The 71,548-nt window shown below is 40.5% G+C and overlaps 4 protein-coding genes across 6 annotated transcripts; 2 read left to right on the forward strand and 2 right to left on the reverse strand.

Annotated features, from left to right (window-relative positions):
• Positions 1-461: 461 nt before the first annotated feature.
• Positions 462-2,646, forward strand: gemin8 (gem nuclear organelle associated protein 8). Its single transcript, XM_023329256.1, has 4 exons — positions 462-528; positions 707-753; positions 1,862-2,183; positions 2,253-2,646. Exons 2-4 carry the CDS (start codon positions 751-753, stop codon positions 2,510-2,512), a joined length of 585 nt encoding a protein of 194 aa, XP_023185024.1. The 5' UTR covers positions 462-528; positions 707-750; the 3' UTR covers positions 2,513-2,646.
• Positions 2,647-18,109: 15,463 nt separating this feature from the next.
• On the forward strand, positions 18,110-47,299 carry LOC102216532 (neuronal membrane glycoprotein M6-b-like). Its single transcript, XM_005812205.3, has 7 exons — positions 18,110-18,441; positions 39,357-39,543; positions 39,940-40,099; positions 40,446-40,614; positions 42,228-42,301; positions 42,398-42,463; positions 43,849-47,299. The coding sequence occupies exons 1-7, from the start codon at positions 18,372-18,374 to the stop codon at positions 43,999-44,001; spliced, it is 879 nt and encodes a 292-aa protein (XP_005812262.1). The 5' UTR covers positions 18,110-18,371; the 3' UTR covers positions 44,002-47,299.
• On the reverse strand, positions 46,533-52,871 carry LOC102216793 (ras-related protein Rab-9A-like). The gene is made up of 2 exons (XM_023329455.1): positions 52,719-52,871; positions 46,533-50,177 (listed from the first exon to the last, which is right to left on the reverse strand). The coding sequence occupies exon 2, from the start codon at positions 50,086-50,088 to the stop codon at positions 49,483-49,485; it is 606 nt and encodes a 201-aa protein (XP_023185223.1). The 5' UTR covers positions 50,089-50,177; positions 52,719-52,871; the 3' UTR covers positions 46,533-49,482.
• A 484-nt stretch (positions 52,872-53,355) lies between these two features.
• tceanc (transcription elongation factor A N-terminal and central domain containing) lies at positions 53,356-59,066 on the reverse strand. 3 transcript variants are annotated; one of them, XM_005812220.2, is made up of 4 exons: positions 58,360-58,852; positions 56,692-56,771; positions 54,927-55,922; positions 53,357-53,885 (listed from the first exon to the last, which is right to left on the reverse strand). In XM_005812220.2, exon 3 carries the CDS (start codon positions 55,899-55,901, stop codon positions 54,963-54,965), a length of 939 nt encoding a protein of 312 aa, XP_005812277.1. In that variant the 5' UTR covers positions 55,902-55,922; positions 56,692-56,771; positions 58,360-58,852; the 3' UTR covers positions 53,357-53,885; positions 54,927-54,962. The 3 variants fall into 3 exon arrangements, with proteins under 3 accessions (XP_023185222.1, XP_023185221.1, XP_005812277.1); XM_023329454.1 differs by lacking the exon at positions 58,360-58,852 and adding an exon at positions 58,877-59,066 and having other exon boundaries at positions 53,356-55,922; XM_023329453.1 differs by having other exon boundaries at positions 53,356-55,922; positions 58,360-58,851.
• Between the last annotated feature and the right edge of the window lie 12,482 nt (positions 59,067-71,548).

The raw sequence follows: 71,548 nt of genomic DNA on the forward strand, positions 1-71,548 counted from the left end.
GAAATAAGTAATCCAAAGTAACTTCATTCCTATGTGAAAGCTGAGATGTTATTGCAAGGAATTTAACACTTGACACTTGAAAACAATGTTGCTAAAGTAAAGTTATTAGGTTTAAAGGACAGTTACTTTTTCACTTTTAGATATTTTTCCCTCGATAAATTAAATACTCATTTAGGTTTTCTCTGTGATTAAAATGTGATTAATGAAACTACAATCTTGAAATCCTAAGTTTTACTTTAGGAGCTTTCAAATAAAATTTCGGTTGAAACTTATGAATAAGAGAGTTTTGGTAGCCTAAATTATGTATTTAATAGTATAAAAGGCAGTTAATGTTACCCAACATTATACCAGTTTCTATATAATAATAATAATAATGAACACATTATACAGGCCTAAATGTTGCGCAATTTACACCTTCGCAGTATGTCCGCACGGGGGCGCCAGGTAACCGGGAGTTGCCTTCCTTTCGCTCAAAGGCTGCTGGGAAGTTTTCAATGTGGCGGCACCATGAGCCGCTGGCAGTAAGAGGTAAACATTTGATGTGCTGAGCTAATTATAGATGAACATATTGTGTTTATTGAATATGTTTAAGTCGTGCCGACGTCTTGTTATCGCTGCAGACCGTGACGCACAGGACGTCGAACAGGAAGTAGTGTTACAAGAAAGTGTTCCATCTACCTACAGTATTTTCTCTCTGTCCACACAGGAGACCCGCGGAGGGACTGGAGTTAAAACTGCGGCCAGTCAGTCATGGTAGGAAAACTAAACTAGGCTGAATTACTGACACCTGGCAGCACTCTGCTGCTTCCTGTTTAGTCTCTTCTGGTTTCTGCAGCTTCACTCCTGCAAAACGCAGCATTTAGAAAATATGAGAGCACAAACAACACAGAGAGCTAGATAAATATACACAAGACTTTACAGAATCATATGAATCAAAAAATGAAAAGCGTTACAGAAATATAAAAAGCAACATTTAGGACAATAGAAGAAGAAGAAAAAGATACAATACAGTTAATGGACGAGATTCTGTGCTAATTACCTTTATGCTCAAGTATGAGCATAAACCATAACACTTATAATAAAATATCCACACAGTAATTCAGAGCAGATTAGAGAAATTAGGTTGTTAAACACCAAACGGCCTGAAATATTTTTTATACCCCGAGAAACAAGAAAACAGTTTCTCTGTTTATTCCTGCCAGAGTGTGGAGAAAAAAAAAAAGATTTGTCAGCAAATTTGCAATACGAATACTTCTGTACACACACATCTTTAGTCATACCACATTTACTTTTTTTTAGCAGAAAGTCTAATTTTCTTGTATAGTTTTCAAAATCAGATGTTTATAAATTTATGTTTGAATGCTACATGTATTTTCAAGTTCACTATTTTTCAATTATGAAGCCCAAACCTGATCTATATGTCAGTCAAGGATTAAACAGGACAGAATAGCAGCCTCTGTTGTGCTGTGGTTGCCCTCTTATAGATCCTAATCCCATCCAGTTTGGTGATCCTCAGGGATCTCTTTTAAGACTAGTGTTTTTGATCCATCTGCTCCTTCTTGGTCTCATCCTGTGATCTTTTAAGGACATCTCCCATCATTGTTATGCAGATTATATCCAGTTATATATTTCTTCTCCTTAAGTTTCAAAACTGCACATTTTATCTGAAATATTAATATGCTTTTGTTTTGTCTGGTCTGGATTATTGCAAGACATTCTACTCATGAATATGTCTTGCATATTCATGTCTAACCAAAACGAAAAACCAGTTGCAGTTTACAAAAACCTGCAGCCAGGCTCCTGACTAAAACGTCCTAATTGAGTTGTAAATGAAGAAATAAGAAGTCTTGCTTCTCTGCAGGAAGACGTCAGCGCTGTGATGTCCTGGTTCTCCAGCCCCGCCTACAGCCGCTACTGGCAGCACTACCAGCAGGCCATGGCCTGGCGCCGGAGGCACCGGGGAGCCTACAGGAAGGCCTGGAAGGCTGCTTACGGCCCGACACGGCAGCGCCGCTACGATGACTGGCAGGCCAGCGGGAGCGACCGCAGCAGCAGCAACGACGACGACGCGGAAGACGAAAGCAGCTCGGACAGCGACATCGAGTGCGACGTCAGCAACATGGAGATCAGCGAGGAGCTGCGGCAGTACTTCGCCCACACAGAGAGACACAGAGAGGAGCTGAGTACGTCCACGTTGCGGGTCAACTTCCAACTCCTTTAGATGTGGCCTGAAGTAATGATGATGTTTACAGGGAGGCAGCAGGAGCTGGAGGCGGAGCAGCAGGACGGCTACGTCCCGGCCGACCAGGACCTGCGCGCCGCCTGCCGCCGCAGCAGCGCCGCGCCCCCCGCCGAGCGGCCGGGCGAGAGGCGGGCCGCCGAGATGAAGAAGCTCTACGGCCAAGACGCGGCCAAGATCCTGGCCATGGAGGCGGCCATGCAGCTGGCGTTTGACAGGAACTGCGACCTGAAGCAGCCCAAGTACTGGCCTGTCATCCCGCTGAAGCTGTGACCTTCACACAGGAGCTGCAGTTCTTATCTCTGCCTCTTTGCAGCCGTGTGTCTTCTGACATGAATTTTGTCTTGTTTTTGTATTTTGACCGAAATGTAATGAATAATAAAGTGTTTTATGTCTAAATATTGAAACAATTTCACCCTTATCTTTCATTTTTAGATTAATAGGGTTTTGAACTGCATGCTATTTAGTATTAATATTTTTTTCTGATCTGGATTCATGTAAAAAAAAAAAGAAAAGAGAGAGAGAAATGGTACCAAGTAAATATTTTTATTTCTAGATTCCATTTTCCATTCCTTCATTAACATGAGTTTTCATTTATGAAAGGTAGCTGCTGCTTACACGGCATTTTCATGACGGAAATCAAAAGGTGAACATTGAAAATCAGAAATAAAAATAATTCTGTGAAACACAGAAATATTTATGTTTTTTTTTTTGGTGTTTTCTAATCTCTAAGTTTCTTGAGTTTTTCTCTGAAATATAATTTTTTGTTGTTTTTATAACATTTCTCAAATGATTCGAGTTCTGAGGATATGTTCTCCTTTTTTCCCCAATCCACAATAACGGCGTCGGACATTTTCGCTGAAAAAAGTTGAGCAAAATTAGATTAATAACCTCGTTCGTTTGCGAGAATTCACAGCAAACATCAAATAAGACATATTTCATTAAGTACATGAAATATGCACCGCTGTTAAAAATGAGTTAACATTTACAAATTGAAATAAAATCTAGTCCAACATTTTGTTTGAGGCGAGCATTAGTGTGATTTATTTCTAGCCTCTGGCGGTGACGTCACGCCTCCTCCTCCTCCTCCTCCTCCTCCCCTGATTCCTAAACGGGACGTCCAGTTGTTTGCGTGCGCCGCGACAACCTGTGGGTCAGCATCTCAGGCACCTTTTGTCTCAGGGAAAGTTTCCACCGGAGCGGCGGACATGGGTAAGTGAACTCAGCTTCATATTTATGCAGGTCATCATGTTGGACGCTGCGGGAATCTTCACCGGTTGTGCGCCAAACGTGCAAAGCGTGTCCAATTTGATCCGTTTTCACACCTTACTCCTGTGGTGTTTGTGTAATTTTTTTTTCTTTTTTACATTTTTCTAGATGCATTTATCGGTTTTCAACACTGACACACTTTATCTGTGTGCGTTAAATCAGAATGGGGTTAAAGCTAGGGCTGCGATGAGATTATTTTGTATGATCCTCAGAGAAAGTGCGTGTAGCCCGTAGTGTGTGTGTGTGTGTGCGTGTGTGTGTGTGTGTGTGTGTGCGTGCGTGCGTGCGTGCGTGCGTGTGTGTGTGTGTGTGTGTGTGTGTGACTTCCTAAGCTTGGGAACAGGGGCACAACTCCATATTTTTGAGGTGGATGCGAACATATCTTCGGCGCCCCCCCATATATCGAATGATGACTGAGGCCTGCTCTTGCTTTGAAATATCAGGTGTGCAGTCCAGTTCCACTGCAAAGTACTTAGAGGACTTGATCTTGGCAGATATTTTACTCAAAACACACTCTGATATTGAATCTAAAAATTCATTCTGAGTGCACCATGTCAGATATCCAGTGGTTTGTTTGGAGGCAGCCTTTCTAAGATGCTCTGCCAATGTTACATCATATCGTGCTATGAGCTCAAGGATTCCCAGAAAATTTCCATTTTTAGGATTTCCTAACTGAGAATTTTCCCCCCTTAGTGGCAAGTTTCTCTCTGCAAGGAAAAGTATGCAGTCGATAACTCTAGTCAACACACTTCTCCAGTGTGCTTTTTCAGCTTCCATGGTTTTCTGCAGTTCACTATCAATAGTTTTACCTAGGCGTAAGCGAGATGCCATTTCTTTCCACGTCAGATAAGCATTTATGTGAGAACTACTGGTTTCATGGTGCTTCCGTGTTTTTGAAAGACATCGCCAGTTATTATACCCCTCCACAAGGCATGTGTCAAGAACTTTAGCTTCACCAAAAAGCTTACATGCAAAACAATAGACTCTGTTAGTATTTTTAGAATACAGTAACCAATCTCGTTCAACTTTCTCTCCATTAGACAGTAAACGAAAACAGTATGCTTTGGAAAAACACTTCTTATTCTTCTCTGATCTTGGATATGGACCATCAGAAACTTTCTGTGGGCCATTTACAACCATGTACTGCCTAAATGTGTCCCCCATTTTGTGTGGTAAAGGCCATTCAGATGGTTCTTCTGAATAAAGCCTTGTCTCGGCTCTCTCCTCCGCAGCTCTGTGCTTCTCTCTCTCTTCATCATCTAGTCCTCTCTGCTCTTCCTCTCCCTCATCTGCACCTTTCTGTTTCTCATTCTCCTTTCTCGTGGTTGACTCACCATGACTGCCTGCACTAATTTCCCCCAAAAAAGAACACAATCAAAGATAGTCATCAGAAACTCAAACCATCATGGTATATAGGTTTTTGTTGCTTTCCTAATGCCTACCTGATCTCATCACTTGTCTCCTCTATCACTGACCTCATGTCTGTCTCCTTCATCCCTTGTCTGTGGTGTTCTCCACTAAGTCATGTGGTCAAAAAAGCATTATTAGTTGTAAAAATTACAGATCTTACCGTTTTTAAAAATAATGTTTAAAAATTTGTGCTTGAGATGGACTAGTTGCTCCCTCACTTCCACCTGCATTAGACCAACCTGTTGCCTTCCCCTGTCTGTCCTGATTCTTCCTCTTTCATCATCTTCTCTTCTTTCTCTCCAGCATCACAGCTGAATGACATAAATTTTGTGTTAAATAGGCTTAAAAAACACAGCAGTCAAACCACAATAGAAATTAAACTTTAATTTAAATCATCTCCTTGTTGGATAACAGTTACTGATTGGACATTATATCTGATCTGACTTATCAGATACATCACAACACCACTGTAGTGGTATTGAATAAGACATTTAAACTCAAGTGTCCCCCTGCCAAAAAGGTTGGTAAAATAGGTCACCAACCTTTTTGAGTTTAAGGGCTTTAGTGACTCTGATGACTAATTTGTCTGATACACACATGAACTTGAACAACTCATCTTTAATTAAAGAATCCATAATACATATGAGTGAAAAAATGCACCCAGGAGGGCTAAGTGTTGGACCATAGCTGGGCACTGCCGCCACAGCAGCTTTAGCTTTCCTGTGTTAATATTTCCTGAGTTTTATTTCGGTCATTCTTACTTAGTGCGCGGTTATGTGTCTGTGACAGGTTTATGTATCAGATATTCATAGAAATACAAAACAAATCGCGTCCCTTAATGGTTTAATAGGGGAGGCAACTTTTAACAGCCAAATATGGGACGATTCCGTATTAGGCTAGCTGCTAGCTTTAGCTAACTTGATTATTTACAACCCTCCTGTCCTGCTAATACTCTGACGGTACTTACCTACTATCTTTCAACCACATTGAAAGGCTTTTTTTCATCCCGCCAACATCTTTATCCTTCTCCCTTTTCCTTTTTCTGTTTTGCGCCCGGACAGCTTTTTTTTCTGCCGCTCCATTTTGTCAAGTGTACTACGAGTGGTAGTCTAAAATAAAAAAAAAATAAAAAAAACGCGCCTGCGTACTCTTAGGGGCGCGTGCACAGCCACCTGCATGGGAAGGGAGAGCGACAGGAGGGGAGGTGAAGGAGCAGAGGGGCGCCTAATCAGTGCTGTTCCCCTGTTATTGATCATTTCATTCTGTTAATTATAGAAAATGCCAACAAGAAAAAACATTTTTCGAGACAGGGTTTTGGCGCCCCCTCTAGTGCAGCGCCCCTATGCGTTGCATACCCTGCATACCCACTTTTTGCGCCACTGCTTGGGAATAAACATTCCAGGCTCCATTAGCATGCAGAAATAGGAACATCCCCTCTAAATCAGATGTTATATGGAATATTACTGCATTTTTGTACAATGTAAAACAAAAAAAGAGCAAAAACACACTGCCCTGTGGATTCTTTTTTGTTAGAAAAAAGGAAATTTCACATTATAGCAGCCATAGGCTCCACAAGCAGCTGCTTAAGTCTAACAATATAATAATTGGTCTGAACAAAGCAGAGGAGAAAGATGGAAACATTATTTTACTGATTAAGTCAGGAGATAATTCCTTAAAGAAGCAGAACATCCCATAACTGATGTAAAATCAGAATTAAAGGTGAAGTCACAGGGAATATCAGTGTATAAAAATTAACTTATTAGCAATAATTCAGAGCAAATAGTTTCAGGAATACTAATTATAATCCGTATTATACTTTAAAACACAATTTTCGGTCATTTGTAGATCCAGATTCAGCAAAAATAAACCAATAATTTCACACAGTTAAAAGCTTTTGTGTAGGAAAAATGGAAATAGATTCCCCAGCTGGATGTGAAGCCGGCTGCAAGAATAACATCTCACAAGTGATGTGGTCTAGTGGGAATATTTACAAAAATGTCACTGGTTTTGGTGAATTTCTTGGATTACGAGGCAAAATTTGAGATTACCTAACAGCTCAGATTCATTCCATCATCATCCCCATGTCAGGTATTCACGTGAGGGCTGATGTTGATTGGATTAGGAGGGAGTGATCAGCTCACTCTGTGTGGATTAAACAGACTGCAGGAGGTCGTAACGAGCAAGATAACTGACAGGTAAAAAGCATGTGTGCACGTTCCAATGACTCTGGACGCCATCTTGGCTAAACTGAATTATCTACTTAAAAATCTTTGGTTTTTTTATTACAAAATTGGGGGCAGAAAAATTGTATGCAAGCCTTATTCAATATTTCTAAACAAAGACGATGCAACTTTTAAACATCCAGCGAAGGTAAAAGGAGCATAAATTCATTTTCACTAGATTTCTATTTGATTACAAGCACAGTGTCATACTTATGAAGGTTGTTCTTTGGCATTTATGAATTGCAAACTCTTTGGTTCACGTGATTAACTGTTGAGCATAAAAACACAAAATTGAGTGAAATAAAGAGAGGAACGTTTACAGTCTGGGCTGAAACTCATTCTGGTCGCTATAAATCCAAGCCTGTTGTATTTGGTATTAAATATGAAAAGGCGCCAACATTGTTGATGTTAACGTCAAAACATGTTCTCTTAAATGTGAAAGAGAAAGAGTTCAATGTTAATGGAGTGAAAGAACAAAAACAACATCACACAATCACCACCATGTTTGGTTTTGGATCAGTATTCAGTGCCAACTCTACTTTTTAAAAGTGTTGAAGCTTAGTAATCAATATTTGATTTTAAATTAGAAAAATCTAAAGGGACATTAAATGGAGAGTTTTAAACATGATGGTAACGAGTTTGAACAAGTGGCGCTAGAAGCTAATGCTAGCTAAATTTAGTGAATGGCCACATTTGAAGTCGCTTTAATATTTTGAAAATAAAACTGAAGTAAAAATCATGCAGAATAAAATACAAACACTTTATTGAACCAGAGTATTTTCTATTTTAACAAGCCTTAACGACCGCACAAAATCACACTGAGGTCCACTATGAACCCCTTTGCACCCTGATTCAGATGATACAGCAAACATATGGTGCATTAAACAGCATTTTTTCCCCATTATTGTTTCAGGAAACATCATGTTTGTTTCCCCTAACTCCAAACCAAAAATGACACCAAAAGCATCCAGCTCGGTCCCATTCCTGACCCCTCTAAAGGCCACATCATCTGTTTCCAATAAGGCAGTGGGCCGTAACCGTTTATGGCCTTCAGGTTGGTGCGAATTCGAGAACAGACAGGATGTAGCCCGGCGACATCATTTACTGCCACGGAGAACTTTGGGCGCCGTCTTCCTGCAGGAAGCTGGCCTGAACTTCTTCCTCGCTTGGCCTGTTGCTACTCTCAAACCGCGCCTCGCCTCTCATAATCATCTCGTCTTTCGTCTGTTCCTCTCATCATCCCCCTGCTTGTTGCCTTCATCGTTATTCTTTCCAACACCCCCTCCACATGTCCTCCTCCGTGAATTCTCTCTTTGTGCTCCCTCTTTCCGCCGCGGCTCGTCTCTGCTCCGCTTTGTGCGTCGGGGGCTGGGGGAGGAAGCATCTCCTCTTGCATCCTCACCAGTGGATTCGTAGCGGGAGATACTGGATGTAGCGGCTGTCAGCAGACAGGGTTCAAAAAGAGCTTCTCTTTTAATGACTCGCTACACACTGCAGGGAAATTTGATCATTCAGCTGGAGAAACAGAGAAAGTGGAACAATGTGCTGATCTGATCTGATAAAAAACAAAAAAGGACACAAGCACTTGTCCGGCAGCAGTAGAGTCTTAGCAAAGCTGTTTTTAGGGTTAGTGCTTTGGGTTTGTAGCTGATGCCAACATCAATTTCTTTTCCTTTTCATTTTCTCTAGTTACCAGTATTTTTTTTCACATCCTGCTCTGAATAAAATCAACTCGTATCATTAGTAAAAGCAACACTTTAACTTGTTAAACTCAATATTTACATAAATCATAAGTAACTAAGACACCAATACCAAGCCAAGGTTATTTTTTGGATGCTACATTAAGTAGAAATGTAATTAATAGCACTTACCATTAAGTGGTATTAATTAACATTTTTAAAACAATTGTTTTAATTACTTTCTAACCAACCAACCACAAATGTATCTCTAAACTGAACTGAATGAAGGATGAATTATGTCCATTTTTCATCTACTGCCACCGGTCAATGCTGAAGATGTGATGGTCATTGAGTGACTCGTATTTCTCAATAAAGTCATCAAGCCCTCAAGTTAAAACACAAAATAATAAGTCCAAATTTTAAATAATTCCAAACATAATCAATGTATTTTAGAAAATCGATTGAGCAAAATCTGTAGTTTGATTTAATGTGTTTGCAGTTTTTTTTTTTTTTGCTAATTGTCACCACTTTAGCTCTTATTTTGTGACGGAAAATGTGACGTTTGAAAGGATTTCTTAAATATATAGTGTAGTTTTAGTGGACGAGATGCTACAGTTCATAAGGAGTAGTAGGGAAATTTTGATGGAAAAAAACAGGAAAAAGTGTAGCCAATTTAATCACAATATACATAATAATATGTTCTTCTGATGTCATGCTGCTCTAAAACAGAGCCAGATAAACTGAGTAGTTATACCTACTGACAGGTTGATTAGTGGATAAAAAATACATTTAAAGGTACTGAGAGAGTCATGAAACTGTGACTCCTCTGCTGGTTTTTCAGCTGTCAGCTTTATTGGGGTTTCTGACAACTATGTACTATTTTGGGCATCAATTGTGGTTTTTATTCTTTTCTCTCACTTTTATGCTTTTACATCTGCAGGCCTTATTCTCTCTTCTCGTGCCAAAGTAAAGATTTCCTCTTCTTCAGCATCTGTGCATAGTCGTCCTGTTTTATGACTGGATTTAATCACTTTTACAGAACCTTTAAAAGAACGAAACCCAAAGTTTAGGTATTTTTTTTGCTTTCCGGAAAACGCACTGGATGCCTGTTAACCCTTTTATTGTCTGGAGCGTCTCATACCATATCTTCAGATATATTATTATGTTTTTAGGGGTGAAATGGTGAAACAATGCCATACTATTCTATTACTGCAGTTCATTTTAAACAAGAATTGGGCATCCAAGTTTGAAACTAGTACCTGGATTCAGATGTTGTAAATATTAAACAGTCCCATGAATACTAAAAGCTTTTATAAATGCCTATTTTAAAAGTTTAAACACCAAATATTTCTTAATATGCATTAATATGGAAACCACAGAACCTAATGTCTACAGTCTTCTTGATCATTATTATTTATATTTTTGGTAAGCTCTTTGGAAAAATACAAAAATGGGCACATTTTCACTGAAGTATTTGGAGTCATATTAGACGGAAATATCTGCAATAACTGATTTGCGAATAGCATAAGGACTCTGACCCAACTGTTAAGCATGGTGGTGGTAGCATCATGCTGTGAAGCTGTTTTACCACCACATGAGTGCACAAAATCAACTAAATATTTATACTGACTCATTTTTGACACAAATCCAAATATAGGCGACTAAAACTTGGACTAAACCAGGCATTAAAACAGGAAAATGGTCCGGAAACAAAAACACACAACAACTGGTTCTGGAATGGAAAACCAGGGTAACAAATGAGTATTTGGAATTTCTTTGACCTCAAACTCATTTTTAATTTATCTAATGTCAGGAAAGCAGCCAGTTTAGGTAAACTCAGCTATTACTGCCAAGAAGAACTTTAGATATTCATCCAGAATTAGGACAAAAACTACGTGGAATTGAGGCGCAACTTGATAAGGGCCATTTATCTGAATATTACTGGAAGTAAATATATTGGAGCCTGCAGGTATAATTTTGAATGTGTGGGGATAAAAAACAAAAGGAAGAACTTTTTTCCTAAATGTCATAAAACCTTTAAGTTGTGAAATAATTTCAGACGTGTGTACATTCCTGTCCATATAATTCTCATCTCCCTTCTTTTTGGTGAAAAATTTTACACTCAGACCATCAGATGCGTCAGAATCCCCCCCCCCCTTCTTTTTCTTTTCTTTTTTCCCAAATAGACGGACTTGTTGCCGAGGTAACGCAGACATGCAAAGCGCTCGGAGGGTGGGCGTCATTTCAAATCTGGGCACACGCGAACAGTCATGCATCTTCTCTCACAAGCCCACGTGCGCAAAAAATAGACATCACATAAATATAGTATGACCCACAGGCAGTAGAGAGAGGGGGGGGGACGATGATGATGATCACAGTGGTGGAGATGAAGATGCCTTTCCTCCACAGTGACTCACGCTCTTATCCCACGCTGATGCATCTCTGTACAGTAGGTCACAGGTGCAGCAGCTCCCGGTGTCACATGACTCCTGCATGGGGTCGTATGACGTAAGCAGACAAGTCTGAAGCAAAAATAAATAAATAAATAAACAAATAAATAAATAAATAAAAATGTGTGCATTTTTGGATGGCGGTGGCAGGGGTTCGTGCAACAGAGCAGACCGCGGGCCGAATCTGGGCCAGCAGGATTAGCGGCTTGTTGGATAGAAATTGTTGGGAAGAGGACGAGGTGGGAGGGGGGGGGGGGGTTAGAGATATAGGCAGGAGCGTGCTCACATTTTTATGTGTGTGTGGGGGGCAAGGGGGGTATGCAGGGGTGTGGGGGTGCGTGTGTTTGTGTGTGTGTGCGTGTTGAGGTGTGTGTCAGTTTAACCATCCATGCTGACTGCAGTCAGAAAATAATTGTATATACGAGTTGATTCTACTTCCAGGAGAGAGCGGCGGGTGTTTGGAGAAGATGCGGAAATGAAAAAGAAACTCTGCGTGCAAATCCTGAACCCAGGTGTGACAGAGCAGGACGGGTTCGCGGTTTGCATGATTTTTGCATTTAAACTTCTCGTCTCGATTAAACAGTGGATAAAGAGAGGAGTTTCTGTGTAAAAAGAAAAAAAACCTCCACATCATAACAAGCCTGACCTGAATCTTTAAGTGTTTGTATAATCCGGGAATCTTTACATTATGTGTTGTAAATGTGTGTGTGTGTGTGTGCGTGTGTGTGTTTTGAGATGGATTAACCTTTGTCAGCGTCTGATGGGATGAGAGGGAAGGGTTTCCTTGGCGACCGATAGCTGAGGGCGGGGAGGTGGAAGGGATGAAAGTGGGTCAACATCATCGTCATGGCCGCAGATTAATCTGGATATCCAGACGTGTATTTATCAATCGGCAAATAAATAATAAATAAAAGTGAGTGTAGGATGAACGAAGTTTGGGAAATGTCCAAAATGTAATTAAAATCAGAAGAGGTGATGATAGCGTTTCTTTTTGTTTTTGTTTTTTGCATGTTCACGTGCACTTTCACAGAGCGCCCGTAAAATTTATTAACAGATATTAAGAGAAACCATCCAACCATGTTGGTTGAAAAAAAAAACAGACACACTATTAAATATTCAGTTCCTACAAAAGAAATATTCCAATATTTATGCCTTTTGGATCTTTTTTTTATTGAATTATGTAGAAACAACATTTTAAATTTGAATGTGAATTGATGAATTTATTTAAGATACTTCACCACAAGACAAAATAAAACAACATAAAACTACTGCCAACTATAAGTTAAACTTAATTAAATACACTTTGATCATTCAACAAAAATTAAAAAGTTATCACACCCTACTCCACTGGGGGTGATGCAGCTTGTAAAATTGAACTCAGTTGACTATTAATACCATGCAATTCATAATTTAATGAAGACAACGTTATATTTTTACGTAGAATTGGTTTGGGTGCCTGTTGTCCCTAAATAGCCTTATTTCAGTAACGATAGTGGAAGACATTAACAACAATCTCCATCAAAATTAACACTTCGGCTACCAGAAACATCCTCATGTTGTTTACATCTTCACATTTAATGCTAAAATTACAGCAAAACATGTCGCAGCTTCATTTTTACAGTATTTTGCAGCCAGACACCAACGGAGATGAAGTGCAATAAAAAAGAAAAAAAAAAACTATTGCCACTTCTTTAATCTCATCTAATTAAGATCAACCCAGAAGGCAGCTGCAGACATTTATCTCCCAGAGGATGGTTGAACAAACACTGCGGGGTCACAAAGAGGCCAGCAGCCTCTGGAATCACAGCAGCCTGTCTCTTCAAAGTTTGACCTCACCGCAGCCTAATCAGACTCTGGAGCCAAAAGCTTCCATCTCTGACCTCATAGCTGAATAGCCCAACAAGTAAGACACATAATGGACACATAATGGACTTGAGCGGCGTGTCAAGAAGACAGTTTAAAGATCAACGCGATGCCTGCAGTGAGGTTGGGGAGACGCAACAGAAGCAGGAAGTGATGTATGTAATCTGTCACTGATTGGGAGAGTGGATTAGAGATCTTAGGTGAAAATCTGGAAATAATAGTTCATTAAATCTTAATCATTCTTTTGCTGAGATGTGATTTGACATTTTTAGCTTTATTTCACATTGCTTGACACATATTACGATATTAAAGGGGTGATACATTGTAATATTAAAGCTGGAAATTGAGATATAAAACACATTTTATCACTTTTCTTTCACTTTAGAATCATCAGTTGTAAACTTGCACAGCTGTTTATCCTTGAAATCATTTTTCGTTTTTGCGCAGCAACACAGAGAGCCTGCAGTTGTTTCTCAGTCAGAAATGACTTTTCTCTGAAATATTTAATGGAGTCACGGAGGCAGATAAGAACGTTTCTGATGAGATTCCCTCTGAAGTCCAAAATCTCGCTAAGCAAGCTCTTAGTGACGCGCGATTCAGTACAACCCAGCTGGTGCCGTGGGGTCATTGCCGAGCAGGAGACTTTCCAAATGTGTGTGCATTCAAAACAATGGCATTTGCCCACATGCTCCAACAAACAGGCGTGGTGTTTACGGTCCAAAAAGGCCAGGAAGAGTCTTCAAGTGGTTTTAATTTGTCCCAATACGACTCTGAGATAAATCACTGCCACCAATACGTTCATGAAGCAGAGCGTGGCACGAGGGACGCGGCTCATTCTGCTAGCATCTTTGATCAAGATTATCTGAGTTTGGATGGATTGCTGTGTAATTTAGGGCAGATATGTACTGAACCCAGGGGGCATAAAAGGCTGATTTCAGTGATGTTTTGGGGCTTTATTGAACCATCTTTATAATAAGAAGTGATTGACTTACTTTTAAGTTGTTTAGAGTTTCGATTTGTTTGCCGTTTTAACTTCTGCTACAACGTTTGTGCATATAGAAGATTTCCTTAATTGTTCCTCTATCCAGTCTTTGGTCTTCTCTTTTTCAGTGGGTGTTTTTAGAATCATTTCTTTGTTTATTTGTTCATTTTAGGCCAAATAATAAATAATAATAATGAATAATAAATTTCTGCAGATTTTTATCTAGTATTTAATTGCAAAAACTACCTGATTGCAGACACTATTACAGTGTTGCAGGACGTTTTAAGGAGAAACCAGCCTACAGTACTGTAGGTCCTTCACTGTCTTCAGTTGTGAGCTGGAAATATTTTCCTTACATTCACTCATTTTTTTTTCTTTTTTTTGCCAAAAAGCCTAATCATTAGTTGTGTTGCAGAAATTAGAATTCTGAAAATAAATTATCTTAATGGTAACATAACAATTTTAAGAAAACTCAAGGTTTTTGGTAAGGATGAGGTGGATTTTCAGCGCGAATCATGAGGAAGAAGAAGACAGGAAGTGGTAGGAAGATGGTGGCACAGCTGTTTTTTGTGTTTTTTTTCCATTTTTTTTCTCCAAAGAGTTTTTGCGGCGCTAGTGGCTCGTATTTTTTCGACAGTAGGCAGACAGGAAGGAGGGGGAGGAAGACATGCCGTAAAGGTCGTCGGGAGTCGAACCCGCGACGTCCGCGTCGAGGACTAAGGCCTCCAAACGTGGGGCATGCTAACCCCCTGCGCCACCCCAGCACACCCCAGCACAGCTGTTTTTTAATGATTTATCATGTGAACAAACTTATTCACGCGTAATTTTAATTTCATTTAATTGCATTTCTTATTTAATGCAATTAAATATTTATTTCCTCTGGCACAATGATCAGCATAGTGACCTCAAAATGCTACAATTGTAGAAATTGGCAAATTTAGCAAACAGTAACATTTTCTGACTTAAGAAGCTCAAAACATGTTTTCCTGTCTTTCCCATTTTGAAATTCAGCATACTTATAATCCAAAGAAACAGAAAATTATGGTGTACCATTTTGTTTTTAAATCCCATTTTTTTATTGGAAATTGTTGCATTTGATGTTTTTTTTACAGTGTAGGATTATTCTGCTGCAATAAAAATGTTAAAACTTTTTTGAAACCTTTATGTCCATTACCAATAAGTCTTCAGAGTGAATTTAAAGGTAGAGAGAGTTATGAATTTTAACTTTCTGTCCTGTAACAACATTACACGGTGAGTTGATCTATAAACTGACGCAACAGAAATACTAAAAAAGGAACCACAGAAACGGTAGAATAAAGAATAAGCAACCAGCATTCTGCCAGTACAGCATAGTTGGAGTGGTGGGCTAAAGTCCAAGCACTGATCAGTGTGTGTGTGCGGGTGGGGGTGTGTGTGTGTGTGACACAACGTGGTGGAAAAGAGTGCCAGTGAGCTCTGTATCTCATCTTCTGGACAAGTCCTTAATCTGTGTGACCCAGTGAGGGATTATGGGGGTTCTGTAAAAAAGGGGACTAGAAGCAAACCTTTTTAAACGTTGTTTCTATCTTTGTCTCTACAGAGTTTATTAATATAATGAACTAATTCCTGGACGTGTTTTTCCCTTTTAGCAGATTAGTTTTAAATTGTAACATATGAGAAAAGTAGATTTTTAAGTGCAACGCCTCCGACCGCAATGTGTTGACCGGGTTATTGATTTAGAAAGCATTTTCTGCTTCTGTCTTATTGTCATCACATTACCCTCAGGGATGGGAAACTGACAATAGTATCATTTTATACAGTTAGAAATTAATATTTAATCAGCTTGAAATACAGATGGCTAAATCATCACAGCTCAGTATATTTTTCTTAATATCCTCCTTAAATACCCACCTTCTCTTTTTTGAGTTCAGTTCCCAGCCTATTAACAGTTCACATATTCTATTATTGGTGGCAGAAGACAGAACATGAGCTATTTGCGTGCAAAGAAAAAAAAACGTTTCTAGGTTCAAAAGTGGGGGTTTTGAACCAGAAAACACTTTCATGCAGGGTGGTGATGTCATGATGTGGGGTTGCAAAAATGAGGTGGAATGCTGTAGAACATTCCCTCAAAAAGTGTTTTTTCACTTTGCCTCAAATCAACAGCTGGCTGAAATGACAAAATGTAGCAAAGCTTGACAAAAACATAACCCAGTGCAGATGTCAGCAAAAAGCTAATATCCACAAATACTTGGGATGCCTTTGAAGAACGCTTATAAACCGGGTAATTTAATATTTCAAACACCAAATATGCTGTAATATGCATTAATATGCACCGTATAAACCATCTTACAACAATGGCAGGAGCTAATATCCACAGTCTTCCTCATTTCTGCTCTTTGGGAACCAACCAACATCAAGGTAAAGGAAATATCAATTGAGCTTTGATATTTTAGCTTCCTAAGCTGCATTTTCCTTTGGAGTTTCTTTTTGGGGAAAAAAAAGTGTGAATAATTGAATTTGAATTGGAGTTAAGTTCTGCAGAAACATCCGCGGATGCTGAACTACAGACGGGCGACAAAAGCTGCATTTTTCCTTAAAGTGCAATCAGCCAGGAGGACAAAACAAACGTGAAACAAGGAGGAGCAGATTTCTCACCAGCATTTACAAAAAGCATGAACTTTAACCTCTATGTTTACGTCTTTACCTTGACCTGCTTCCTTTAAGGCCTGACTTGAAAAGGACAGCAGAGAAATCTCACGTTAAAAATGAGACAAAGCTAATGTAAGTAGCTGGAGCGCTACATTGTACTTATCAGTGCTGGTTAGCATTTTTCCCCATTTATTTTATGGTGAGAGTTGGTCATTATTCGGCGTATTGTATTTCCCTACAGCAATGAAGTCAAAAAGCTGGTGCAAAACGAGACGCTCCCCCGATTCACAGACATATGGAGCAGAGTGGGTGTTGATTTCTGCCCCCGGGGGTAAACGGAGCCGCTAAATGTCATATATGTCACGTTAACTATTCATGCATCTGATGTTTTCCTGGGTGAAAGCATTTTGGGGAGAGGGATTAGGCTTTGTAGGGGGGCTGCCGGTGTGACCACCACTGTCTGCAGTTTGGTGTGTGTTTGTATGTGTAGGAGAGGGAAAGGTGGTGGTGGTGGGGATTTCCTGGACTCATCGGTGGGCTAAGCTTTGTCTGAAACAGAACCACGTGAGCCCGCATTAAAACCTCATTTAAGAGGATTCAGGACAGATGGTGTGCCATTGTTTGAGGATATGTTTGTATTAGAAAACAGGGTGAGTGATGGAAACTGACCCAAGCATACACACACCCTCTCCCTTTCCCTTTAATCCTTTATTTCATTCTGTAAACATGCCACACCCACATTTGACCACTTCAAGGCCGCGTTCCCTCACCTTGCTTTGGGTGTTTATTGGATTGCATCGCGGGCCAATCGGCGGGCGAACCTCAGACAAACAAAGGAACCCTCTCTAAGTGAACAGGGCACATGGCCGTTTCACCAGCTCAGGAGCTCCGATTGGTCGCGGAATAATCCAATCAAAGCTGAAATCAACTTAAGTGGCAGCAGTTTGCAGAATGAGAGCTGGAGAAAAGCAACTTTCAGAGAACTGAGCTTACACAAACTCAGCCGTCGCCAGTCTTTGCACTCTTTTTTTTCCCTGCACATTGCATCCCTTCCTGCTGTACTCTCAGTTTCTCACCAGATGGAGAGGGGGCGGTGAGCGCCTTCTTCTGCATGTGTGGCTCTGTTCAGTCCAGAGTATTCATGCCTGGTTACCCGTGAGTTTGCATATTTGCATACCCTGAACATCCTGTCCTTCCATGTTGAATGAGGATGAAATAATAAGAGCAATCAGCTGCAGGCGGCTGTGCAGCTGCTGATGGAAAGTCATTTTTATTATTATTATTATTTTTTTTTTTTTAAGTGGAAATGAAGCATAATCATCAAGGTGCATTTGGAGGCTAATCTGCAATCATCTTTTGGCTGCGGGAACTAATCTGCATGGGTGAAATAAATCCTGTCTGTCATCGCCTTTGCATTCTGAAGCTGGATTGTTAATATACATAGAGAAAGAGAGAGAGAGTGTATAAGAGAGAGAGAGAAAGAAAGAGAGAGAGGACTGAGCTGAAACAGGGAGGAGAGACAGAGAGGAGGAGTGTGTGAGGGAGAATCAAGTCACCAGGACGGGCTCCACTGTTAACGCCGTCAAGGTTTGAGCGCGAGCACCAGGAGGCCACATTCCGCGTGAAATAATGGATGGAACAAAACCGGCCATGGAGTCCAACGCCGAGGAGACCCAGGACGAGGGGCAGGAGAGCAAAGGTACGCGCTGTTATCTGCGCCTTTTCTCCCTCACCTCCGTTTTTTTTTTTTTTTTTTCCTTTTGCGTCTGCGCCAGCCCTGAACGGTTTAACCTACTTGCGACGGCGACACAATAGCGCCGGGGTTTGTTATCATTTCGGGGCATTTAAGTGCCCGTTCTAGGGGGGTAGAAATAGCAGATAATCCTCGCGGTGTTTGCAGGTATTTTTCACGTTTGTTGCGCGATTCTGAGGCGGACCGAGGAGCGAGAGGTGGAGGGTGGGTTGATGGGTTGGTGGTGGGCAGAGGAAGGTATTCAGAATGGTCGAGCGGGGGGCTTACGGAGCGTGCGTTAATGTCAATTTGCTTTTGCGCTGCTGCACCATCATGAGCTTATTTTGTGCGTAATGAGCGGCTGATAAAGCAGAGGCTGCCGATGCGCGGGGATGCGCTCCGTGCGCGGCGGCATTGTTCTCCTCCAGGTGGATCCTCCCGCCTCCTGCACCCGCTTCCATGATTATCGGCGGGGGGCTCTGGGGCTGATCTGTCAGCGGCGTGATTGATGCGCCAAGCTGCAAAAGAAGGTGGTTTTTTGGGGGGGGGGATTGCGCGACCGCAAGGATCAGTTGCAGTCGCTGGAAAAATAAAAGGAGCAGCGGCGCTCTTGGCGCAGAGTGTCGGCTGTGTCGATCATTTGCAAGCCCCCATAGACATGCATGTTAATAAAGCCCCTGATCCGCACAGTTAATGTTTCATATTCATGAAAGCGGTCATTGCATGTCTGCACAAAAAGTCCAAATATGATCCTGTTGTTTGTTTTTTTTAATTGCATTAAAATTGAAAATCAGACCCAAACTGTTGCTCCTGTTACACGGTGCGGTGTGTAGGCGTGTCTTTGTGCGTTGGCGATTCAAGGCCGCACAGAGTGGATGTGACTGATTTGTTTGGAAGCCTATTGTGGCTTTATTGTTCAAAAACCCTTCGCTGTGGTTAAATTAAGCCTTAAAATGTATGAGTGTACAGCCAGGGCCGGGTTTAAGAGGATGCAGGCCTGGGGGCTGAAATTTGTTTTGGTGAGCTAAAGTCATATTTCATGCTTGGAAATTGCTGGCCAGACACAAAAAGCATGTTTTTATTTGTTCTTTCTAAAAACATAACCATAAAAACATTAATGCCTACAGAGAGAAAAAAAATGTTGCAGTAACCATACCAGGCCTGCAGGTGGTGATGTTGCACGGTCACCAAAATACCTCCAAAAAACAACAGATTGCATGGAACGTGCTCTTAAAGTTTGTTTTTGTTACATTTGGTGTGTGCTGGTTGTGTTTTAATAAAATACGGAGCTAAATGATCAAAAGAATGCTCACATCTAATTTCATTCTTTGCAAGAAAACGTCCAATTTTCTATCCCACTTGTGCTTCTAACCCCCATTTTAAAAGTTTGCTTCCATAAAACAAAACAAATCATGACCCCTGATCAACTCAAAGATAAATCAGGGTTTTTACCTGGGATGTACTGATTGCAGTTTTCTGGCCGATCACCAGATGTTTAATAAGCCTGACCTGCTAATTCCAATTTTGACTGATGCTGAGTTTGTTGTCTGAAAAAAGTTGCTAAGTTGGCGAACAGGTTAACAGATTTTCACACCTCCGTGGACGTAGATAAGAACCGTTTCACAAGAAGTATCAGCCGAAATCTGGGCTGATTCATCGGTGCCTCTCAGTTTCTATGGTAGATATTTCATTACAGAAGCCAATTAGCCCAATTTCATTCCATTATTCCCAGTTTACTAAGGTTTTGTTCGAGCCCTGAACTAAGTGAATTATTTTCATCTTCTACTCCACTTGATTACAGTTTTATTGTTTTAAATAAAACAAAACATCCCTTCCATCAATTTGTACCTTCATTTCTGTCACATGTTGGTGTATTTATCTTTTTAAAAAGTTATTTTCATATAATCAGTCTCGCAAATGCATGCATTTCAACATTATTTTTTTTATTTTAATTTCTTGTGGGTTTTATCCCTATTTGGACCAGCTGACTGTAGAATTGGTCCGATTTTGACTCCTGATCAATCTATAATAACAAAGCACTTCTGCTGGTGGATATTATCTACACTTCGTTTGTGTAGATTATGGTGGACTCAAAACTTCATGTGGCAAACGGCTCTAGAAACTACAAAATTGGTCATCACCTCTACTGGAATTTTGTTGACTGGAGGATAAAACCTTCAGCTGACCAAAAGCAGATTTCTAACCGGAACGTCTTCTAAAGTTAAACTTCAGAGGTGGAAAGATGGATGTTTCTCATCAATCCAACATGTCTGCTTAAGAAACAGATTAGAATTTCTAATTGTTAGCACTTCTGCTAGTTCTCTTCACCTCACTTGATGAACATTTTCCTTTAGTGTTTGAATACATCGAAGAGTATCCCTGTGGTCAGCAAGTGTGTTCGATGAAACTGGTTTTCCAACATGGTGTGCCTGGTTGTGTCTTAGTTCCCACATGTCCGTTCTGGCTTGTAAGATAAATGGAAAAATCGGTTGGCCAGGGCTGCATTTGAGAGAATAATCTAGATATGACAATGAAGATATGAGTCGCAGACCTGCAGCATTGCTTTAAAATATATCAAAGAACAATCATTTCTTTCAAAATATGCTCTGTGACATATAAATGTTGACCAAATCAATATTACGATTATATTTGCGCCATATTGCGCCGTGCTGCCATGTACTTTATACTTCTTGTTTTTTAAATAGATATTCTTTGACAAGTGTTTCAATCAAAAAAAGTGTTGGAATCACTATTCAGGTGGCAACAACATGGTCAACAGGTGAAAAAAGTGCAACATATGTGGCTTCTAGCATAAAAAGTAACTGACTGTGCTACTGTTTTTAATTCTCTCCGATTATCCAGTTCACGTGGATGCACTGTGGAATGAGTTTTTAAAAATCAATATTTTACAAAGCAATTTTTAAACATTATCATTTTGTTTCTCTCACCAAAAAAACTCAGTTTATATGAGGACAAGATGTGCAAATGCATCTTCATTTTAGTGAAAACTTCATTTTCGCTAAATATCCGTTGCCAGTGTGGCCAGAAGTTAAGATGACGACAAATAAATTATCTTAATATATATTTTTTTATTTTCTCTTGTCAAGTGTGAGTGTTATAAAAACTGATGTATGAATTTGATGTGTTATTGTTATTATTATTATTATTATTATTATTATTATTATTATTATTATTATTATTATTATTAACTGTCAGTCAGACTTTACTTAATGTTTAAATTCTAGGTAGTACTGACTTTGTGTAGAGCACATCTTTAATACTCTAAAGAAAATGCAGTTTTGAAACACACCAAGACACAATGTTAGCTGACATTATTGGCTGGTGCTTGAAAAGCAGCCAATCCAGGTTCACCATATATTCTCCTTGGTGAGGATTGGCTAATAAACATCAGTAAGGAAGACTGTTGATATTAGTTTCTGTGGACAGTTTCTACTGTTCGTATCAATGCAGATCAAGGTATATTTGGTGTTTGGACTGTAAAATAGGTAGAAATAAGAGTTTCTAGAGCAGTTCTGAAGCATTCACGGATTTCAGGTATTCGTTGAGGGCTGTGGTCACTAACATCTGCTGATATCAGTGGTCAATATTAAGATTTCCTGTGAAAATATGTGAGGTTCATGCTGCAGGGTTTGGCTCTTGGCCCAGTCATACTGCTGGGTCACAGTCTTGTCTGTGTTGTAAGGTGCACACAAGTTGGGTGTCCCTCAGCAGTGAGACTTTACATCATCCTCTCCTGAGGCAAAGCAGTGACACACCGACCACTGTCCAATAACAGCCTGTAATCATGCCACTTCATTTGACAGTGGAGGTGATCCTGTTGAAAAGCCCCTGAAGATAGCTGAGCAGGAGGACAATGGTATTTATAGCTAGCTATTAGGCCTCTCAATTCCTTAATCACAGTTTTTCCATGGAACCAGGGAGTTTATTTCACCCGGTTTGGCTTCTGCTGTACCCCCAGGTGAGTTCAAAATGCAAACATGAGAAAAAGACCGTGAGAGATTTTCGAAGGTTGCATGTTGTCGGTGCAGTCATTTGACTGCGACCAAGCTTGCAGCATTCGTTAAGAAGCTGGAGATTTGCAGCAGGAGCCAAGAAGGCGAGAGCTGTCACTTAAGGAGCTTGTGCCGGTGAGTGCCAGAGAGCAGCGTTTACTTCCAGATGCATAATGAAGAGCTGCTGTGTAGACATTCTGCACGGCCCACAGACGGAGTGGTGCGTCTCGATATTCATGAGAAATTAGGCCAGATTCATGCAAGTTTTCACAATATCAAAGAGAAAAACACAATATTTTGTGTCAAAGTGAATTGCGAAGCTCAATCCAGTCAATCTCATTTCAAAGGGAATAGATTCACATATAGAGAAAAGATGCATGAAACTAATCACTAGTTACAGAATTCCTAAGTAGCCCGTTAATAACTACACCAATATATTTAAAAGACTTATTAAATACCGAAAAAAGCAAGGACTGATTACTGAACGAGAAACTGAACTGAATGTTTTATTCATTGATTAAAGATCTAATTTATTCAAAACATATCATTAGCTGTGTTGGTATTTAAGAAAATAAATTTGCTTAATGGAAAATTGCCAATCTAAAAAAACAAACTCACATTGTTTGATAAAGAGTTTGTTTGCTAGGATGAGGTGGTTTTTCAGCCGTATTGAAATCAGTGTATTCCGCAAAACTGCAATGGAAACACTTTTTTCACATCACAGTCACGTGACCAACAACCAGACGTTGCTGCAGGCAGAAACTACGAAGAAGACAACAGGAAGTAGAAGGAGGATGATGCCGTGGCATGTTTTATGCTGATGAACTGTGCTAGCTAATTTACTCAAATGTGATTTTAATTGGGTTTCATGCAAAAATGCATGAAAAATGCATGAAAATTGGAAACAACGCAAAATTGTGAAACTGTTTTCTTTCCCCGACTTTAGCAGAATAGAAGTTTTGCGCACTAGTGCATCTAGTGTCTCTTTCTTACTCTGAAGAAAGTACATGTTGGTGTATTTATCTTTTTAGATAAATACACAAGATGAAACCTTTAAATATTCATCTTAAAGGTAATGTTTGGAAAGGAAAAAGGAGAGTATTAAAGGATAAAGAACCTTTACATTCACTGGAAGACAACCGTAAAGAAACGGATGAAACAAGCCTTACTTTGATTAGGTTTTGTTTGTTCTGTCACCGTTCTGTAAGCCGGTGAAGGAGTCTGGACATAGTCCTGCGTGTATCTTTTCCTTTCTAGACAGATGGAGCACAACATCTGTTCAATTTGGCATCAATATCTGTTTACCTCTTTTGGATGACTTCCTCTCTTTGGAACACAGAATCGAACTACTAACAAGGCCAAAAACTAACCAAGTTTGCAACTTTTAACTTCTAAAAATGTACAGTAAACCAAATTCTTTATCAAACTAAATCTTAGAAGGTGGCCATGTTTGTGTTTTGATTCTTGACTCTGGTTCTGTGTCTTTACTTCACAGAAACTGCCCAGTGGCGTCACAGAGGAATGTTTGCCCACATCAAACTTAAAAACAACTATTTCTTAAACCCTATTGCTAACGTCAGAGTTCAGTTCCAACTAGAAACAAGAAATGGTACATCTGACAGTAGTTGCTGTCCAATCATTGTCTACAGTCATAAATCTAAAAAGGGACATAAAGAAATACTGTCAGCTTAACTGTCTAGAGATTCAAGTTAACCATAAATTAATAAACAAGCAGTCATTTTCAAAAAGCTTACGGAGTCCTAAACTAGCAAAAATAATCCACCCACTTGAAGAAAAGCAAGTCTCCAGAGGTGACTAAATAAATAGATAATCACCACGGCAGCAGGATAATAAATACTGTATGATCTCACAGTTTCATGCAGTTTTGGGGATAAAATATTATATTAAGTCAAACTAATGTCATGATGAAGGCCTTCTGGTGCAAAAAGTCGCAATGACTATGCTAAAGTTAGCGTCTGCGTTGTAGCTTCCTCTCGGTGCAGCTCACAGCCTTATAAATTGTCTCGGTTGAAACTCAATGGTTCTACAATGAAAACAGAATTAAAAAAAACTATTATAGATTAGTAAAAACTTTATGAATTATAGCCGGTACAGAGGAATGGTGTCAGTGGGCGTAGATTGATTGTTGTGCCTGTTTTAATGCTGTAATGTGTAATCTGCCAACACACAGGGATACTGTGTGATAATGAGGGATCATCAGCTCTCCTAATTCAGCCTATTCTCACTTCCAACTCGTCATATATTAACGCATGGGACGGTCCGTCCTCGTCACATGTTGACGCGCAGGGTACCCCTTTCGCGTCAATATGTGACGCGAGGTGTTTTACCCTATGCCTTACCATAATTTTTGCCCTAAACCTAACCAAATCATTGGGTTTTGGAGGTTCGGCAGCGGTTACAAGAACCCTTCGCGTAAAAAATCCACGTAAAACATGTGACCTGCCCAAATCGTCAACATGTTATGCTGAATGACCCTGCCCAAGTCGTCAACACATTGACGCGAAGGGGGTACCCTTCGCGTCAATGTGTGACGCATGGTCAGAAATTGTCCTAAGTCGTCAATATATTACGAGTTGGGAGTGAGAATGTGTTGCATAATTACCTGCTTCAATTAGTCTGACACAATTTGATTGGACAACTCACACCGTCATGATTTTACTTTGCTTTAAACATGATTTCCTGAAACAGGGTGCTTAAATTTGCAGTAACTGAGCAGCCTGTTAGAGCCTGCTCTTGCATAACGCCGCCGTCCCTGATGATGCTCGGATCAGAACCGTAACACATTACATCACCGTCTGGAAGGGTGCACGTTTTGTTGCATTTTCTGTTTGGAGCAGCAGAATCTGCTACTGGAGTTATGCTTAAATCAGGGCTGTTTGTTATCTTTAATAATGTCAGGGATATTCAGCGAGAGCTTTGAAGAGCTTTATTCCTGCAAGATGTTTTTAGTTGCAATGTTGTCAGATGGAGAGGAGCTGGGCCTGGAAGCCTTTAAACGAAACATGTTTGGACGAACTTTCAGTTTGGACTGCAGATGTTTCTCGTTCCCAGACTGTTTCTGCGGGTATTTTTAGGAAATTCAGGCTATTTTTGAAACCCATGAGCAAAACTGTCGGGGTTCGTTTTTGTTTTTATGTCACATGTGGTGTACCAACTCGATGTTGGCGTCAGCTGTTTTCATTCTTCTAGCTCCATCTGCTCAGCAGAATAACAGTGGTTTCAGGTGACTTCTATTTATCTCGGTTTTTGCAGAATTTTACAAACGGTTTTGAAAAAGGATTTGTTGAGTTCGCAATGAGATTCTGATGATATAAAAATACGATGATACGGCATCAAACGGGACAGCTAGTTATTTCAATTGCTGTTAAAATAATTTAAATATAAAATGTTAGTGTTATAGTAACATTGCCTACAATATCAGAAGAAAACTACTGCATTAAATACCTTTTTTTTGCCAGCTGACTGTAGTAGTCCGGCATCTCATGATTCGTTTTTTTTCCCATAGAAATGGAAAACCAGTGGAAACCTAACAAAAGCATATTTTTAAGGGTTTTGTATCTAATTTGCAGTACAATATAAACATGGAGTGAATCCTCTGAAAAGGGACAGGATGTATGACATTTTTCAATGAAGTGAGTTTAACTTACACCAGAGAAATTAGCAAAAAGTCATTTTCGGAGGTTAGTTTTGTGAATCTGAGCGTAAACTCTGTCTGCCTTGGAGATAAGATAATCAGTATGAACACTAGAGAGTGGGATAAAACCTTTCAAAGATTTCAGTGTGGAGGTTTGTCACCTCTGAAATGAGTTTTTTATGACTAACATGTCAACATTATCAGAAAAGAAAAAAAGTGTCAGTGAGAGTCCAGCAGGGCGTCGGCTGAGGGCCAGAATCTAAAGGCCAGCCCCCGTTTGATGATCATAGAGAGGAGCCGCTCCTCTCTCGCTGGTGGCTGCTGACATTTGGACTATGCCGGGTTTCCTTCCCCGGTTTTCCTGACCTTACTGTAGAAATGATTCACTTACACAACCTGAAATATTGTTGACGATATTTGGAAAACCGAATTTCCCTCTGCAATTAGTGAAATCGCTGCAAACGCGTTAGGCATTTTCCTCACAAATGGAGCAAGGAAACATGCTTCTGTTGAGTTGAATTCTCTAACAATCTGGTTGTGATTTGATATATTGATTAAGGCTAAATTAATTGATCAGATTAATCGTGATAAATCGATAATTGAAATAATCGATTCATCGTCAACTGGAGTATGCAGACTCAAAAACAAGGCCATTCGCAGAAAGAGCAACGTTCTTAGATGAGTAGACAAGTCAAAAATATATAAGAAAAGTATTAATTTTGCATTTCAGACAAAAAAAAAATCTTTGTAAATATTTTCTACCTATATATTTTTTTCCTCCCCTCCAGGGGTCTTTTTGTGGGCTCTAGTGTCCCTTATATGAAAATAGGCTGACAGGAAACAGGGAAGGAGAGAGGGGAAGACATGCGGCAAATGTCGCCGGGTCCGGGAATCGAACCCGCGACGGCCGCGTCGAGGACTCAAGGCCTCCAAACGCGGGTCGCGCTAACCCCTAAGGCACCACAGCACGCCCCTACCTATATTTTAATATTTTCTAATATTTTCACTCCTCAAGTGACAGTTTTAGATCCACTTGGATCAAATTATGTAAAGAAACACATATTTTTAAGCACCTTCTGCTTTCTAATTATTACTTAGTTAATCAGCGCTACACTGTATTGGTGCCCAAGTCAAGCAGAAAACTTTTCACATGTTGATGTAAAACCGCCTGCATCCTTTGCTAGAAATAACCAAGCGTTCACTAAAGAATTGCTGTTATTATAGAATGTAATATTATATAATATTATATTATAGAATGTAATATGCAATAAAATGTTTGTCTTTTTATTTAAAAAAGGAATTTAATTATTTGTTTGCATCTTTTAATGTATGTTTATTATTGTATATAAGAGGCTGAAATGAAAAATCTGCAGAATTAGCCAATTTTTTTTATCCGATGAAACGACTAATCGTCAGAATAAATGAAAGATTAGTTGCAGCCCTAATTTTTACCATCCCTCCTTTGTTTCTCGCATTGCTCCTACCCAGTCCGGCCATCATCACCCTCACCCGTCTCCCCGCTCTCCCCCACCCTCGCCCCGGAGGTGTGTGAGGCTGTGGAAGCATGTGAAAGCCGTCACACAGAGAGGCTCATGTGTTCCTCGTTTTGAAGCCATTTGCCCAGAGCATGCTGTCAGCCTCCATCTGGACACGCGTGTTTGTGTAGGTTTACTGTCGGTATGTGCGCTTGCATTTGTTTACGTGTCAGTGACCAGGAGTGGTTGAGGGGAATGTCTCTGGGAGTGCTTCGCTTGCAACGAAAAGGGAAAAAAAAAAAACAGGCTTATTTTTGCACAAATGTGTGGAGAGCCGTGCGGTGCGCCGCTGTGTTTGTATTTAGCGCTTCCTGTTCTCTCGGCACCATCATTTTTCTTCTGTTCGCGTGCAGAGCAAAGGATTCTATCTGAACCGCCTTTGGATTCATCTCAGGTGTTATGATTGACCGTATTTATCTCAAATCCAGTACAGAACAACTACTTTTAGCCGCTGTCTCTTACCTACTGCCCTTTCCATCAATCTGGGTCCCAATTACGTTTGGCAGAAGTAGCGAGGGTGAAACAATGCAGTGTTTTGTACTTGAGCCGAATAAAGTTGAATGTTCCTTGATGAAAGGTTTAAAATGAATAAAAAACATATGAAAGAATCTAAACTGCTTCTGTTCACATGGTTTTAATGTCAAACTCTTTATATTTTTAGAGTTATTGTTCCGTTTTTAGTCTTTTTACTCAAAATACTGAATATAAATAAACATTTACAACAAATTCATGGCAATATTTCCCCTGCTGTCAGGCTTTGCATGGAAAATATGAACGAATGAATGAATGGATGAATAGATGGAAACCAGTTTGGAGGGATGGATGGATGGATGGATGGATGGACGGAGAAAGAGTCCTGATTTGGAAACAAGGACCTGATTGCTGCTAGGCAACAGTGCTAGGCATATATATATATATATATATATATATATATATATATATATATATATATATATATATATATATATATATATATATATATATATATATATATATATATATATATATACCTTTTAATTCAATGAGTTTCCTTTATTTTCATGACTATTGACATTGTAGATTCACACTGAAGGCATCAAAACTATGAATAACACATGTGGAAATATGCACTAAACAAAAAAGTGTAAAACAACTGAAAATAGCCCTTATATTCTAGTTTCTTCAAAGTAGCAACCTTTTGCTGTGATTACTGCTTTGCACACACTCTACATTTTCTTGATGAGCTTCAAGAGGTCGTCACCTGAAATGGTTTTTTCTTCATAGGTCAACCTGCCCTGTCAGGTTAATAAGTGGGATTTCTTGCCTTATAAATAGTCATGAAAATAAAGAAAACCCATTGAATTAGAAGGTGTGTCCAAACATTTGGTCTGTATTTTATATATATTTATATAAAATATATATAAAATTATATATTTTATATATATATATATAAACTAAAATATATAATATATAACATATATAAAATATATATAACTAAAATATAAAACCTGTAATGGAAAATGAAGCTAATCACAAGGAATGGTGTCCAACACTTAAACCAAAGGGTAAAAACAGATTTTTCACATCTGATCCAGGCAGACTGGCAAACAGCTGCAGCCTTAAATCAAACCAATCTCGCCCATTCGTCCTGTAAACCAACCAGTGGCCCCCAACCTTTTTATTACCGCGGACCCATCGAGACTTTGCCATTTTGCTGCGGCTCGGGGGTGGGGCATCATCTGCATGTTGGCGTTCCAGCTAAAGCCTTTTTTTGCCCCGATTTTCCCTTTACCACAATCTTACAACGTCCTGCAGGGTGCGGTGTGTTACGTGGTGGTGTGTTGAATATGTGCGATCTAAAATCGGGCATATTCAACATGGTCTTGGCCCGATTATCCAGCCTGTGGGGTTTTTACTGACTGGGAGCGAGAACACAGCCTGTTGAATGTGACAGGTAGCCAATCAGAAAGCGCGGTGACGTAAGAACGGAGAGGAATCCTAAACAGTTGACATGGCAACTGAGAGTCCGGCAGACATCAAAGGTGATATGTGGAAATGTTTATTACTATATGTAAAGGTCATTTTATACATGTTTATTATATGTGGTTATGTTCATTCAGTTAAAAATGTTAACTATGATAAAACATAACTCACCTCCAAATCATAGAGCAGCAAATAGAGCGGCTGATCCCGCCTCTTTTATCAAACGCCTTTTCTTTTTGTTTCGTCTTTTATCGCTTAAAATGAGCCACAAACTATCACTGCTGCTTCTACATCATCATCCTGTTTGATTATTATAAATTCACGTTTGGTATGTTGGGGGATTTTACTGGATTTTCTTGTGGAACCGGTTCCGTGGTGTGTTGCTCCTGCCGTGTTGCTGGACTCACGAACCGACCGAACCTGTTGGACTTTTATCGGCTCTGTGGTCTCAGAGGTTTGGAAAATCGGCCGATAATCCTTAAATCTTGCCGTGTGAACCAGACCTAAAACTCACAAGCTCCTCTCCTCCTCTCGTCTCTCCACTGCCATAACGCTCTCTGACTCTGGTCGCTATGGTAACGTCTACGTATCCCTTCAAAATAAGATACAGATGCGCCACAAAAACGAACATTTTACTGTCGTGAAAATTTTAACTCACTATAACGAGGAATGGAGCCCTGACCAGACGGTCCATCTGGGAGAGATGAGAGACAATGAGACCGGAAGTGTTGCTGATGCTCAGGATGCCTGGTCTCTAGTGGAGAAGCAGTTTCATTGCCTCATTAACGAGCCGCAGAGCTTTCAATGTAGGAATCACCTACCGGGATAAATCCATCCTCCTGTCTCTTCTCTGGGCCTTTTCCCTTCATAAAGAAACTTTCCAAATACATCTGATCTGTTTCTTACTCATTTTGCTGCTTGTGGGCTCAATGTTGGCGCGCAAGACGTAACCGAGAGAATCCGGTTGAAGGATTTTCAAAATAAAAGATCATCCAAACTCAAATAATACATAAAATAGAAATATTTAATTATTTCTTCCAGGCCTGGTACCAATTGGTCCACGGACCGCCCGGGGGTTGGGGACCACTGCTGTAAACCAAACACATTTCAGGAGTTTGACATGCAACCACTGCGGTCAGACTACAGGAATCTAACACTTCTCGCTTGCCATAAGAATGGCATCTCTAACGTGTGCGGGATTACGTTGCAGTCGAGTCTGCCGTTGGTATATGAATAGCAGCAAGTGGCAGGTTGGCCCAGCAGGTCTTGTTCCTGACTGATGCCAGCCTCATCTGGCCGTCTTCCATCACCTACTGATGCTCAATCTGCTGCTCTCACCCAGAGCCCATAAAATGCCTGATGCTGATTAACACTTGACATCACTGGCTGAAATGGACGTTGATGAGTCACTGTCTGGCATGTGGAGTTTGCTCTGAATATTACGGTGCTGTATTTCTTTGTTTTGCTTGCTTTTGTCCCATTTTACCGTCTTAGCCAAAGTAGAATATAAAAACAGAAAAACAGGTTTCAAGTGAGAAAATCTGAGACCATTCAGTGATGTGGAGACAACAAGACCTACTGACTGGTGTTGAAATACGCTGTAGTGCCTTGGTCATTGAGCAGGAGATGGATAAACAGATCAGGCCGCCTGGTCTGGAGTAATTTAGCCACTGCTCCAATCTATTGTGATGATGAAAGAGCTGAACTAGAAAGCACAGCTGTTGATACACCCAACTGTGTAGATCAGGGGTCCCCAAACTTTCTCCTGTGAGGGCCACATAACTTGTCCCTTCTCTGATGGGGGGCCGGGGTCAGTTTGTAACAGAAAAAGTGTGACGATTGTAAGAGTGCTAAACATAAAAATGTATTGTTTTTCAGAAAGCACAATCAAATAACCTTTTCTGGATTCTTCAGAGAACAAAAGTCAGGAAATAACACTATTTATGAAATAAATAATAACCAAATAACACTGGGTTCTCCACATAAAAAAAGGGTTAGGGTCAATTATATGCATGTATAAAATAGTTACTAACTAGTAGTTAATAATAAATAAAGTTCATTGCTAAGGAACATTTATTTTATTGCAAAAGTCCAACTTATCAAATAAAAATGCACATATATGAAAATACTCTGGTATTGTTCAGGGGGCTGGACCAAATGTGGAGGCGGGCTGCATCTGGCCCGCGGGCCGTAGTTTGGGGACCACTGGTGTACATTCTGGAATATGACTGAAAGAACGAGATTCTGGACACAAGCAATGCAAACAAAGTTTCTGTATAGAGTGGATAGACTCAGCCTTCAAGAGATCAATCATCTCAGGGTGGTGATTGGTCAGCTGCAAAACGGTTCGATCGGGTTGCTTCCTGGTAGCCCAGCTAAGAAATCGATTAGGAGTGTTGATGAAGGCCTTAAAATCCCCCAGAATAAGTTGGAGAGTGTCGCTGAGAAGAAGGTGATTGAGTTTCTATCTTAGATTTGGTACCTCCATGACCAAAAGTAGAGGACTATGAGTTAAAATATCCCAAACACCAAGTCTGTTTGTGTACAAACTGGTCTAAACTCCATTAGACGACTTATGTCAACTTGAATGTCACTTTGTTTACAAGTATGTACTTAAATCAATGTGGAGACGTTGCAGGACTATGCATTGGAAATATACATATTGCCAATACACAACAGAAATCATAATCTCCTGTAAACAAACCAGAAGCATTTTCTAAATTTTTTATTTCTAGATTTCTGAGCACTGCTGTGTTTCTGTAGTCATAAGGAAGCCTCCGCAGGGAGCGGCTTTGTGCTACCAAACAACAGACTTTGTGCACACACTCACATCATGGTTTAGGCCACACACTTAACACACACACACACACACACATATAAAGTGCTCATCTGCAGCTGGAAACCAAATCTCTATAATCTCATTGGCAGAAGTGGGAGGAGGGGTGAAAGAAAGAGATGACTTCTTTGACTTCTTGGAGAAAAAGTGACATTAGCCAAGTTGGTTGTGTAACCACTAAGGCACAGCCTTTGTAGCCAGAGGGGCCATTTTACATTTTGGTGGGACTAAAAGTGTTGCCTCTGCTCTTTGCTTTGTACTTGGGATTGTATTGCATGGTTTTATAAGCAAATAGTTTTCAAGGCAGGTGCTTCTTTCCTAATATTTCTGATATTTTATCTAGTTTTTGGCCACTGATAATGAGCTGTTTTTAACAATTTTAGTGTCATACATAGTTTTCAGTTCAATTAATTGACTCATTTAACTGAAAAAAGGGACTCTGCAATCTAGGCAGGATAGTAATTGCTTGATTTAGTGGGTTTTCCAGTCTATTAAAAACACACTAATGTGTGCTAATTTGGATGTAAAGCAGCATTAGCAAGAAATATTTCTCTAATCTGCAGCATAAGTGTATTGATCCTCACGCAGAGATCCGCGAAGGGGATTTAAAGGCACATTCCGGCCATCAATCTCAGTTATGCCTGGCCACATGCTGACCTTGTGACCTGCATAACGCTGCATAAACAGCAGCGGGTTTCTCCCAAATAGCAGATTAGGGTCAGTTTTGTGTTGCCACAAAATAGAACAAAAAAAAAGAAAGAAAGCAAAACAACAATATTTTGGGAACAGTGATGGCTATATCCTCTTAAGCCTCAGCCACCATTACTGAAAACATTCTCAACATTGTGTTTTTAAAACCGCATTGAGAGGTTTGTGACATCTTCATAGTTATTTTCTTTTAAGTAGTTACAGAATTTATGTGGAAAGTCTGTAATCCTGTTTATTTTCTTCATATCTATGGCTTAAAATATGAAATATAGGACTCCATCTGCATTAAAAGAAGCTAATTATCGACTGAACCTTTTGGTTAAAGAGAAATTCTGAAAAATAAACAAATGGGATATTTGTGGCTGATTACTGATTTTCTTTCTGGTCTTCCTGTCATTAGTTCTCATTAGTTATTTATATTAGCAGCAGAGATGACGTCACACTGTGTGAGAGAAAACAATCGCCACATAAGAAACATTTATAGTATTTTATATTGTCATCTGAAGTGCCTCTCAGAGTTGTTCACAACTCTGTTCAGATGTAAACATTTTGAACATTTTTTTTTATTTCTGGTATACTTGTCTTACTTTTTCTGCTCCTTCCTATGTGATGGTCATTAAGTCTGAGACGGACATTTATTCCCAAACTGAAGTGAAATCTCCGGAGCTCGTGTCAGTGATTTTTGTTGTTGTGTCTGCGGTCGGCCTCCATGAAGCAGATGGGACCTTGTTTTCATCTTGATGTGACGCAGCCATTTATCCCACACCTTTTGTTCTCCGTTTCCCACTCCGAGGTCCTCCTCTTCCCTCGCGGGGATCTACCCATGATGCACTCTGAGGTTATTGCCCGATAATGAATACAGCGTTTCTGAGATCTGAATGGAGCCGCAGGCGGAGGGGGTTGTGGGGGGACCAGATCGGTCACTGAAATATTCAGAAAGCTTTATTAAGGCTGTTATTTCTGGCAGATGTACTGCGCGCACTAACAGTTGGACATAATCACGCTGCGAATCTGGATTGAAGGAAGATATTTAAACGGGATTCCTCTGCCGTCCCTAAACCTTGGAGATTTGTTTTCAGCATTTTCTAGGTCTAGAAAAATGTTTGCACATTTTGTTCTTCTTTCTTTACTCCCTGTCCCTCATGTACGTAATTTTTTCCCCATTCATTATCCCTCCTTCCTACATAAATTTAAGTTGAATTTCAGTGTTTTACATTTTAAAATAAAAGCAAAGAACTGCAATGTTAACTGGAACGATGTAGTAGGAAGAGTCATGACAGTGGAAATAATCGTCTCATCGTTTGAGTTTATCCTGTATTTAGGATTTGCAGGCATTACAACAATAAAATCTGTGTAGCCAGAAAAAAACAGCACATTATTCAGCCAATATTTTCCAGAACTAACAGACACCGCGCCTTAATAACACTATTTACCCTGTTTTTCTTTTTTTTCCTGTGCATCTACTGACTTGGAAGCCTTTTTTTTTTCTAACAAATGCTCCAAATTCAATTCCTGTGACAATGAAGTTTGTAAGACGACATGCATTTGAGGGATTATTTCATACCGTGGGTGTCGGGTGATTGACAGAATGCGAAGCGTAATCACAAAAGATGTCAGCAATCGGTGACAGGTTCTGTTTGCGAGCGCATCTCTGCCCTGCGAGGCATTATTTATTCAGTCACAGCGCCTGAGTACGCTCACCAGTCTAATAGGAAGGCACAGATTTAAATATAAAGGCAGAAAATGGGAACGTGGGGAAAAAACAAGGATGAATATGAAGAATCAGGAAAGAGAGCTGTCTATTATTTAGAAAAGGAAGCAGGAATTAAAGCTTTTATGATCTATTTACAATGTGTTCAATGAATTTATTATCATAAATGATTAGTTAGATGGATGGAAAGAGGACCCACATCCTGGCTCAGAAATCTGAAACAGGCTGATTCTGGTGACAGTTTTTTGTAATTATGAACCAAATGAAATTAAAAAACAAGGATCTGACAACAACAACAAAAGAAACAGTGTGGTTCCAAATACTTGACCCAAGAATGAGTCGACCCCACATGATCAGAAAGAAACTATAAAAACATAGTATGTGCAAACATATTGCTAAAAATATTTACAGTAAACATTCATTCAGCTGAAAATATATGAAAAAGAAGCAACTAAGAATTTATAATGGAAAGGAGGTGATCATTTACAAGTCTAAGACAGTTCAGCACATTCCCTTTTTCTTTTTTGTAACAGATAATCTAAATATTAATAGCTAGTGCTAGAAATCTATTTATTGCAATAAAGCAACACGTCAGTTTATGCTACATAAATGTGGACAAAAACAATTTGCATTTTTAATACTTTTCTAGCAGGTAGCTTAGCCACTTAAGGCTAACATGAGGACTAGAAATATAAAAAAATAATAATCCTTTGGCAAGTTAATTCTTTTTTTATTCAACACAGCCAATATGGTATTAAAATTAAAACTAAAGGTGTAAAATGTAACTAGGATACCTAAAGGATTGAGTCTGAGATAATAAGCTGACATTTTTAAGTTTGATGTTTTTCTCCATTCACATAATTTCGATTTGAATCAGATCAGAAAACATGAATAGACGAACCGACCACCACTCCGCAGCTTTAGTTTCAGCTTCAGCCGCCACTTCACGCCAATCTTTGGGTTTTGCTCGCGTGTGAAGGCGGAGTGAAGCGGCTGCGAGGGACTGAAGTGGGTCGTGGGTAACACGTTGCTATGGCAACTGGCGTTCGCCGGCCCCAGGGCCAAGAAAACGCTTTCCCCATCCTTCTCTCGCTCTGCCTTTTTCCCCTCTCACCTCCTTCTCCTCACTTGTTCTAGTCGTTCTACACGTTCCCTCTTCTTTCATGGTTTTCTTTCTCATTTTATCACCCTTTTGTTTCGGAGCTGTCCATGAAAAGGCAATAAAAACAAGCACCCTTTCACTTAGCTGTCAGCCACAAATTGAGGTCGGCATTTAAGCGGGAAAACTGTCCCAATATAGTCCAGTATAGTGTCCTGAACTTCGCTTATCGTCTGTCAAATTCTGGGCCGCCCTGCCTCCTAACGTGAACAGAAAGCTGAAATCCTTCGGTGGAGACCGCCGAAAGTTATTTGAAATGATCTACGACACCATAACGTAACAGGAGCGTAACATAGTGTCTTGGTGATTAACTCCAGCTGGCTTAATAGAGCATGACGGCGACAAGCGGCCATATTTCAAAGAAAAGGAGACAGTAGAGCGAAGACAGAGGCAGCGAGGTATAAAACGAGGCAGATAGGCCAGCCTCGGTGTGTCACCTAAATTCTGCTCTAATGAATAGCCCATTGATTTCCATTAGGGCCGGCCGGAGCTGACCACTCCGGCCGGCCTGCTTCCCATTAGCGCACTTTTAAACCGAGGCTGACAGTCGCAGCCGGGGGGAGTGGAAGGATCGGATAGAGGGGAGAGTCAGGTCCGTCGTTCAAGAGGAACCTGTGAATTCATCCGTGAAGCAGCGTGGAACCAGGGGAGAGAAGACGGAGCTAAAAGCAGAAACACTAAAGCCCTTAAATAGCTCCCACGAAGGCGTGGGATTTGTCCCAAAAAGGCTCCCATCCTGTCAGATTACTCGCATCCACGACGGAAGATAAAAGAAATTCTTCATTTGCATTCGAAAGGAAGGATTTGCTTTTGTTTCCGTCTTGTTTCCAAAATAAAACGCTCAAATTTGCCTCGCTGTGGGTGATGTTTCAGAGCAGAATTGAGGACCCGTCGCTGTGCTGACCGGTGAGCCAGAGAGGCTGCGGCTCATCCGGAGGCCTCGGCCCGCTTCTCGGTCCAGATGTTCAGCTTCATCAGCTGGACTCCTCCACCAGCGCGCTTCCTTCATTAACATTAATAGGATTTGGGTCCGTTACGTAACGGGCCTCCGTTGGGTTACGTAAGGCAGGAGGAAGATGATGCTTCTTCAGATTTAAGGATGAGCTTTTATTATGACTCAAACTTCTTGAATCAACTTTGACAAGACTTCTTATCTGGATGTGGAAAAAAATTATCAAAACTGTTTGATGTAAACTATGCTTACACTGTGGAAGCCGGAACAACTTTTGATTTAAAAAAATAAATAATAAATAGCAAATGACCAAAAGTTCAATATTTAGCTCATCACAAAGGATGTTTGAGCTGATCAGCTCAGATTAATAAACACACAGCAACAATAAATGTAATAATTGCTAGAATTGTTAAATTTGCAGAGCGATTTGAAAGTAACAGTTACTACTTTATAAAAAAAAATAAAAAACATACTGATGTTTTTGCAGCTGACATTTTTTTTTATTTGAAAAGGCCATAAAACAGATAGAAATGTGGGTATTTTGGGCATAACTCTTGGTTAATGTGCATCAACAGGAATGAGTTATGCTTTTGACCTCCAGTGTTACTTTACAGAGAGAAAAGCAGTCAAACATCCTAAAAACTTAAATTTACTCAATGTTTAATTTGTATTATGTTGATAAAAATACATTAAATTGGAAAAAACAATATATATTACAATATAACTATACATTAGTTTACCAGTAGTAGGAGTATTTATTGCTTTTCTGTCTTAAAGTCAAAAAGCTGTTCTTGAAGTCATTGTCTGTCATATGAAGACGACACTGTTGATATGTTTTCCTGTCTTTCCCATTTTGAAAATAAGCAAAGAGAAAGGGACGGTGATGTACCATTTTCCCCCTGGAGGAACAGGAAGTCTTAGATTAGTAAAAAAAATGTTTTTAACTTGTAGACTCTTCAATATTTGTATTACCAGTAATATTAGAGAGATTTTATTCCCTATTTAATACATTTATTCAAATTACCATCTTTAGCAGGGGTGATAACTGTAGAGTAAATAAACCTCCATTTAGTTTGTATAGTGTTATAGATTGCTATTGCTCCCCTTGGGGATGCTTAAATCAATTGGCTCTTTTAAACCCATCAACAGCAACTGCCTGCAGGCCGTAAACTCTACCACGCCTCAACATTTAAATCCAGAGTTTCTCTGAGGTTTTCTCTTGCGTTTGATGTTAACCTTGAAGTTGTATTTTTCCATACTTCTGCCATCAGGTGTCACGGTGTATAGATGAAGGTCCATGCTGATAAAAGCCGTCAGCAGGTCCGGGCTCCCCGGTCGTGTGGATATTTGAGTGGATCTAATGTTTTCTTAGAGGCGAGGCGAGCTGTCGCGTAGAGTAGAAATCACGAAGGGCCACGACTGCCACCGAGTGCGTTGCTCACTGGCGATTGGGGCAGCGTGTCAGAACAGATAATGGTGTGCGCAGAGAGCCACACAGAGGACGCACGGTGGGTTCAGTCGGCATCAAAACCTGTGCCGACTTGTGAGCATCAGCTAGCTGGCAACTGGAGCAGGCTGTCATGGAAACAGCAACGTAGCCACACAAGATGGTTCATTTTGTCTTTTTTACTCCCAGAGTAACTTCCTGCTTTGCCACAGGAGTTATTTTTATCTCCTGAGTTGCATGTTATATAACATGCAGCTCTTGTATTTGGTGCCTTTTGTTCCCGATTTTTTGGGGGGGATGGGGGAGTAGGGAGGATTCTGGAGCAGGATGGATCTGCAGCACCTGTAGACCTCACACAGGAAGCTGAAAACAAATTCACTTATTCAGCATCGCAAAACAGGGATTTTTAATTTTTCATCAACCTTTGGGAAGTTCTACTGGCAAATTCACACATTTACTTCCATCTAAAAAAAAAAAAAAAGAACATCATGCATTTGATCACTTTAGCTCAGATTATGAGGCATTCTTAAACAGACAAGAAAAAAAATGTTACACAGAGGGCTTTTGTAGGTGGTGCAAAATTCAGCACTCCAACTCGCTGTGAAAGATGCTCAACATGCCTGATGCAGAGGATAAATAAGACCACTGAGCTTTGCAGCGAGTGTCGTCAGCAGACCTAAGCAAGTCACTATGGGATGTCAGCCTGCTTTCTTTGTTCTTTCTTATAAAAACATAACTGAAGCAGAGCTTCTTCTTCTGTTCCCCCCCCATCTGCCTTCTTTCATATCTGACCTAAATTCTTTGTTCTCAGATCCTCTTTAATGCTTTCTTAGCTGTGAGCTTTCTCGTGGCTAAATGCAACAGGAAAAGTGGAAACAGCCTGGCTCTTCGTCTCCCTCTGCAGGATGCTTCGAGTGCTGCATCAAGTGTCTGGGCGGGGTGCCCTACGCCTCGCTGGTGGCCACCATCCTCTGCTTCTCAGGCGTGGCCCTGTTCTGCGGCTGCGGCCACGTGGCTCTGACCGGCACCCTGACCATGCTGGAGAACCACTTCTCCAGGATCACCAGTGACCACGCCACCCTTGCCGCTGTGTGAGTCCTATACATCCTCTTCCCTCAACTTTGGGTTTTTCCTTCCTTTAAAACCAAGAATCCAATCCATAGTCCTGTAGTAGAATTTTTTTTTTCATTTTCCTTCCATGGAGATCATCCCTATTTCCTGCATATTTGATCTTTGTCATAAATATTCTGAGTTCATCCATCTGATCCACTGACAATTTCCTGTTAAAGGGCCTTTATTGTCTGATTTACACAAGTCCATCATCCTTATGATATTCACTTCCTGTTTAGACATTCTGCTTTGAAAAATGATGTTTCATGTACCCTAACATCCAGACCTAAATAACCACTAATAATATCAATCAGCAAAGCCTTAAAATGTGCTAAGCAGAAATAAACTTGACGCTATCGTTTGTTTGCCACATCCAGGATCCAGATCTTTCAGTACATCATCTACGGCATTGCCTCCTTCTTCTTCGTCTACGCCATTCTCCTGCTGGGTGAGGGCTTCTACACCACCAGCGCCATCAAGAAGGAGCTGCAGAGCGACTTTAAGACGACCATCTGTGGACGCTGCATCACTGCCTTCGTATGTTAAAGCCAATAAATGAGACATAGCTACTTCCATTTTGTTCTTTAGAATACAAAGTCACTATGGTGGCATAAAGATGTGGAGATGTTTTTAATCATGTTCTCTTAAGCTAGATTCTTGATTCACGCTTCAGCCTTCAGGGTTTCTTTGGCACAGTTTGTCCTTCCTTGTCTGATTAAGTTAATTACTGCAGATGTCCAGTTACATTAGCATGGAAGCAAAATGTGATGCATGAGTGGGTGGATGGTGAAGACTTTAAGTAAATATCATGAGCCTAATTCTTCAGTGCATCACAACGTAATAATAATATCTCATCTTCTGCCTCCTCCTTTCCTCGGTTCAGTTCATGTTCCTGACGTACATCTTCGCTCTGGTGTTTATCGCCATCTTCTGCTTCACGGCGATCCCGGTTTTCCTCTTCTTTAACATGTGGAACACCTGCGCCGCCATGAGATCTCCAGACTCCAACATCACGTATCCTGACTCCATCTGTGTGGATGTCAGGCAGTACGGTCAGTCGCTGATGCTTTCATTCACACTCTGGTTCTCTGGGAGGGTCGGTTGGTGTGGGTGGTCACCCCAGGGTGGCGCTCGGAGGTGGGGAGAGCTGCGAATTCAAGAGTCTTTTTATGCCTCGATTGCATCCTGACAGAGTTTTTTGTTGCAAGTCTTTATCAAGATTTCGAAGGTAAAAACTGACTTTCAGGATGAAATAATGGGGTTAAGACAATCTTAATGCTCCAGCTGGGGTTTGCCCTTTTGATCCAATTAAAGATGACAGATTTTCATTACAGTTACGTAGTATCAGGTGGGCTGGAGCTGAACCCGAGAGGCAGCAGGGTTATGAAAGCACGTTTTTGAAATAAAAACAAAGGCGCAATGCTTCTATTTAAGACTTAATATCCTGCCTTTGTAGCTTTAACCTCCAAAACCTCAGCTCTCAGAATCTTGCTAAGTTGAATACGTATTCAACTAACACAAAAACAATATCGTCAACCAACCATCTGAGAATGGAACGGCTGCAAATATGGCCGCCCTCCGACAATAACAAGGAGAGAAATAATCAGAGAAGTAGTTAGGAAGTTTTTTAATGTTTCTGGAGGAGCCACTGTAGAAAGAAAGCATTGTTTGCACCATGTAAAGGGCACTGCAAACATGTGCAAACCTTTTAGCCAACTTGCAAAACACAATATGTGGAGGAAGGCTAACACTGCGCATCCCCTTGATGACACCTTCTCCAAAGCAAAACATGCTAGTGCTAGCCTCAAACACCCTGTTTTGGTGCTAAAAAAAACACTTGAGACAAATGCTCTCCATCCAATTTGACTGAGCTTAAATTATTTTACAATGAACGATGAGTCAAAAGATGCAATACAAAATCCGGTGGTTAAAGTGTTGAAAATCGTCATAGCAAAAAAGTGCCATTTTGTTTTGATCCATTAAATAGCATCTGTGAGAAAGTTCAGGGGAAGGAATACTCTCCAGCAGCACGGGATGTTATATGCATCTCCTTTCTGAATATTCCATCTGCAGCTTCAGAGAGCGAATGCAAAACATGCACGGCTGCGTTTCTTCAAAGATGAAGAGCGACTCCTCTTGATCAAGGAGCTCAGAGAGAAGCATCTGATGTCAAAGCCTCTGATTTTCAAACCAGCAGGCTGGTAAAAATAATTGAAAAGAAAAAAAATGCAGTTTAAGTACAGAGAATCCAATTTTGTAGTTCTACAGTTCACTGTTTGATGGAACAATGTACAGTATTTGACCCACATCTGAAAGACAGCTGGCCGGACTATGAAGTAGGATAAGGATATGCTTCAGAATATTAACCTCAATTAGTGGGAGGCTCCAAATTATTGTCAGCTGATGCTAAAACTGAGGAGCGATTATAGTTCTTTGTGACTGAAACAAAGAGGCCAAATTACGTTGATAAATGATATTTTCAGCCTATATGATGAAATGAGGTGGAAATTCATTCAGAATAATGACCCATATTTTCCCAGCAGCAGCAGCAGCAGCCCCGTTTCCTTTAATCTTTCTCTGAGCCTCATTCAATATACTTCAATCAGGGGAAAAAAAAAAAAAGCTTCTTGTCGTTTGGTAACATTTCGTCTCTTTGATCCTGCAGGCGTTATTCCCTTGAACGCAACACCCGGGAAGGCTTGTGGATCCACACTGACAGATATTTGCAGCACCAGCGAGGTGAGTGGGTGTTGTTTTTTTTTTAATTTTCCACTTTTCTTTCAGTTTATTCTTGTATAACTTGCCTAAAATCCATTTTTTTTTCCCCCCTCTCAGTTCTACCTGTCCTACCACCTCTACATCGTGGCGTTGGCCGGCGCCGGAGCCACCGTCATCGCTCTGGTGAGCTGCTCTGATAACCCACCGCTCAAAATATGCACGTTGCCATGGTGTGCTTATCTGTTGCCACGGCAACCGCACCTCTCATGTAAATGTGTTGTACTATCAGCTGAAATCCTGCCCCGCGGCCTGTTATGCGAGTGTGTGTGTGTGTGAGCGTCTGTGTTTTACTCCACTGTGGAGGCGGACTTTTGTGTTTTGCATCCAGGGAAATGGAGATGCCAAAAAAATTAAATCATGAAACATCTCAACACACATTTCGCTGGGTCACCTACATGCCTTTTGCCTTTTGATCTTTTAAAGGAACAGTGTCATGAAAATGGACTGGCAGCATTAACATATTTCTTCAGCCATATAAGGAAATGGTTCTCACTGTGACTGCTTAGAAATTGTTTTGCTCAGATTAGGACATTTAAGTCAGAGCTATACCTTTTCTTTTTTTTTTTTTTGATCATTTGGCCAACTTTCTGTTTATAAAATCAAGAGTTTTCTTGATTTTATTAGCTTATTTTTTGCAGTAATAAGCTTTGGATGGGATTCATGGAAGTCATGGGATTAAACTAAGAAAGGTGGTTAATCTTATTTAGCTCTTAATTTAAGGAGGGTAATTACATTTTCACAGCTATTCAGGTTGTTTTGGATAGGTTTTTTTTAGCCTAATAAATGTATTTACTGTAGTTACTAATGACACTTAACATAATTAGGGAGAACAAGTAGATATTTCTATTTGTTCTCTGACGTTAAGTCCAGAACGTTCTTGTTCAATTGGCTCAGACACCAAGAAAAATCTGCCTTAGCTTTTCAGCTAGCTCTTATTTATGGCATGGTATTAATGTACAAAGTTCCTGTCAAACAAACCAATTCTTTTTAGTGTAGGAGGAAAATCCACGGATATCGGCAGGCATTTTATGATGACAGAAAACGCAACAAGCAATCACAATGAAAAAATAAAGACGTTTTTCTTACCTGGAAAACATCAGGTCAGCGCTTGAATTGGCAATATTTCTTGAACTCTCCATGCAGATTCATCAGGATATTTTTGTAGAGTCTTCACTCCTTGCGTTTCAGTGAGGACGTTGCCTAAAACACAGTGTAGTTACATCAGTGGGCTACTTATAATCAGACTCTGAGTTTTTGGGGGGTTTTGAGAATTTATTGAGAGGTTTGAAACTGTTTTAGAAAGGTGATGATAAGAGAAAGTAAAAGTTTAAAACAAACTTACAACAAAATTTTGTTTTTTTTCCTTTAGTTAAATGTGTAAAAATATTCAGACACCTTGAACTTTCCCACATTTCCTACAAACAATATATTTTTTTAAACACACTGCAGTCATTTTCATGGAGACCAAAATGTACTTTTGAGTTCTGAAATGTCCCCTCTGCTCTCAGATCCACTACCTGATGATTTTAGCGGCTAACTGGGCGTACCTGAAGACCGCCGCCTCCACGCATGACTACCAAGACATCAAGACGAAGGACGACCAGGACCTGGAGGCCGAGGCGCGCTCCAAGGACGGCCAGAACTCCTCCTCCTACTCATAAGGACAAAGCGTCCTCTCTTGCCATTGCTCATCTTCTCCCCCGAATGTTAAACCCATCCCTCAACACCTAGCACCCACCCCCAAACTCTCCCCTCTCCCCCCGACAAAACAAAACCACCTCGGTCATGTTCGGCAGCCCAGTCTCCTGATTCTCCATCCTCTTCCGTTTACCCAGAAGCGCTTTCCGCTCCGAGGCGCCAGCGCGCTCTCACTACTGGTAGGGGAAGAGGCTGGAGGGTCGGGAGGAGAGCAGCCAGGCCCCAGACGGAGGCGGCTGCTTCAGAGCGGTGAAGGCTCGCCCCGTCGGGTGTCGAGCTCAGGTACGGTACATTGGTTTTCGAAGCGCCTCCTCCTCCTCCTCTTCCTCCCTCCCTGTGCTTTTTGGGCGGCGGCTCGTGAACGTGGCCCGGCTGTGATGGCCTCGCGCCCTGAGCCAGCACAGCCTCTCGATACATAGCTCCTAACAACAACAACAAAAAAGAAGAAAAAAAAAACAGAATAAAAATCGAAAAACAATGTACACTGTGTGTTTCAGCCACTGGGAAACGCCACAGCAACCAAGTTCCTCTGTTTTTTGGTGTTTTATATGCATATATATATATGAATATGAATATATTGTGCGAATGTGTGTGAATGTTGTTCTTTTTTTTTTAAATACTCTGAAAAGTATGCCTGGTACAATTATGATTTGTATGAGTTTGGGCTCATAAATTCTTTTCTTCTTTTAGTTTTTCTTTCCCTACCACTTTGACTTTTTTTTTGCTATTGCCCCAAACATTGTTGCACTATTTAAAAACAAATTAAAATGGGGGAGAATAAAATCCCTTGAGCAAAACAAACCCTTTTTTTCCCCCCTCTAGGAATAAATGCATAAAAGAATGAAAAACCATGTAGTATCTCAAGGATTTCTGTGCATTTGAGTAAGTATATATAAGCGCTACTTTTCTTATAAAATTCGTTAACAGTTTATCTGCTTCCATGTCCTGGATTAAGTTTTCTTGCTGAGAGGTTATAAATATGGAACCAGTCCTCTCATCTGGCCGTGAAAGAATGCAAGGAAGCTCGCCAAATGTTTCTTTTTAAGACCATTTGATGTTTTTTCTTTTTGGTTTTTTTTTTTGTTACATTCATCACCAGCTGAAATAAAAGTCAAAGACGGCGCCCTCCACAATTACTGGCACCAGTGGCTAAAATGTCTACATTTTTTCTTTTTTTTATTATGTAGTATGGTGGCAGCATCATGCCATGGGGATGACGTTTTTTATTTAGTTATTACTTTGGCTGTACATGTGGGTAAATTTAGGTGATTTCAGGACTAATTTAGCTAAAGCAAATAGGAGTCTTTGTCAAATCACATTTATATATCGATGTCCACACTGTGGGTCATGGACCATTTTAGACACTTTGTGTGATTTTTTTGCTGTCCGCCAACAGAGAGGCAGAAGGACACTTGCTTTTTGGCACTGAATTATTAAACATTAAATGAAAAATGTTAGACATAGCAAAAAGAAATATAGATTTTTTTTTTTTGCTAATCGAAATTTGATTGCACTTTTTAAGGCAAGCGAGCAAACCCATTTTTATGTTTTTGTTTTTCCCTTTTCTAGACTATTTTGTTCATGTTATGAAAATACTGGATGTCCAGTTTATTGTTCAGAAGGCAAAATTAATTTCAAAACTTGTTTTTGTTTTAAGTTAGTTTTTGACTTTTTGGAAAAATGTCAGACACTTTAATTTTTTTTTTTCATTTATTTTATTAGAAACATTAGAGATAATTGTCGGGTCAATGATTTTGCAATTTTATTTTTATTTTCTACATCAGTGAATGAATGGTGCTCAAATGGACTTTTTCTAATTTCCTATGACAAAAAAGTTTTATTTTTTATTTCTTTACAACTTTAACAAGACTGTCTCTAAGTGTGGAGGGCGCTGCACATCTAGGTCTTAAAAAAAAAAAAAGACACACACCTCAGGTATCAAACCAAAATCCGACCTGTGTTTTATTTCCAAACATTTGCCATTTAAACTCTGACCTGATTACTGATCTTAATCCTGTGTGAATTCCACCCACCGGTTCCTCCTTTCAGGAACTAAATTCACCTGTAAATAGCAGAATCATCTCCACCCTCCAAAAAAGAACAAAACAAAAAAACTAAACAAAAAGGAAAAAAAATTGACCCACACCTCTTCCCATCCCCCAAAACGGGGAAAACACAATCCATGTTTTATTTCTGACATGCTCTTTTTTTAAATTTTTTTTTTTAACAAATATATGTAAACGTACCCTTTGAGAAATGTGTTTAGCACTCGAATACTAGTTCTGCATTTGATATACTAATTGTAATGTAACATCTTCAATGATATGTCGTGAGAGGGACACAGTTCAGTCATGATTATATGATGGATTTGAGGTGATTGTGATGTATACATTTTAAAATGTGAAGAAAAAATATGGGAATTATTATTTTTTACTATTATTATTATTCTCTTTATCCATTTTAGGCAGCTGGGTTCTTGTGGTTAAGTATTTTATGGAACATGTTTGTGCTTATTTTTAGCCAAATGCGTGACAAAAGTCACTTTTTTCTTTATTTTTTTGTCTATTTTCTCCTGTTTCTTTTGAATGCCATGACTCTCATACAAGCCACAAAGACTGTTTTGGATGTTTACACTGAATAAAACAAGTCAGGAATTTTCATACATTAATTTTATAACCAGATGTGTTTCAATAATCATGGCCTATATTCTATATTAACCATGACCGATTAGTTAACACTTAGAAAAAAAGAAAAAAATAGACAAGAGAAATTTTTGAACTTTGATGAGATGAAGCATGTCAGTATCGTCCATGTGCGCAGCTGTCTATTCTGTATAAAAAAGGACTATATTGCCATGTGTGTTATGTTGAATAAATATCTGTGCTTTGCCGCCAGGTTGATGTAAAAGGCAAAACTTCAATTTCCTATAAGCCGACGATGCGTGTCAGGGTGTTGTTGTTTCCTCGTTATTTGCATGAAGGAGACATGACTGTGTCTTTGCAGTTTTTCAGGTGATGTGTAGTCATTTGTACTGACAGCTATGGTAGGCGGTGTTTTGCCCCCTTCCTCCCTCCCCTCTCTCCGCCCCTGCTCTTTTCTAAAGAAAAACTCCATTGTACTTTGATGGCATTGTAGTCCCTGTAGGTGTTTCATTCTGGTTTTTCTTCTTTTTTTTTTTTTAAGTTGGAAATAGTTCTATGACTCCTCTTTGGTGATTTTTGTAACCTTCTCTAGTAAAACCGATATTTTTTATTATCGTGACGACTGTGTATTTTGCCTCTTTCTTCGATTTGTGACTTTTATGGAAAGTTTATAAAGTGAAAACAGGCGGGAGCTACAAAATGTGTCCAAGGTTCACTGCAAAAAGAAAAGCAAAAGCCCAACTTACAAGAATCTAACTATTAATTTAATAGAGGGAAGCTACTTTGACTCTGTTTCACAGTGTAAACGCTTTTGGATTCACTGTATACACCTTAAAATCTGAAATTCGCAGGAGACAACGGTTTTCAGATGCTTATTATTAAATTAAATAACATTTCTGATCACATATTTATGAAACCACAAATAATATTGAAAAATATACACAATGAACGCCAAATCCTTCTAATTATTGAATCCATTTTTGTTGTTGTTTGGTATCAAGTTAATGTCACTTTTTTTTTTACTTAGAAATCAAAGTTAAAATTTGTCCAAAACGTTGAATCTATGAATTTCATTATTGATTCTAATTCCATTATACTTTACATTGCATACTAGCACCAAGTATGTTGTTTTAAATTATCTTATATATTTACTAACTTCTCCTAACATACATATTTAATGTCAAATCTTCCAAAGAAAAATAAACATAGTCGATATTGTAAATTTCTTAGTACTAATCAGTTTTTTTTCCACTGATTTTCTTCCACTAACCAGTGGAAGAAAAACTTAAGCATTAATCTATGAGTTATGCACATTCTTCTGAGCAGATTTTTACTTTTAGCCACAAAAGTATCTTTACAGAAGGAATGACTGATATTTAAACTTGCTGATTTTACATAAATTACCTTTGAAAAGTAAATGGAAGTTCAGAATTTTGACTTTATTAAAAAAGTGCCTTTTTAAAATGAACTACATTACAGAATTACCTACGAGTTTGTCTTATTTTTCTGTTTGCTCTTAATTGTTCATTTTTATTTAATAATAATTGGTATTTATCAATAAAATAGACAGAAAACAGCTCTTCCGCGGGGCGTTTTAGCTTAAAAAAGCAAAACGAGTCATTTGGTTTTGTCGCTTTTCGCATCTTTCCTACCGATAAATCTGTGACTCAACTTGACCAAATCTCTCAACAGGAATAAAGTACAAATCTCTTGTTTAAAACTTTATCTACTAAAGCAAAAGTAAACTTACTTTTTAATCCTCTAGTTGTTTTCTTCCAGTTTCCTGACGACGTCACCGCCACTTCGCCTAATTGCTGCCACTTGTGTTCAAACATTGTTTTATCTGTCGATGTCCAGCGGATTTTATTTAAAATATCAAAAAGTTACACTAAAACGGGGCGGGTTTTGTGACATAAATGTCAGAAAATTACAGAATGTTTAATTTAATTTAAGGCACGTGCTATATTAGCCGCTCTTTATTGGCTAATCTCTAGAATTAGTCACCCTTGTTAAAAGGAACCGATTGTTTTCATGGTTCCTTTTAATTCTACAATGAAGCTTTACCATTTAGAGCTAAAACGTTGTCTGTGTTTCTGATAATGCAAAAATAAGGCTAAAAAAATCTTCCGATTTAAAACAGATTTTAACTTGATTTGAACATGAACTTCGTAAAACAGTGGCGCAACCATGTGGACGAAAAGGGTACTGCACAAAAATAAAACGAAAGCAAGTTACCTGAATTGTTATACAAATTTGAGTCAATGGTAAGTTGTTCGGTTCATAATGGGGTAAAATGTAGCTAAAACCCTCATACTTGAGAGATATGAAAGTTGTTCGCTTTATATTGGGCTATACTGTAGCCAAAAATCTCATATTTTAAAACATAATTTCACTATGAGTTATTGAGAAATGAGAACTCTGGGCTTCTATGCAGTTTTTTTTATACAAATACAAGACAAGAATGATAATTTTAGGAGAGAATAAATCTAAATTCAGTGGGTGTCCAAGTGTTAACGTCAATCTGAGCACTACTTCTGCAATTATGAGCACAAAATAATCTCAACTTCTGTTTTTGTAGGCATCAACATATTTTAATCACAGTTGTTTTGGTCTTAGTCGCTTCCCTGATACAAACAGAAGAGATAACCTCAGTAGATGTGAACCAAACGTAGTGTAGTTTTGATTGTTGAGCTAAAACTTGACATTAAAATGTTGATCCAGGTTTAAGCATAAATAGTAGCATGCAGAACTGTACAGTTTCAACAGTGAAAAGGCCCAACCAAAACCCTGGAGTCCCTCAGGTTAACAGCAGCTGGGCTCAGGGTGAGGCGTCTTCTGCAGGTTCACTGTGTCAGTCTGAATCAGGTGATCGTCTCTATCTTCAGACACCATAATGCGACGCACCGCCTCCTCAAAGGCCGACGTTACATTTGTCGCGTCCTTGGCGCTCGTTTCGAAGTACGGGTGCCCTCCGTTTTCCCGGCACCACCTGCGGGCTTCCTCCCCGGACACCTGGCGTTCGGGGACGTCCAGTTTGTTGCCCAGCACCACAAATGGGAAGCTGTCGGGGTCCTTGACGTCAGCGTAGTAGGCGAACTCCTTCTTCCAGTTGGAGAGGTTCTGGAAACTCTGTCCGTCGTCCAGACTGAAGGTGAGGAGGCAGCAGTCGGAGCCACGGTAGAAGGGCGTGCGGAGGCTGCGGAAGCGCTCCTGTCCCGCTGTGTCCCAGATCTGCAGGGTGACCCGTCGCCCGTCCACCTCCAGCTCTTTGTTGAGGAACTCCACGCCTATCGTGTGGAAGAGGTGCGAGTCGAACTTGTTGGTGACGTAGCGGTTCATGAGGGACGACTTGCCAACGCCGCCGTCGCCCAGGAGGATGACCTTCAGCAGAACGGACTTGGACATCATGGCTGCAGTGATGTGGGATGTAAGGGGTTGGACACCAAGAGGCCAGACAGGAGTTCTGAAGACACCAAAACCAGAACCAGGAGTTGGACCTAAAGGAGAAGAAGGCATCCAGTTACCTTCACGTACAACCAAATAGCCAAATGTAATACTCTACTACATACAACTGTATTTTACATGAACATTAGGACTTTATATAGGTACAACAGAGAAGTAAGGTATTATCTAAAATGCATTCATTTAAATAACATGTCTTTTTACTTCTTTTATTTTATTACTTTACTTCCATAATTGCTTTTTCCTGTTCTTTTCTGTATCAATAAGAAGATATTCCTAGCTGGAAAGCAGTTTGGAAACCAAAGCAGAACTACTCCTTTCTTTTTTTCTGACTGATTTTTCATAATTTCTCATTAAAAAAAAAAGAATCAAGCAAAACAAATGCTTGGTATGTTTGACCTTCAACAGAAAGTTTAGATAAGGACAAACTGCTTTCACTTTATGGTTTACCATGTTACATTAACTACTGACATGTTTCCTTTCACTCAACCAGACCAGATAATCCTATTAACAGTCCAGATTTTACATTAGCCACACATATACACTGTGTGTAATAGGTTAGGCATGAAATAATCCGTGTGGTGCATCACATGAATACTGATCACAAGATCTTTGAGCGTGCCACGAGTATTAAAAAAAAAAACTCAGCAGTGGGAAACTACTTCTTTCCTCTGAGCAGAACCTCTAAAGAAAAAGACGGATCAGAACCGAAACATTTTACAAACGCCTGCGTTAACTGTGGAAAACTAATAAAGTGGTTTAATGCAATCATTTAATTACTAAAGGTTGTTTAAGGACACAAAGACGGGATAAAAACTAGAAAATCAATGGACATGATGAGGAGCAGACAACTGTTAAACCAGTTTAAATTCATTATGACCATTTTAAACCAGATAGAAAAAAATGTGAATGATTTTAATTATCTTTAATTATCACATAAAGATGCATTTAAGTCATTTAAACCAGCAGTTTTTGATCATAACAGTTCAACAAGGCCATAAAACTCTCATGTTATAATAGCTAAATATATACAGAAAATCTAAAGTAATTCTGAAGACATTTTGAAGAACTAAATCTGTGTAAAAGGTCAGATTTGAGGTGCTAGCATATGCTATGCTGCTAACTTGACAGCTGTCCAACAAACACTCATCGGCACCCTGGATAGGTTGCAATAACAGATCACTACTAAAACAGCTGGTATTTTCCACAGGCCTGTATCCAGCCATATAAACAGAAAGCTGAGTGGAAGGAAAAAGTGTTATGCCACATTTTTTAAACTGGTCCAGTGTGGAGCTTCCAGTCAGTAATGACTGTGGAGACACATCATCAAGACCTCTGTGTACAACCCAACCGAAGAGATAAACTGAAGGCCCATAAAGACAAAGAGTCACATGAACTGGCAGCAGAACGAATACCAGTGGGTAAATGATCTCTTTGTCTTGGAACCTTGAAATCTGCTGCTGCTTCTGTCATTTCCTGTAGAGACAGAAGCAGAAGCAGAAGTGCATGGCCTCTTGTCATGTGCTTCTTTCAGCAGCTTCTGTGTAACATGACTGTTGTTACTAAGCTGGACGCGTGACTGTAACTAAACCCTGGTTAAACCCTCAAAATGCAACAAGGCTGGTTTCATTTTTAAACCCAGAAAACTGCAAAGTAATGATTAACCCACCAGAATCAAGGTTAAAGCTCAGCTTACAGTTTCAAGAGACATGCCTCTGATTCGACATGTGATTGTTTTGAACTGTTTATGAGGAAGCGAGCCGTTTAATGACACTTTAAATAACTTGGCTAAGTATTTGAGGTTGGAAATCCCTTAAAGATTTTTGTTGTTGTTGGGGTTTGTTTTGCACAGGCCCCCAAAGTTAAATGGGGCCCTAAATGGATGTTGATGTAAGAGCTACCAGCACCACAATTTTTAAGTCTTTCTTGATTGGTGAATTTAAAAAAATATACTGTTTTATGGCTAACCAGTGAACCTGTGAAGCAGTTAGCTGTAAGATTAAAACCGTAATTAGTTTGTGTTTATGAATTTAAAATACTTCTTTATATTTATTTTAAAATCAAGAGTGGATAAAAAACATTACCTTGGCAGTTTCACCACAGTATAAGCAATAATTTATTTAACAACCATTTAGAAACAATTTTAAAAATTAAAATGCACAATACAATTTAAATGTTACGAAAAGTTGCCTCACTCTGAAAAGCAACTTGAAAGAAAACAGGATCTGAAATCTGTATTGTGCTCTTGGCTGACCCCAGCTGGCCTGGCGGGACATAACCAGAAATATAAGTTGCTTCTGCTTCAGACCGGCTGTTCATACAGACAGCAAATTCATTTTTGTTAAAAAATTATGTGCTAAAATAAACTAAATCAAAACCAACAAATTATGACTTCAAACCTAACAAGTTATTGCGAGTTAATATTTTTGCCACAAATGATAAAAATAAAGAGACCGTCCGACAGTGGCAGTTTCATCAAAAGCGATCACGTCACGTTTACGACTTCATAGATTAAAACTTCAGGAAGAGTCCCATTTAAACAGTAGCACACAATATCCTCTTCCTCAGTAATGTACCTGTTCCTATGGGGCTGACCGCAGGCTTCCAGCGGGTTACATCCTCCTGTTTACCCCGGCAGAGCGCAGTTATCCAGCGCCGACATGGTGCTCCGTGTGGCCCCGCTGCTGTGAAGCGCAGGAGCGGCTGATGACGCTCATATGACCCGCTGACGGTCACGCCCGCCTCCTCTCTGATGCGGGAACTTAATCCGATGCACACGTGGCGTGATTCACATTTTGTGGTGGGGGAAAAAAATTTTTAGAACAGTCATAATCTCGTAATTTTTCAGTTATGATAAAAGCAGAAGTAAAATTACAATAATTTAGAAGCGCGAGATAGTTACGTTTATTCCAACTAGTTATAATATAACCTCATTTTCAGAGGGCCAAACCTACTGGATTCAAAGTAAGTAATCTGAATTCTAAAAATGTATTTTTCTTTAAATTCACCAAAAAGTGTTCTACATACACATATGTATTTTTCTTTACAGCTGGTAAAACAACTGCTATTCACTTTAAGTGTTCCAAATATATGAAACCAATTTGAAAACATTAAAACATTATCATTAAAATAGATGTGAAAATTATGAAATAAAGAAATCACCCAAGCAGTTTTTAAATGTTAATTTCATTTATCAAGGGAGAGAAAAAAAGTCTTTTAGAAGCTCATTTGTCTTATTCATTTTTCAAAATACAAGAGAATCACAAATATCACAAATATCAACTCATAAATTTGTCGGTATTTTTCAAAATAATTTTTCAGCAGTTTTGCAAACTAATTCAGTAAAATAAATAAATATGAAATGTATTTAGGCTTTAACGTGGGACGCAACATGTACATTACACTACAAGTTTGGAAAACATCACTTGAATCACTGCAAACCAATGTAACGTGTTAAATGCTACAATATTAATATCAGTTTTCCGCATGGTGATCTTTGAGAGATTTTGGCCATCATTCCCTATTTGATGCTTCTTGGAGCAATAACACGACAAGCCAGAGTGACTCAAAGGATGAAATCCTTTATTCAACAAAATAACTGAGATCTTTCAAAAAGCAAACAGAGATGAAGGGCAGAGAAACACATAAACTGGCAGGAGTGGCGGCGCATTCTCTGCCACGAGTCGGTCCTGATCGTCCTCAGGGCTCGAATATCATGTGTCTCATTCACTGGATTCAGTTTGCTGCAAATGAAAGGAAAATGAAAGGGCAACTATCAGAAGCTTTTTTTGCTTCCATTTTTATAAGGGATTTGCACACACAATATGACCCCACAGAGGGTGCATATGTTTTTTGTGGCAGCATCATACTGCGGGAATGGGGAAGCTGGTGACATGATGGGAAAATGGGTGGAGCTAAACACATGACAGGAGCGAGAACACAGCCTGTTGAATGTGACAGGTAGCCAATCAGAAAGCGTGGTGACGTAAGCGCCGCGCTTTCTAAAAATTTAATTTTTATTTAATTATTTCTTGAGCGGCCCGGGGTGGGGGACCACTGGTTTAGATCACACGTTAGAATGGCCCAGTCAAAGTCCAGACTCAAAAACGTACTGACAAAAACAAATTGTCTTCCATTTTAAAATCATGTCAAATAAAATCACAACAATATACACCTAAGTATGTGGAATAAAGTAGATTATTTGGCTCTCTACCCAGGGCGTGATGGACTAATGGATGTCACAGGGCCAAATTAAAAGCTGTTGTGACTTTTTGTAGATCAATACTGCTGTTTGAAAGTTTTCACAAAGATATCCTTAAAATATATATTTTAAGTAATATAGTAATATCCAAAAATATTTCCTTGTTCATGTTTCTGATAAGTTATATAATCAGTTTTTCTTTGTGTGTGTGTGTGTGTGTGTGTATTGTGCTTCATTTGTGTAAGAAGGAGGGGCTTACTTTGGGCACCATTCATAGAAGAATTTGACAAAATGTGAAAAGTTCAAAAGTATAAACATTTCCTCCAGGCTTTTTAATTCACAAAGCTTGACAGGAAGCTGTTAGCAATAGCAGCCACTGTTCAGAATATAAACCACTGAAGGGCTATTAGGCCTGGAAGAGGCAGGAAATGAATCAGTAAGAATGTGATGACTGACTCTTTAAAACTCTGCTTTAGCAAAGATGAAGCGGCACTTTTTGGACTTTTAAACAAGCAGGCAAACTTGTTTAAACTTTATGCAGAAGTTAAAAGAAAAAAAGAACTGCTTTTATTAACTTCCTCACCAGAGCATCACTAGATAGTCAATGTGGCTTTTGGATTCAGAGGCACACCCAGGCGTTGTGGTACCACTGCTGACCACACCCACTGCAGGTAACAAAGGTCATGGCGTCCTCGTCAGGGCCGCCACGCCTCACCCACGCAGGCAAAAACAGGGCACCTCTGGACACTTGTGTCATCCTGCAGTCTGATCCTCCGCATCGTTTGCAGCGGACCTTCTGCGTCGGCGTTCCCTCCAGTCCTTGGGGAAGCTGCCTCTCGCTCACAGCCCTGGATGAGTACTCCTCCCGAAGCTGCCGTAGCTCAGCATTGGCCATCTCCTCCACAGACATCCGGGCGAAGGACTCTGGCACCAGGGAGCCGCTCAGGAGGCCCTGGCGTAGATGACTGTTTTTGGGATTCCTCAGGTTGGCCACCTTGCTCCTCACGCAGGCTTTGTATTTGAGGTGCTTGGTTTTGTGGAGACGGTGGATGTGCCTCTCAATGCTTTCCGCCAGCTCTGCTGCCTTGTCTCCATCGGGAGGTTCAGGGTGGAGGGCAGAAAGCAGGAGCTGAACACATTTGGTTCTCACAGAGTCAGAAGAGGGAGACGTTGTCTCTCCTGTGGGAGTCTCACATTCCTGTCCTGATGCTCTCTCCTCCTTATTTCCACCCATTTGTGCTGAATCTTTGGAAACCCCCCCATCCTCTGTTTGTCCTGAAGGAACAGCATGGGAGTTTCCTGAGTTTCCCTGCCATTCACTACCGTACTGTCTCTTCCACCTCGACAGCAGACTCTTCACTGTTTTCCTCACGCTGCTCTCCCTGCAGGTTTTTAGGAGTTTATAAAGCACTTTGACTATGTCCGTCATTTCCAGCTGCTCTGGAGATATATCACATCTATCAAGATCCCCAAGCAGAGTTGAGATGCTCCCAAAGCTTTGCTCTGCAGCTAACTTCTCTATCTGCAGAGCACAGTGGACTATTTCCTTTGTTTCCATTGTGTCTGTAGACGGACGAAGCTGAGAATGAAACAATACAATGTTACAATGAAACAAAACAATACAAACAGCTAATCTCAACAGATCAGGCAATAATATCTGTATAAAACCACAAATACTACATGTCGGGTTCCTCAAGGCTCCGTCCTCGCCTCCCCCTAACTATTATTAAAGACGATCACAACATCTCTTTTCACATCTGTGCCAGGATGTAAAGAGTATCCAAAACATAATAAAATTAACCATCATCCTACATGGTGTTGCCACCATTTTGGCTTTTCCTGTTAAAACAGGATACAGAGAAACTGGCGGATGCTTTTATTTTCAGTAGGTTGGATTGTTGTCGCAGTGCCTTAATAGGTGTCTGTAAATATTAGACCAAATTGCTGCTGCCAGAGACCCAACACCAACCAGGGAAATGGATCATATCCACCTTGAATCACTGCCTTCCTGTTTGCACAAGCAGAGATCTTAAACTTTCAGTTTATCTGTGAAGCACAGCAAATTAATGAGTTTCTTTTACATTTTAATATTCCCCTCATTCAGCTAATGCATACATTTTACTATTACCTATTGAAGTTATTTCTACTCTTTAATGTAACTCTATTGAATTTACTTCTCTTATTTAGAGGTAAACATTGAATTCAGGAATGTATCTATAGTGCTACACAAATGTTGCGTTTTAAAATCTAGAAACAAAATCTATAAATCTGTTTGGAGGCATTTCTTCGTCCATGGTGTGTATATGTTTTTTTTACACACTAACTAACAAATGTTTCGGTTATATTACCTGGCTTTCTTCATGGTTTGCTGCCTTTTCCTGTGAACCGTATTCCAGAAAACGTCTGTATGGGAGCAGCCATGTTGTGTCTGTAAAAACAGAAACCCAAAACATTTAACATTAATTTACCACTAGATGGAGCTGTAGGCTCATTTCACTTTAACAATAAAAGTTGTAGGCTGAGTTGGTAAAATGCGTTGTAATGTGGATATTATGCTCAGTGGACCAATTTGGATTAAGTACACAGTCAAAAAGGAGCTTTTCATTGTTGGAACTGTAATTGCAACCCAACAAAACCTTGATGCCTTGTTTTCTTTTTGTTATTTGTCCAAATATGTGCAGAGAGATTAGAGCTTTTCCAAAGGGATTTACGTGTGTGCGTTCAGGTTCTTCCCACAGCTCAAAGGTTTCTGTTTACCTTCTGTGTAAGCAAAAACTCGGTAGGATTAGTCATGCTGCGGGATGTGTGCAGGCATCAACTAAATAATGTGGCCAATTAAAAAAAAGGAGATAATGTGCCATTATCTATAAGGAAATGAGTATAACCTCGTTTACTCTGGATAAATACGACCATGTTGGAGACATCCGCGTGAACCTAGGACCAAACGTTTGAAACCAGCATGTAGAAACACGCATCTGCCTTACACAAGCAGAAAACAGGCCTCTAGATAGGAATTCAAAAAGGTATCTCACAACAAGACGAGGCATGTCTTTAGGCCGTGGCGCAATAATATGTGATGAAACAGAAAGATGATTGAGTGTTTAGGATCCTCTGTGGTCTGAGATGTTTCTGTGCGAAGCGTTTGCACGTACTTGTTCCTAAACTCTTAAGACCGAGTTTGATGAAATCTTATATTTGGGAATATAAAGCAGAGGAGTCAGACGGCCAAAAGGCAGGTATTCAGTAATATGAAGGTAAAGGATTGCATGGAAACGAGCGGAGGATAAAAGCCAAGTGTTGCAAAACATCCATGTTTTATTGAGTTGGCGCAAACCCAAAAGCCTTCTGGGTAAAAAAAACACAACTCATGTACCTCATTTCACATCAGACCTGCAAAAATAAACCCAGAAAGACTTTAAAACCACCATTCTGAGCATGGATGCTAACAGTTTGCAAGAAGCTAACGGACATTTAGAAGGAAAACGTTTAATTTGAAGTAAGGAAAGAATTGAGTTGAGCTTCTGGCTGACTGTTCCTTAGCTGCGGTTGAGATGTTCAGCTCTCATTTAGACATTGAGGCTTGACTCCCCCATGCAACCCTGACCACTGTCTCACTCTGGCCAATCTATTTCTCTTCAGACAACAAGCTTTTTTCCTTCTGGCACAAGAGACTAAATACCATAATTTTGCTTCTGTCACTAATAGGGTAACAACTTCCCACATTTTTCAGCTTCTTTTTGCATTCCAGACACTAATGCAGAGGTGACTCATTGTTTATCTGGAATTAATCGCACATTGAAAGCTAATGACAGTCCTGATAGGAATCATATATCTCACAAGAGACATTTTAGGAAAGCAACTTCTTCAACGTGTCGTTTTACGATTTTTGATGGAGCTGAAACTCTAAGTTTTGCACTCAAGTGATGAAAAATGCTAGAAAAAAAATATTTGAAAAATCTGCATGTAAGGTTGCAATGTAACATAGATGAGCTAGATGCCAAAAACCACACACTTACATTAAAAATACATAAACAGACCGACATCACCCGTGTTTACTTTGGATTAAAAAATTGGTTTTCAGAATTCCTGCAGCTCCTTCCAGTGCCAGCGGAGGGCCCTGAGGGAAAACCAGTCCAGCGTCTCTGGTTAATCGCTCCAGGCATCTCAAGTCTTCACCCAGCAGCCCTCAGAGATCCAAATGGAAGTCAGCGCTTCCAGGAAGCTCTTAGCAGCGTTAATGTTTAAATTTCCAGACCAGAGTGAGCACGCCGAGGCCGGGAAAGTGCGTCGTTACATCTTAGAGGTTTTAAGGGGATTTTGTCAACTTCTCAGTTGCCTGAGGGCCTTAAACTTTACAGTTGACATGGGTGGGGTTCTTCAGCATCACATGTATGTATGATAAACTAAAGCAAACCGATTCGGCTGTTAAGCGCGACGTTCCTGCAGCTTTTCCTCCAAGCTGCACATGAACGGAATTCCCCCCAAAAACACTCATGAGGCTCCTTGGATCTTATCGAGTAATTTCACTCTGACCTGTTTGCACTTGTTCTTTCCTTATCTCAGGGAGTGGAATTTTACCAGCACGCCGCCGTCGTGGCGACAGCTCGCCAAGAGGTGGCGCTCTCTGCACTGCCAAGGATCCAGCAGAGATGAATGAGGAAGTGCTGTATCACATCCTGCCTTTGTCTCCACCTCTTTGCTAGACCACGCCACATATGATGGCATGTACGCATGAACACACACACACACACTCACACACACCCGCACATTACCCCGCCCTGAGCTTGAGAAATCCAGGGGAGGAGGGAAGCTTTCTTGTTAAAGAGATCAGCTCCTTTATGAGTTGACAATCATGACATCTTGGCAAGTCTCTGCCAGCTGCCCCGACCCTCCAACCTGAATCTCCTCCACCCCACACACACCCACATGCATACCAAGTGCACAAAAGAGCAGTGAAAAAATTTGCTGCGGCCATTTTCATCAAATTTAAATCCACACGTTTAGTGTTCAAGCTGGAGCTTTGTTGGATGAAAATACAAACAGTCAAAGTTCTTTCAACAGTTTAAACGAGACAAATGTGTCTTTTGTTTTCAGCTAACATGTGGAGGGCAGGTTCTGCAGCTGCTTCCTGATTGTTCTGGCCAAACGTCCAAAAATGTGTTTTGCAGTGTTCGTCCCTGACCTCTCAAAAGCACAACAGTAATCTCACCAATCTCACTTCTGGTTAAACATGGCAGTAGTCAAACCGTTCTTCACATCTACAGTAGATTTCAAGGTTTGTGAGTTGTTGTTTTTTTGCATGTGAAATTTTATTGTAGCGACATCTGAAATGTTTTTATTAATGCAAATGCTGTAAAAAAAAAAAAAAGATTGTAAAAAGTGGCAGTATTTCTTGTCATGCCATCTACTCAGAGGTGCAGGTTTTGCAAAAGCGCACATGACAAAAAAGAGAAAAAAAACCTGTGGTTTTTAGTGCTGCAAATGCAAAATCAACCCCTTAGTTGGTTACTTAAATGCTTCTGACAGGGTGTGTGTGTTCGGAAGTGAGCGTGTGTGTCGTGGTGCTGCTTGGTTGGCTGTTGCCCTCTTTGTCACACCCGCCCGCCCCCGACCTTTAAGACCTTGACTGTGATCGCAGACGACTGGAGTGGAAGGGGTTTTCTGCAGGATTCGCCTGTTTAGTCTGACACCCTGCAAGGTTTTTTGACACTTCTCGACTTTTTTTTTTCTTTCTATTCTTGGGGAGTGGCAGGGGAGACGAAGTGTCACGAGCTTTTGAGATTTGCACTTATTAGCAACCCCGCTGCGCCTCGGGCAGGAAACGAGAGTCCCCAAAACACCAGAACGCTAAAAAGCAGCCACCTTTAGTAATGTCCGCTGTGATGCCGCCCTTCTTCTGCAAGTTAAAGGTGTCTGAACTTAAACAAGTTGTTTTCCTGTATATCTCTCTCTAGACTAACTTATCTGAAACATAAAAAAACAGAATATAAAGCTCTGGAAGAGGTGGCACTCCTTTATATGTTCCCTCCCGAGTTCTCAGTGTCTCTCCTGATTTGCTTTCCCATGAAACCCTTCACACACACAGCGACCGGACAACTGCTCGGCCTTGTGGGAAATCCACCACCAGCGCAGCCGCACGCGGGTAAATAATCACATCATCCGTTGGCTCACAGTCATGACACATCTGCAGGACATTTATCGCTCCACTAGAGTCAGAGATGGAGTCCTCAAGTGAAAACGGTGAAACTGATTATGCTCAAAGATGCACAGCATCTACGTGCTTCTTGGTGAGACTTAGAAATCAAAACAGAAGAGAGAGTTTACAGAAATCTTTAGTATTGCACAGTATCTAAAGGAGATTGTGCACCGTGTGACCAAATTCAAAAAGCACAGCTGGGCTTTGAGTGACGGACACAGTCCACTGCATGGTCAACAAAGAGACAAAGGGATCAATCTGGTCGGAACGACAGAGTAATCTGATTTCACTTCTTCTAAGAGCATCAAGAGGAAAACATCTTTTAGCTTAAGCCACGACCAAATTCCGTCTTCTGAACGACGCAGAGTGTAGACGTTCAGGTATCTCAGGTTTTTGTTCAGGAATGAAGAGAAAATGGAGGTGGATTATGAAGACTGAGCTGAAAGGTGAAGATTTCAATGTAATTGGTCGATTTACTGTCTTACAAACGTCTACGGTCACAAGCTTTGAGTAGCAGCATCATGCTCTTGTGAATTAATAGGTTTGCCTTCTATGCTGTGGAGATAGACTGGAATAAAGTTGTTGCTGTTGGACAGATTTCATGCTGGCTGCTTTAAGAGGAGATTTCAAACACATTTTCTAAACATGTGGTGAAGAAACAGTTACATTTCTTTCCATCTCCAAACGTCGATGAAGCTTTTAGCAGTGACGTGTGTTTGTCAAAAGGCCAAAAGTGACGTTAGCCTAGCTTCTACCGAGCGCTGATAAAAGGAAGAAGCAGTTGGGTCAAAACAGAGGGGGACCTAAAAAGACGGAAGTAAACAAAAACGGCAACGAGAAGGTCAGGCTCAAACATGGGTTTTGTTGTTTTAAAGCCTCCCGATGTGGTTCCATGTTAGCCGCTGATAAGCGAGAACCGTTGAAGGACATTTCCTGTCTGTGTTTACTGTTGGTGCTGCCAGAGGGAAAAGTGGCAATGCGGGGCAGCTATGTGTGTGTGTGTGTGTGTGTGATTGTGTGTGTGTGGTTGTGTGTGTGTTGGAGAGTGATGGTGAGAAGCAGAAAATAGAGATCCGGATGCAGTTTCTTTCTACACATGTAGGCTTCTGTGCAAAAATATCTGCACTCTTGCAGTCAAATGTAAAAGTCTTTCATCACTCGCACATTTTTGCATCAAACCGCAATAACTACAATATTAAGTCAATGAAAAAAGTAGTAAATGAAAGAACTATCCAATCCAACTTGGCCCTATTTGGAAAAGCTTTAGAGAGTTTTTTCTTGGAATAGACTTGAATCTTTACTTTGACTGTAACAATGAAACATTGTACAACAAAATTTCCTCCAAGTAAAAACAATGTCTCATACTTCATACTTCTATTACACTTGATAAGAAATTAACTTTAAACTAAAATAAACATAAAAATAGACGAGCTCAAATTGACCTCTAAGCAGCGTTTCAGCATTTCTCGATTCTACATTTGGCAAGTGAAACCGAACTCAACTTTAGAAAAAATAAAAAGGTTGTCAATAGCAGCAAATTCATGCGGGTTGACATTGTCTGATAATAATAATTTGCTTGACAATCTGAAACACTGAAGTAGGAACAATAAAGCAGAAGGAAGGGCATTTTCCACAGGACTGTATATCAACACAAGCTCCCTGTTATCAATAAGTACCAAGATAAGAGTAGATTGTCTGGAGGTCTGGTGCCAGGTTTGTAAAATGACTAGTTCTATCCACTATGACCCACTTCTAAGGTGAGAGGTTATCGTTGTCCATGTTCGATATCATGTCAAGCTGACGTAAGGATAAGGCCGCAACACTTTCTGCCTTATAAGAAGACAGAGTTCGTACGAGGTTTTTTTTTTTTTGTCCCAAAGTAGAGTGAAAGTGAAGAGGTACTTTCTTTTCTGCATGTTTCATTTTAAGCCCTCTGCCTCTGTGGTAATTTCCGCTGACTGATTGAGTCCAAATTCCAGATATCCCACAGTTAAAATTCATGGGCCTGCGGTGAGCACGGACAGGACTCCTTAGAACTCCACTACCTTTCTGTTCCCACCCCCGCTCTCCCTCCATCTTTTCTTTGTCCTTCATTTCCTGCTCCTCGTCTCTTTCGGCTCCCCCACGTTGCTGCCTCGTCTCGCCCGCCCCAGCCCCCTCTTCGCCAATTTACCAAACGCATTCCTCCCCTCCCCTCTTCTGACATCCTCCATTTCTCCTCTCGGCGCCTGCTCTCCGCTTCAGCCGTCTTCGATGGAAACTCGGCCTTAATTGCAATAATCAAGTTTAAGAGGGTGAGAAAAGACGAGGGAGGCGAAGCCATGAAAGAAAAGGGAACGCACGCTTGTGTTCGTGTGCGTGCTTGTACAAATTCCTGATTGGTCATGTGGCAAAAACATCAACAGCCAAACAGAGAGCAGGAGGGAGCACGTCTCCTCCAGTCGCTGAGTAATCAATAAAGGAATGCAACTTTACTTCAGATCAGATCAAACCAAAATGCAGGGTTTCAAAAATGATTTCATTGATTCAAACCAACCATGGCAAATTATAATTTAACAGTGAATAAAATGTAGTTTTTTGTGTTGTTTTTTTGTTTAATTCCACCAGATTCACTCAGACATGAAAAATTGCTTAAATGGAACCTTACTGACAACACGAAGTAGGCCAAAAAAGACGTTCTGTTGACAATAAAGGACAAGAGGAGGGCCTCAAAGACATGAAAATTCAATGAGAGATGAGGGAAACAAAATCACTGACATCTTGAGGCATTCAAAGCAACGTCTAAGGCTTTGGGATTTCAGCAAAACGTTCTTGAACCGTACAAGAAGCGGCCATCCTACCAAAGAAGCAAAGAACTAAAGCTCTGCAGCTGCCAAAATGAAACACCCTTTTCACTTTTACCAAAACGTGAAAAGGATATATTCCCAAACTCATTGGGAATATATCCTCTGTACTGATGGGACAAAAACTGAGCTTTTTAGAAGATGTGTGTCTCTTCCATCTGGAGCAGAAACTGACAGGATTTCAGAATCATCACACTGAACGAGAAGCAGGTCAATGATCCAAAGCAAACCAGCAGCTTCACCTCCAGACGGCTTGACAACATACACAAAATGTGAATTAATAAAGGTTTTTGGTGTGGCATAATCAAAGTTTAAACTTAAATCTCATTGAAATGCCTTGGAAAAACTTCAGACAAGCCTCCGGTATGACTAAATTGGACGCAGCACCGCATCACTGCAGATGGCTAACTTTTGCAGCGTGGTAGGAAGTGGTCACTCAGATGTATTGTGGGGATTAAAGTCCTTCCTACACACTGAAGACAGAGGCCAGGTCTTGCTCAAAGGAGGAGGCCTAAAGGGGGGAGACTAAAACATTAGGCCTCCCCCTGTGTGCTTTGAACTGAGTCCCTTTTTTAGCTGATTTGAGGTAAACCGCAACTCACTTCCTGTCATTGAGCCAACACGTTGTCTCATTTCAAATGGGGAACTTAAAAAGCAAGAAAAACACCCAGCTCTGTGCCGCCTGGCAGTTTTTGAGGAAGTATGCGCAGTGAACAGGAAGTTGCCGCGCGGCCTCTCAGTGGAGAACCGAGAGCTGGAGTTTTAGCTAAGCAGCGACGTCCACCCAATGGGTTGAAAGTATCGAAAACATTTATTGGTTCTCAACCCAGCAACCCAAGAGTTACTGCAGGCCTTTTTTTCCCTCGACCAAATGCCCATTTTAGGCCACAGTTGACACAAAAACAAAAAAAATCCTAAGTTCTATATTGACGGTCTGTGAAGCGAAGCAGCTGTGGCCAAGGGTGAATAAAAAAAAGCATCTCGTCCATGTGGTGCAAAGGTTCGCAATCTGGCTGCTCCGACTGAGTTACATAACGGCGAACATGTGAAGAGAAAACGTCAACAGAGGGGAAGATAGAGGTGAAGGAAGAAAGAAGGGGTGAAGGAGGAAAAATAACAAAATGATGTAACGTAAGGGAAGGAGAGTGAGGCTTTACGTTTCTTTCCTCCTCTGCCATTCTCTCATTGCATTGCGATGAGGAGAGAAACAGCTGAAAACGTTAGGCCTCGGATTTCAGCACATGTTGCCTTATTTGGAGTCCCAGGAAAGAGAGGTGGAGGGTTGAGGGGAGAGAGGGAGGAAGGAAGGAGGCGATGAGGACCAAAATTCCACATCAGGTTTTTATCAAACCAAGACTGACGCGGAGTCAGCAGCAGCCACTCAAATTCCTGAAAGCTCAACGATATCCAAAGGCCGTCGGAGTCCAGTTTTGAGGCATCTCTCTTCCCGTAGAAGGCCTCTGTATGCGTGTGTGTGTAGAGTTGGTGTGTGGCCCTCAAAGCACAAACAGTTAATTTTGACACATAAAGGCACATTGAGCTGCTCACATCTGACAAAACAACCAACAGGAAGCCAAACAGACACTTCCTTGTCTCCGCCACACTTTCTGCAGCAATAGCCGCCCCCACTGTTATCAAGCCTGGGGGGGTCGCACTTCCTGCCTTTCTGCAAACTTGAATTCGCTCACAAAAGGATTCTGGGTATAGTACGATGACGCTACAATAAGCCCCGCCTTCCTCCATTTTTTATTTTTTTGTCTTTTTTTGTCCCCGCCCACTTGTTTCACAGGCAGGAAGTCAGTTCTCCTACTTCCTCCTCGCTCAGGAGCAAATGCAGAAGTGTGGAGGTTTCGCGTCGGGGAAAAGGTCGCTCTCGGTTCTCCATCTGCAGCTCCTCTTCGTCCTCTTCCTCTTTGAAAGAGAATACGTCAACTGCAAGGACCATTTTTAATGCCAAGTGAAAAGTGGCAAAAACATTATGGTTTATATTTTTTCTGCGAACTGAGGAAGCTTCGGAGCAACATCCTCGTAGAGGGAACTAAATCTGCTCCAGTCTACTAATGATGGCCGTTAGGAACCAAAGGGGTCAGTTTGCATTGACGTTCAATCGGCTCCACTGACTTGTTAAAAGCCCACAAAGGTTTTTAGAAAGTTCCAGTTACAAAACCCTAAAAAATTTTTTTTATTTGAACGTATGGCGCATAGAGAAACCCAGAACATCCCCTCCCCGACATGTTGCTGCAAACTGCAGGTTAGCTGGCTGAAAAACAGCCATTGCATTTTTTTTTTTTGGCTTATAATAAAGACTCATTGAGCTGTTTGGAAATATTTCTTGGCTCTTTTTGAGTCCAACAGCAGAGTGCCTGACTAATTATTTTTCTACCATAATCTTGGTTCACGGTTATTAACATATAAACAAGAGAAATCCACTAACGCCTGGACAATGAGCACTTGAAAACTGCTACTAAGTTAAATTTATTTTAAATCTTTGTCTTACTACTTTGATACCACAGATACTGAATTAAATGTGGGGGCTTAATTCATCAACTTTAGGCATCTAAAAGAGCAAAATAATGGCAACAAGATGTCACATATGTTGATAAAACTCATAAATTTGACCCAGAAGAAGAAGAATGTTTAATGTAATTCTCTTGGCCCTGCAGAGGATAGTGAGGGGAGGAGAAAGGGTAACTTTAGAGCTCTGAACATCCTCTCCATGAACTTTTTGAACTGCTCGCCATGAGACAAACAGAACCACAACATCGAAAGCAGAACCAAGCAGGCGTTCTGTTGGGTCCCACCAAGGAAAAACAGTTCACACTGCAGGGCGAATAGAAACGTTTGTGTGGCAGAATTTTCACCAACATCCCTGTCTTAATAATCACAACATTCCTCATAGACGCCTGAAACAATGGCTGCCCTCTCTGCCCAACGCAGTGATCCTACAGTAAATGGACAGAGCGGCGTGGCAGCACGCTGTCCTTGGACTGGGCAGGTTATCTGGCTGGTTTCAGTGTAACAGAGGAAAGAGACAACCCACATTCTTCACAGCTGACATCATGTGTGAAGGCCCCTTTTGCCCCGTTTGTACACCAAAAAGTTCAAATCTGAGGTGGATACTGGGTCATTGTTCACACGAAATTTAGCATGAAAATATGTTTAAATAAAAAATAATAAAAAATGTCCTTAAAAAAACATGTAATTTCTGGTGGACATCCAAACCTTTATTTCCACTTAAAATGTGTCAAAAACTAGCAACTCTTACTACTGTTAAAGTGCGAGGAGGAAACTTTTTCACTGAAGGAAAGGCCAGACTTAATATCATCTCTAAGAACAACATGAAAGTTGAACTGGAACCAAAACAACCCATGATAATCCATCCAAAATGTGAGGCTCTGGGCCTAGTCAAAGCCCAGATCGTGATCTCAAACGTACTTCCTCAAATGCCAAAGACATGTTTGTTGATATATTTTTGCTTAATATTTTTTTCCCAGAGGTTGGTAAAAAAAAAAAAAAAAGTGTTAATATGTAGACATCTCTTATCCAATAAGTGAATTTTTTATTGGGATTTTCTCTATTTTTTTTTTCAAAAAATACCAGTAGAGATCTTTTTTCTTTTTTTGGGGGGGGGGGTGAAACTAGTGTTTATTTTGTTCCCTGCCTACCATCTGGGATAGACTCTCACCTTATCTTATCACACTGGAATGGAGAGTTGAGGCCAGATTAAGAAATTCCTGCTCTGCAAATGGCAGCCGGTCCATCCTTCTCCAAATACGGCCACACGTGGCAAGACGAGGGAAAACAAAGTCAAGGTGGGAGCTGCAGATCGAGATCGTGTGTGTATGTGGGTGTGTGTGTGCGCGTGCGTCAGTTCCGCGTGAGCGACCGAGGAATGTTCTTCTGTTTTCCACCGGCCCCGTGAGAAAAGATCTCTGACCCCTGGTGGGCTCCTGGAGCTCAGGCAGCTCGGACTTTGAAAAGCGTTCAGAGCACCCGCTGCCCAGCTTGTTCCCACCCACAAAGATTGTCTTTGTGCAGTTGGACAGGGAAGACTCATGGATATGGATTTTTACTCTCTTCCTTTACCTGACACGGTTAATTCATCATCCAGATATTGACACGCACACACAGTTACACGGACGGACACATGCTAAGCCGGGACCGCTAATGAGCAGCAACGTCCACGGATCAGTGAAAGAGGACAGCAGATGTCACAGCAGGGAGTCCTCCTATTGGTTGGCTGTTGTCTGCAGCCAGCAGTACCCCCCATATCCCCCCCACACACACACCCATGCACACACCACTAATCAGACAATAGCATGACTGGCTTTTCCCGCCATGGGTGAGTTAATACTGTACAATGAGGGACAGTGACAAAGAACGAGGTTGAGGATTCGTTTCTCATAGTTTCAGAAGATGGGAGTTTGTTCTTGTTTTTTTTTTTTTTATTTAACTTGTTCATGTATTTATTTATTTTTAATTTTTTATTAGTTTTCTAATTAACTTTGCAAATTGTATTTTGATAATCAGGGCCAGATGTACAAGGATGTGGGCCCCTGGGCTGGAGCGGCTGGGTTGCCATATCAACAAAGGAGAAATGTTATTTTTACTAATGCAAATTGCAGTAAATGAACAGATAATCGTTTACATCGGCATGTATGAATAAACAAATCTTATGCTTAACACGTCCCCTAGCAATAACTCTGTCGCTACTGGCTAACTTGACAATTTTTACATACTTAAATGTTGTTCATATTTACAAAATTCCCAAAATATTAATACAACTCATGCTCAACTCATTTGAACCTGTAAGATTTATATGAAGTGTAATATTGCAAAACATGCATTGAAAAAGAAAAAAGAAAAAATATTTGGCTGCCCCTCACGCCCACAAGAAATAAAGCCCTGGGCTACAGCCCTACAAGCCATTTTTAATGTTTCTTTTTTCTTTGTTTTGTTTGTTGCTTCATAATTATGATTAATAAAGACTGTAACAACAACAAAAAATGAATTCATTACATGAAATCAATTGTCCTTCAGATGAAACTTCTGGGCAAACTTCAAGGAATTTTTGATTTTTCCAGTCAAACGGGTATCTGACTAGGGCGGCATTATAAATGGGGACGCAAAAACAACAGATTGTAAAATAAAATCCATCTGTCAACTAGGCCTTAAGAATTTTTTTATGCTAACATCTTTTTGCAAGCCTGCATTTTATTCCACAAAATTTCTTGCATTTTTATTGGTCAGGTGGGAGAGGGAGGGGCTTAACCAAGGTGAGAGTCACCATTGGCCGGGTAAGAATTGCTAACATCATTCCTGATTTGAAAACCTTCAAAAACAATTTTTAATCCAGACGTTCTACATAAACAATAAATTTTTCATAATTTATTTTTTTTACTAGCATGCTTTTTATTTGTTTACTTTACTGTGCTGCTTGTACTCTGACAGCTGCTTATGTACCTTTGGAATATATGAGTTGCTGCTGTCATTTTCATTGTGGTGACCTTTGTCATTGAACAGTGCAGCTGGTGTCTGGCACCACTTAGCATCCAGGCATGTTATACAGGTCATAAAGCACAGGATGCAGGATCTCACTGCCAGAATATCTGACATATTTCTCCTTTTTATTTCTTTCCACGGACTGTAGCCACAAAAATCATACCAAACAGAGCTGACGCAGCCTCAGCGAAAATGTAGGCAAATAAACCGCAGCGAGAAACTGTCCTCCCGCCGAAACGCAAGTAAACACAGTTAAAAGAACGATGAAAACGAGCCAGGAAGAATCCATTAAACCACTTTACTACTATAATCCCCCTCCCGCTGCTCAACAGAGGCTGCGCACGCCGACTGCAACACAAACAAACACTTCATTCAGGGCGACCAGGGACTTAAACATCACCTTTAATACCCACATAATGTGTTGCGATGACATAAGTGCAACAGTGGCAGCAGTAACTCCCCATCTGCTTGCCGGGAATGGCCTAGCGTCTGAGGAATGTACAGCGGGAGACCAGGAGGAGGAGGAACGTTCACAGGCCGGACTCTGAGAGAGCCGAAAGAACAAAAAGGAAAAAACGGTCTCCAGGGCCGATCTGGAGAAGGGTTGTTGTTGTTGTTTTTTTAAGTGGTGTGTCTGTGTTTGTGCACGAACCCGCACAGGATTTGTCTGCGCCTCTCTCTCTATATGAATGCGGGGATTACATAATATAAGGTCTGATTGGCTGCTTCCAAGCACGATAGCCTCCATGGATGCATCACAGTGGATTAGGGGGGAATATTGGAAAGCTGCGCTGAGGGCAGGCGGTCCGTCTGGCTGAGTGCTTTCTCCGTCTCTTGGGGGCCACATTGACATTTCTCTCAAATGAATACAGTGAAAGCAAAAAGAGGGTGAAGCAAGGACATTCATATTGGAGGGTCGGAGGGGGAAGCAGGGGTTAAAGGGCATAAAGTTAAAACAAAATAAGGAAAGCTATAAAATGCAAGCGCACTTTCTTGCAAAAATATTCACTGTCTGATTCTTTTGTTGTTGTTTTTCCACACATTTTGTCACATTACAATCACAAAACTTCATTATGTCTCTAACACAAAAGTGAGTGGGAGAAGTTGAAAAGTGTGGTGTGCATTTTTTTATTTAGCTCCATTTGACCTGAATCGAATCTAGACAACGCCTCAGAGAACCTGCCTGACTGGAGGTTGAGTCAGAGGAGGCAGCACACAAATCCACACTGCACCTTTCAGATTTATGTTACAAAAAATGTGCAAGATAGCCAAAATATGCTACTTTGCTCTACACTCTCATATCAAATCCCACTCAGCTACAACATGCATGATTATTTCTGAGAGGTAATGTATATTAAGTCCATGAAATGGGATATTTCAGCGTTTCAGCAGACATTTGATTTCCAAGCTGCAGGCCTCGGCTTTGAATCCAAGAAAAGGTCGCACCTTTACAGGGAATTTCTGACAAGTCTGAGCCACAAGCAGAAAGGAGGCAACCAACCAACCAGCGCGACAGGCCCGAGCACGCTTGACCCAACTCACACGGCGGAGACTCACACACCCACTGTCTGTGGTGCAACGCAAGCCGAGCTCAAACTCTCTCTTTTCCCCTGGGTCTGAGGAAAATCAGCGGATCAGCTTGTTTGGTTCGTCGCCATTGATTTTCTCAAGCCATCTGCTCAGATTTGGCCCTGGCAAACATTTCCATGACAACGCGGCGTTAAGAATTGGAGTCTTATTTAAGTCTGCCTGCTGCTCACACGATGGATGTGTAAAAAACAAATAAATAAATCAACAATTTTCCACCAGAAAGAACAAAAAGCATAAGAAAAATTAAGCCTCTGAGATTCTTCTGTTTTAAGTTTCATAATGAGAACCTCGTTACTGTCATTTGGATTTAGAGGAAGTTGACACGGGAGGTTTTGAATGTGAAAAGCCAGGCCAAGCAAACAAAACAGAACATCCCCGCTGCCTCTCGCGTTCCCATAAAAACAAGCCTCTCCACTTTTCTCTGCGAGCCAGATCCGCTTTCCTGTGACCTTTTCGCTCGCATTTTAACCTCCAGTTTTCAGTTCCTCAGAGCTTCGTGCAGACACCACGCCGTTGCACAAAAAGCATCTGACCACTTGTGAAAAATAAGGTGTCATAGTTGTTGAAAAAGAGTGTGAAACACATATTTAGCCGTGAGCCACACAGACAATGAGCAGCAGGGGTGAGGCTGGTCTCCTGTTTCAAATGTGAGCATGGCTAATAGTGGGCCTCTGCACTTTAATTTGCTTTTGTTTACACTTTGTAATATGAGATATAAATCCAGCACCTTCCAGTGTCACATAAAACAAAACTCATTCACAGTCCAGCTTGTTCTGAGCCCCAGAGCTGCAATTTTAAGCAAATGTCCAATTAGCTAAATAGTAGCTGCAGAAAGACGAGAAGTTAGCATTTATGCTAACCTCAGGAGCAAGCTGAAGCATACGGGAAATTTCGCCGTCCGTTGCTACTGTCAGAGCGGGGAGAACTAACGTAAGAGCGCTGCGTTAGTTCCCCCCTGGAACTACGGTAACGTAAGGGAGCGTTAGGTTAACGCAAAGCTAACATGAGAGTCGAGGTGGTAAAACTAGCATAGGAGCTTAGAGCGCCTGAGGGAGAGGAGTATAATACGGGATA

The sequence above is a fragment of the Xiphophorus maculatus genome, chromosome 24 (genome assembly GCF_002775205.1).
Source record: "Xiphophorus maculatus strain JP 163 A chromosome 24, X_maculatus-5.0-male, whole genome shotgun sequence".
NCBI lineage: Eukaryota > Metazoa > Chordata > Actinopteri > Cyprinodontiformes > Poeciliidae > Xiphophorus > Xiphophorus maculatus.

Bases quoted from the DNA above. Each gene is read 5' to 3' on its own strand.
- gemin8 (XM_023329256.1), top strand. The intron at 2,184-2,252 runs GTACGTCCACGT...TGATGTTTACAG, and splicing joins GAGACACAGAGAGGAGCTGA to GGAGGCAGCAGGAGCTGGAG.
- LOC102216532 (XM_005812205.3), top strand. From the start codon at position 18,372: ATGGATGGAACAAAACCGGCCATGGAGTCCAACGCCGAGGAGACCCAG. The intron at 40,100-40,445 runs GTATGTTAAAGC...TCCTCGGTTCAG, and splicing joins GACGCTGCATCACTGCCTTC to TTCATGTTCCTGACGTACAT. The intron at 42,302-42,397 runs GTGAGTGGGTGT...CCCCCCTCTCAG, and splicing joins ATATTTGCAGCACCAGCGAG to TTCTACCTGTCCTACCACCT.
- LOC102216793 (XM_023329455.1), bottom strand. From the start codon at position 50,088: ATGATGTCCAAGTCCGTTCTGCTGAAGGTCATCCTCCTGGGCGACGGC.
- tceanc (XM_023329454.1), bottom strand. From the start codon at position 55,901: ATGGAAACAAAGGAAATAGTCCACTGTGCTCTGCAGATAGAGAAGTTA.